Source organism: Pistacia vera, unplaced genomic scaffold (genome assembly GCF_008641045.1).
Source record: "Pistacia vera cultivar Batoury unplaced genomic scaffold, PisVer_v2 Contig30, whole genome shotgun sequence".
Taxonomy (NCBI): Eukaryota; Viridiplantae; Streptophyta; class Magnoliopsida; order Sapindales; family Anacardiaceae; genus Pistacia; species Pistacia vera.
Genome location: NW_022196113.1, coordinates 101,305 through 173,393, shown reverse-complemented (window position 1 = coordinate 173,393; position 72,089 = coordinate 101,305). Strand labels below are relative to the sequence as shown.

General features: G+C 37.8%; 1 protein-coding gene across 1 annotated transcript; it reads right to left on the bottom strand.

Annotated features, from left to right (window-relative positions):
• Nucleotides 1–15,473: 15,473 nt before the first annotated feature.
• On the bottom strand, nt 15,474–71,080 carry LOC116135485 (triacylglycerol lipase 1-like). Its single transcript, XM_031421203.1, has 11 exons — nt 70,679–71,080; nt 19,887–19,997; nt 19,366–19,506; nt 18,989–19,099; nt 18,757–18,900; nt 18,641–18,681; nt 18,463–18,539; nt 17,698–17,793; nt 16,948–17,242; nt 16,534–16,661; nt 15,474–15,903 (listed from the first exon to the last, which is right to left on the bottom strand). Exons 1-10 carry the CDS (start codon nt 71,078–71,080, stop codon nt 16,613–16,615), a joined length of 1,467 nt encoding a protein of 488 aa, XP_031277063.1. The 3' UTR covers nt 15,474–15,903; nt 16,534–16,612.
• Nucleotides 71,081–72,089: the final 1,009 nt, after the last annotated feature.

Here is a 72,089-nt window from a genome sequence, read left to right as displayed (position 1 = left end):
TAGCACTACCACTCCAAATATCGGTAGTTAGAGCCACACTAACATGACAACTATGTATTTTATTTTTTAATTCTAATTTCATTTTTTTAAACAATTTTATTAAATCATTTCTAGTTGCAGTTTTAGAATAACTTTTAAATCCTGGAAAAAATGAAATTTTAATAAATCTTTCAAAATATTTATCTTCAGCCATATTAATAGGTTGATCAGTTGCAGCAATATATAAAGCTAATTGTTCCCTATATACATAAGAATTATAACGCCAAGTAGTACCCATATTAGTTATTTGAGTTTGATTGGTTTATCTATTTCCTTGTTGACCAATATGTTTATTACCATGTCTTTTTAAAGAACTAGTATCATTACTTGAATCAGCTTTATAAACATTTCCACAATACTTGCACATTGCTTTCTTCACTTGAACTCCATTTTCTGTCTAGTAAAACTTCTCGAAATGCACCCAAACATCTGATGTGTGTTTGTCTTCAGTTCCGACAGCAGTTGATGAACCCGCTTCTTGTTGAGATGAAGTTGGACGAGAACGACGATTACGAGGACGACTTCTAGAACCACTGGGAGTTATAGCAGCATGGGGAGGAATCGGGGCATATTTTGAGGTGTATCGGTCCTATCGGATTCTGAGACTAGGAGAGCGGGACTATTTGAATCTGCTGCATTTATGTTAGCAAATTCAGCGGGACTAGGATAGTTTCCTTCATCATCGAAATTGATGGAAGAGTAATATCTATCCATTGTAGTTTTAAAAAAAAAAAATTGATATAGAAATAGAAGAAATAAAAAATTAAAGAAGGAGAATTGGAATATGGAATAATGGAAATATGAATTGAAAATTGCAAAAACTAATAAAAATTAAAATTAGAACAAATTGACAACAAAGGGAATAATTAGAGATTAGAGATTAGAGAAAATGAGAGAATGAGACAATTTGGGATGTGAGAAAATATGAGTTTAGGGCTAATTTATAGGAAAAAAAAGGGAAATAAAAATGACGGAAAAAACCCCTCCAACTGCTATAAAATGGCTATATTTCAAGGGTAAAATGAGTATTTGAAAAAAATAAATAATATATATATATATATATTTTAAAAATTTTAACGGTCAACTCGCCAGGTTGGCGGGTTGCTCACAAAAACGACAAAATAGCAACCTACAGGTCGCCGGGTTGCCATATATCAACCCGCCCCGCCCAGGGGTTGCATGCGAGTTGCGCTCAACCCAGCCCGCCTACTTGGCGGTCTAGGTTGAGCCCTCTTTAATGCGGGCCAGGTTAGGGTTGACCTGCCTAACCCGGCCCATTTATTCCACCTCTAGTCACGAGGTGAGCCTGATCGTGCCTGAGATATATCAGCCCTTATCCTTGTCATTTTCCTTTAGGAGATATGAGTACAACAGCTCGTGCCGTCCAAACATCACCTGATTTCACACACAGAGTCCTCCAGAGCCATCAAAAATCTCCACCCATTCGGCATAATCTAAGTCAGCTCAATCATGAAATGATTCAAGACTTCCCAAACAAGACGGGGAATAGGAAGCCTTAGCTCGTCATGGAACCATTTCTCGTAGGCACTCACCCATCCTTTTGCCTCCTAGTCGACCCTTTCGTACAACTTTGGCATCCTAATTTTGACAGACTTTGGGATGTGTTACATCGTCCTGATTCGCCACACATCACTCTCCTTCAACAAGGGCAAATAGTCTTTAGTTACATAATATCCCGCTACTTGGCCGACTCGGCTCGTCCTCGAGCCGCTACTGGTGGAGGGCAAACTCCCGAAACCATCGACTTTATCGGAGTCTTCCCCGCTTGTCCCTTGCCTATCCGAATCACCATTGCACGGGGTGGCATCACTCGGCCCAGGAGCGGCCACATTCACTCCCTTTAGTATGCCGATCGGGACGTCTCCACCCCCTCTGGCATCACTACCATCATTGGGGCATTCTCATATTCATTCCCAACTTCTATCTCCGCCCCACTCAAGTCACTCGACTCTGACTGCGACATTGAACTCTTTGTCCACTCGACCTGGGCGACCGATTGGTTTTTAATACCAAGTCGAATCCTCAGTTCCCGAAGCCCCACTCGCCTAGAGCTACCGACTGACTAACTTTGAAATTAGGCTAACTCTTTGCCTCCAATCAACTTTCAACTCATCTGGACGACCGAATACCTACTACCTCAAGACCCCCCGTTCAGACCTTTCTCCCCTCGACCTGGGAGACCAGGCGACCTATGTAACCAAACCCTTATCAAAAGCCAAACTTCACTCAGACCACTTCACTCGACCTGGTCGAGCAGACTGAGACGAGTCGAACCAAAACACCCTACAACTTGACTATGTCTTCTACCTTTGCCAAAAACCCAAACACACCAAAAAATCAACCCAGCATACTTCACGCCCACCAGAAACAGATCAAAACCCGATCACATCACTCCAGAAATTCAAATACAAACACAACTCCTCCAAACAAGACATGCAAACCATAATAAAACACTCCAAAATCAGATAATCTCCTTCATGAGCAAACCTAGGAAAAACCCAAAACCTTTTTTTCTCTTTTCTCTATACACTCGGAACCACCTTAAAAAAACACAAATACTATCCTAGGAACCAAGCAAAAGCAATAGTAAACTTGAAAATAAAAAAAACAAGACTCAGAAGGAGCGATTATCGTGAAAAAACGTCGAAAAATCTCCAAAGCTCTGAAAGTTCTCCCCTACGAAAGACCTGTGAAGAAACTCTTCAATACTTTGAGATGAGAAAGACGAAATACCCAAAGGCGCTCAGGGATGGCATTTAATGACTATCCCTTCAAATAGTTCCATGTGGCGAAACCTTGTTTTGCCCTAGGCGACTCGACTTTCTAAATTCCCGCCCAAAATAGGTTGAAATCCTAACCTTACACGTGTCACTAGTTCAGGAATGCATATACCTAGAAGCATGACAGTTGCGTCTTGACCTTACACATGTCACTAGTTCAGGAACGCATATACCTAGAAGCATGATAGTTGCGTTTGCCCTAGCATCATCATTCAGTCAACCCGACCGGGCGACTACATCTCCAATGAGCGCAAATGATTCATCTCATTACTTACTTGATCAAACACCTTCTGATACTTCGTATCCATTTGCCCGGCCTACTCGGCCGAATGGGAAGCTTTAAACAACCAGTTCACAACACATCATTTGGCACGACGCGCCGAGTGATACAAGCTTTCATGAATTCTCTCACTCGGTTTGATGCACCGAGTCCAGGCACATTCAAATGGTACTTCACATCCTCTCACTCGGTTCGATGCATCGAGTGAGGATATCTTCGTAGGATGTGCCTCACATCCCATCATTTGGTTTGATGCACTTAATTATAGCATCTTCATGGCTATTCACCACTCCCCCTCACTCAATCCGACGCACCAAGCGAGTTTTCCAAGGTCAACTCCACTTTTCCACTCGGTCAGATACGCTGAGTGAAGGTATGTTTGTGCTTCACCTCCACTCACCCACTCAGCTTGGTATGCCAAGTGCATCACCTACAGTAAAAGCTATATTGTTCCGCTTCACAAACGGAGAAGCAATACACTCACATATTCAACCAGTTGGTTATGAAGGATAACTAAGCACACCGCCATGCAACATCTACTCCTTAAGCTAAGCACCTCTTAACTTAGAGAGTGGGGGGCAAACTATTAGGGTAAAAAAATGTCTTCGGCCCAAATAGGCCCGAAAACGAAGACACCTTCAACAAAGCTTAGAGCTATGGCCCGATTCTAATTGGGCCCGCAACTTAGTCTGCATATCGGGTCCGCTGGGTACACCTAGCATGTTGCTCACTACTTGGGCCCAATCAGCAAAGCCCGATTCGATTAGGCCTCATCACCAGCTTGTCTAGGCCTAGGCCCTTTGATCCTAGACCACCTAATGGACTTAGGATCTACTTGGAGCCTAGGGTGCCTACTTATTCCAGGACTATCCAAACTCTATCGAAGAAGTCCATCACTATCCTAATTCGTCTAAGATTCGTGCCTTAGACCTGCTAGGACTCCTTTCCCACTAAGGTAAGGGAGCCAAAGGTTCTTTTTTTTTTTCACAAAACCTCAACTCCGAGGACTCACAGTCCTACTAGGACCTGAAGATCCTACAATCGCTATTTAAATAGAGGCCAACCGTCTCACAAGGACATACATTACACCTTCAAACCCCGTAGTTCTCGCTCTTGAGAATTTCGGATCACAACCGTAGTTATAATCTCTAACTAGACTTCTGGTAACATTCTCTCTCCCTAAACCTCACTAAATTAGCCTCACTCGGCCTTGCTGACTTAAGCGTCAGAGTGCCTATGGCAAACACCACCTCATTGTTTTCCGTTCACTTTACGCTTATTTTCTTGCATGTGTAGGTATAACGGATTGCTGGTGGCCTCAACCTCATAAGATTAGACTCTATTTCTGTAAATGTAGATTTTTTGCATCTACAAATGTTATAATTGAGCCTCGTCCACGACTATGGCCAGAGTGACCATTAATGAAAGGGCACTACTTAACGTAAAAAAATAATAATAAAAAAAAAAATAAATAAAAAAAATGAAAGGGTACTTTCTTTCATCATGATCTAAAGGCTCGTAATAGGGCAATGTAAAAAAGTAAAGTACTACCAATCACAAAGGACAAGTTTTTTTTTTTTTTTTTAACATCCTTTAAAAGTTGTCGCATATTTTATTTAGGTATTTTTTACAAGAGTGGTGCTATTTAAATGAATTGATCTGGATCAAAAACTTTTTTGAAAAGAAAAGATAAATTTACAAATTTATCCTTTAATAAAATAAAATTATTTTTGGCTCCTAAACCTTACTTTTTAGAGGGAAAACAATTTACACAATTGACATTATGAAATGATGAGAGAGAAGTAATTATTACTTTAATGTTTTTAAGAATAGAGGTTGGAAAATAGTTATTAATTTATTGAATTATTAAATGGATTTAAAATAAAAAAACATGTAAAGGTACCCGTTTTATCTCCCAAATTACAAGTGTAATCTCTTATTGTAAGTACATGTTTTTTTTCTTATGTAAGACCTTTATCACCCAAAGTTGCAAGTGTAATCCCTTATTGCAAGTGTAAAAACCGTTTGCAATACATTGATTTTTAACACATTTTCATACAAAGGCATACCCTTTTATCTTATTTTTGTCAACAAATGAATATGCTAGTTCATATTGTGATAAAATAGTTTTTGGATAAAAAATGCTTTTTGTAATTGATTTGAATGTTGTGTGGATAAAATAGATAGAGTTGGATAAAAAATATTTTACGTATATTGATATGAATGTTGTGTGAATAATAAAGAGAAAGTTAGATAAAAAAATGTTTTTTTGTATATTGATCTGAATGTTGTTTGGATAAAATAGAGAGAATTGTAAAAAAAATGTTTTCTGTGTATCAATGTTTTATATATTGATAACAAAATATTTTTTTTCTTAATCACCTTAAATCATGATTATATATATCTATATATACAATATTATATGTATAAAGTCTCGTATAAAATGTTTTAAAATATATATTTATGAGCAATACTATATTTATAAAGAAATTTTACAAAGATTTTCATACAAAGTGATGTGGCAAAAAATGAATAGAAGAGTGAATTTAATGAGTTTGACTTTTTATTTCACTCTTCCATTCATTTTTTGCCACCTCATTTTTTATGGAAATCTTTGTAAGATTTCTTTGTAAGTATAGTATTATTGTATATTTATATAGGTAATCAAATATAGGTGTTTATCTAAGCTTATAAGCTGGTCAAACTAGCTTATAAACTCTAAAATTAAGCTGACCTGTTTGTTTATAACTTTTTTGAGCTTATAAGTTGAGCTTATGAACAAAAAAAAAAATAAGTTGGGAGGGAGGTACTTTTTTTTTTTTTTTTTTTCTTATGAGCACTCTGCTTATAAGCTAGTTTGACCAAGTATATTATCACATTATCCTTGTTTAGTTTTAAAATTCTATAGTATACCTTTATTTTATGTAGTATCTTTTTTAGTCATTTTATAATAAAATGTACTTATAAGCCATATTTTACCAAACACGTCAATTACTTATCAGTCACTTATAAGTACTTTAACCAAACACGTAATTGCTTAAAATTTCAAATGCTTATAAGCTAAAATTAACTTATAAGCACTTGTTGCTTATAAGCTAATTTTCATAAGCTCAGACAAACACCCCCATATAAAGTCTCATATAGAATGTAGGGGTGGCAAAATCTGATTAACCAAACCGGTTCGGTTCTTTTTTTAACCGAACTGGATAACCGGTTTAAAGAAAAGTAAAACCGAAACTAGACTGGTTTTTCTTCTAAACCGGTTTTTAACTGAACTAAACAATCAGTTTGGTTAACCAGTTTTAATCAAGTTGTTTTCCCCAATTCCAAAAAACAATTTAAGAGAATAGTTAATGAATCTTACATCCATGAAAATCACAGCAAATCAATAATTCCCCTGATTCCAAAGACATCTTACAACCGAAATTAAAGATTAAACTTGTTACCTAGCAAATCAATATACAACAATTCACTTCCTTATACAACTTGTTAACAAGATGAATGAAATTTCATCCAGTAACTATGTTCAATATATCACCACGTGGGCTGCAACAAAACTCAACTAATTAATTTTCACACAGCTATTTACAGCAACAGATCCTAAACCACAAAATACATTTGCAGATTCAGAAATAAAATATGGAAGAATCCATGTATGAGATCATGGCCCCTCTAAGTAAATTTTTTGCAGCCTTCTTCTCACAGTCTCACTTCCTTAATTCACTTTAACCTCAAATAACAATATTACATTTAAGTAATATTACATTCAAGTGTCTAATAACTCTTATCATATAATTAAATTAAAATATTGGATTTATTCTTGGTAACAAATCAAATAATAAATCTAATGTTTTGAAAATATCTTAAAATTGGATTTTAGACCTAATGATGAGAGAGAGAATTAAATGAAAGTTGAAATCATTCTCTTTCTCACTATTAAATTATTTTTTACTTTTTAATTCAATAAAGACAAATAGGTCATTTTATACATGTATCACCCTATAAAAAGTTCAAATATATCCCTATTTTATCCAATCAATTGATCCAACAAACTTTTTTGTTTTTACAATTGCAGATCCATTGTTTATGTATGATAGAGCTGCAACAAACCTAACATTTTGGCACATTAAATTAGGGGACTTGTGCCCGCCTACGTATGTACGTTAAAATAAAGAGATGGGAGCAAAAACTTCAGCTCCTAGCTATTGGTCTAAGTAAGCTTTGCCCCATTACTTTAAAAAAGTGACACTATGATCCTTACATTGAATGCCGGTTAAACAAAATCATTACCTAACAATTATGTGGATTAGAGCCAACCAGCTTTGAGTGCCGAAGCAATTACACAAATACACAGCGTGATAAAATTCTCTTATTCAGTATTTCGAAGTAAAATTCAAAATTTCCCCAAACAATTTCAAGATATTCACAAGTTTCAAAATGTAACAATAATAACACTAATGGGGCGTGTGATTGGGGGTTATGTGAGATTACTGGGGTTAAGTCATCTTATATTACTTGATTATCATGTTTGATTCTCAAGTAATATAAAATACTGATAATATTCAAATACCAATAGTAGTTACTATTGGTAATATTGGAGGTAATCTGATTACCTCCGTTTTTTTAGGTATTCTAAGATTATTAGGGTTATCTTTTTGTTTCACAATTCTATCCTTTATTAATAAAATTTTAGGGCAATAATGCTCTTATTTTTAAATTTATTTACATGAATATAACTTTTACTATTTTACCCTAATTAATTAACTTTTTTTGACAAAATTACCCTTGAATTCAAAAAAAATTGCAGCCCACCCAAGCCACCACGCCCACCCACTTGCCGCTAGCAACCATCGCCACGACCAGCCGTCGTCGCTGCCATAACGATGCACGGAAGGCTGAAAATGGCCTTTGTGAGCTGATATGGCCATTTCCGGCTAGATCTGTCCAAAAATGGTCATACGACGCACAGAGGCCATTTCCTGTCTTCCGTGCATTGTTAGGTTGCCGGTTGTAGTGGTTTCGACGATCGGCAGTGGCTGGGTTGGTGGGGGTGCTTTGTTGATTTTCCAAACTTTTATATGGGGTTGTTTTTGCTAATTTTTTAAATGTAGGGGGTTATAAAAATCCAAATAATATAATAATAATATTTAATTAGAAGACAATTCAGTAATTTAAATAACATATCCACCAATTTATTCTTCCCAACCAAACATATTAATATAACATATACATCAATTAACCAAACATATTTTCCTAAAGATTCATAATAATCTTAAAGGTAATCTAACTTTTCAGTAATACAACATTCCCTGAACCAAACGCCCCCTAAAAAATTTGAGGGTTGTTATTTCAAATCAATGATGCATTAAATGGCATATTCTTGGGCTCTAGAATCCTGATGCCTTGAGTTGTCTTGATGCAAAATAGGTACTGGTGTTAGGTAGAGGTGAAATCGAGTTGAATCGAGTATTTGGCTACTCAAACTCGACTCGATTGCTACAGCACTGAATTCGAGCCTGACCGAGTCCAAGGAATCGAGTTTGAACTTGAACTCGATACTTGAAATTAGAATTTGAGTTCGAATTCGAACTCGTATAATAGAGCTTAGTCAAGTTTAATCGAGGTTAATCGAGCTTTTCGAGTCAAGTCGTACCATGATCGAACTTGACTCGAATAAGTATTCGGGCAACCCGAACTTGAACTCAACTCAACTATTGTCGAGCAGAGCTCGAGCTAAAACCAAGTCGAGCTAGAGCCACTCGGCTCGATTTTCACCCCTAGTGTTACAAAGCTTATGATGCAAGCACATGCAAAGTGACCGCAATCAAGTGCATGGTAAAAATAAATCATTTATAAATTCATACAAAATTATTTATATGTCAGATAATTTTGAAATTAATCAATAAACTTCTCCTCATATACTAGAACAGAAATTAACAACATTTAAATAAATAATAATTCAGTAAAAGGAACATAATTAGAAGAAAAAATGCATAGGACACATAGGTTTTGAATAAAATAGAATTCTAATTATTATTTTTATTTAAGGCACAACTAATGTAATTATTATCTTCACAATATACCATTTAAATTAAGTTATGATTTTTACATCTATGTAAGAAGAAAATTAAAAGAAGATATGAAATAAGTAATAGAACATTGACTTCTTCCAAATGAAATATTATAAGAGAATCAAAAGATAAGTTTTAGTGTTGCGTTTGGGAGGCAAGAATTAGAGGTGGAAAAGTAATCTGCCTGGCCCGGCCCGGCCCGCGGCGGGTTACTTCTTTTGGCGGGTTGGTCCTAACCCGCCCGCCAACAAAGGCAGGCCGGGTTAGGCCCGCCATTTTTGGGGTAATGGCTGGCCCAACCCAGCCCGCCAACCCTAACCTGCCGGGTTAGGCTGCGGGTCGAGCCGAGTTAACCATTTTTTTTAATTTTTTTTTGTTTTATTTGGTTAACTTTTCAAATAAATAATTAACGATTTATAAATATAATTGTTTTTAGTTAACTTTTCAAATATCAATAATTCAATTAAATTAATTTTTTTTATTAACATTTCAAATATTAATTCAATTTTAATACAATAAAATTGTAATATAAGAAAAATTGGATTTATTCATTCAATTGATGAAACTTTAGCATAAGAATGAATTATATTTTATACAAGGCATGGAAATTTAAGAATAAGACTTCAGTATTTAATTTTTTTATATTTTACATGCCATAAAAAATAATAATAACAATGTGTCAAATATTACGAAGTTTTATACATTTTAATATTTATGATTTAGAAGTATAGTTTAATATTATTATGTAAAATTATTTGTAAGAGTTTAATCATAATAGTTTAATTAAAAGAATTAAAAAAATGGGAGAAACTTGAAAAAAATAATTAATTTTTTTTTTTAATTTTTTTTGGGCCAACCCGGCGAGTTGGCTATTGTAAACAAATAGCAACCCACCGGGTTGGCGAGTTGCCATATAGCAACCCGGCCCGCCCGGGGGTTGCAGAACCCTCTCTAATGTGGGCTAGGTTAGGGTTGACCCGCCTAACCCGGCCCATTTGTTCCACTTCTAGGCAAGATTGGATTGGAGTAGTTTAGGTTTTGGAATTAAGATTGGATTACGTTATGATTTAATTAGAATAGTTCTATGTTGTGTTTGGTAAAACATGAAACTGGAAAAGAATAATTGGGACAAATAAAGGAGATTAGGATTGGATATAATCTAATCCCAATTTCCTAAAAATGCATCCAAACATGGGATTGGTCAGTAATGTAAGTTGTGGAAATATGGAATGCACAGCTTTTCCTTGATCTCTGTTGGAAGAGATCAATGAATGATTTTAGCATTCAATCAATCATATAAATTTATATGATTGATTGAATAAATTACATTTATTTGTATTTATTAATTTCCTTTTCTACATTTACAAAATTTGTATAAATTGGCCATTGTACAGGCTTATACATATATACAGAAAATACATTTTCTCTTCTCTCTTCCTCTCTAACACACTTTGGCAGTATCATAATATTGAACTGCTACTCTGTCTTCTCTTTTGTTTTCTGACATGGTATCAGAGCTTTGCTTTCGCATAAGAAATTCAGCCTAGCCTCTCTTTCTGCTCTTGAAACAAGACAGATACTCGGTTAGAGCCACCTTCCTCTCTGTCCCTGCAAACAGACAACAAACACCACATTACAATTCCAAAATGGAAATCAACCCAACAAATACAGCAAACCCAGATGGCCCAACCAATACATTAAGCCCAACCACTCAATCTAGGCCTACCATAACTCATACAATTCCCACACCTATTATCCCCATAACTCAAGCCCACACAACCCAAACTAGGCCTGACCCAGCCCTTTACCCATATGGGATGCCGGGTTACAACCCGCAAACCTCAACCAGTTTTAGGCCAGACCCAGTCTCTGTTGGGTTACAACCCAGGTTCATCTCCTCAAATGGGTTTCGATCCAAACATGGAGCCCTACCTGTATCCTTTTTGCCTCGTCCCAGCCATTGGAAACAGTCGCCCTAAACCAGGCAATGTACTTTTTTCACCAGTTTCCGATGGACCAGAATTGGTCCTCATCAAACAGACCCTCACTGGTTCCGAGAACTATGCCTCTTGGTCTCGCGATTTTCGGCGAGCTCTCATAACAAAGGATAAGGAATCCTTTCTCGACAGCACCTTTCAACCACCAACACAACCACATCTTCACCGTTATTAGAATCGATGTAACATGCTAGTCCGATCGTGGATCAGCAATTGCCTCTCTACCAAAGTGGCCGCGGGACTCCCACCGACAGAAATGGCCACCGAAATTTGGGTAAACATCAGGGAAATGTATGGGAAACTAGATCTCGCAAAAATGTACACTCTCCGGCAGCGCCTCACTGAACTAAAGCAAGGAAACAATCCGGTAACAACTTACTTTAATCGGCTCTCTGCCGTCTGGAATGAGTTGGATGCTGCCGAGGAAACGCTTGAAGGGCTACCGGAGACACTTCAATAGTACCAACGAATTCGTGATCGTGATCGATTATCACAGTTTCTTCTCGGATTGAACAAAAATTTTTATGCCTTTCGGACACAAATCTTAGCCACATCTCCACCACCCACTCTCCGCTGGAGTTTTCAACTAGCGGTGCAAGATGAGAGCCAACGCCAGTTGAACTCTGGTAGGCCATCCACTGACTCACTCGCTTTTGCAGGTTTAAGGGAACATGGAGGACAGTCACGGCTAGGGCAAACTGAAAGGGAAAAAGAACCAAATTTATATGCCGAGATGAACAGCCCATAATCAATCTCTAAATCTGACGGTCACAAGCTTATCGCGTTTTTAAACGCATCCAACAGTTCAAATCGAGCCACAACACAGCATGGGTCAAACAAGTCAACAGGCTGGTCAAATGGGCCTAATTCTTGGTCAAATGGATCCAGAAATGGGTCCAATGGGTCTGGAAATTCAAGATCTAATCGGGGACTATTTTACTCTGACTACTGCAAACGACGAAACCATGATCGAGACCATTGTTGGAAATTACATGGTTGTCCTGATTTCAACAACAAGGACAAAAATGGTAATTCCTCTTCTTTTCAGGTTGACTCCATTCCTTCTGGAAACCACCAAGCACCTGCTCTCACTCCAGACTAATACAATCAATTGCTCTAGCTTTTGAATAATGCTCCCACAGCATCTTATGTAGGTACTTCTTACTGCTTCAATCTACTTACTGTTGAAATGTGGATTATTGATTTAGGGGCTAGTGATCACATCTTTTGTAATCCTAACTTTTTCAATACTATTTCTACTACCTCATCCACCTCCGTTCGTATGCCAAACGGAAACATAACCTGCCACTCACATGGGGACCGTCAAATTATCTGACAAATTATTCCTTAAGAATGTGCTCTGTGTCCCTGCTTTCGATTTTAACCTCATCTTCGTATCCAAACTTTGTTCAGATAATAGTTGTACTGTTGAGTTTTGTCCCAACACATGTAAATTTCAGGACCCTTCAACTAGGAAACTGATGGGCTTGTGTAAAATTGATAGAGGTCTATACTACTGGGCACCCGCTGAGTCTTCTAATTTTCTTTCTCCTTGTATTACAACAAATAAAATTACCAATTGTAATGCAATGATTAATAAAAACTCTTTCATTCTTCATCAGAGATTAGGTCACAGTGCAACTATTCCTCAACCTCATTGTCCAATATGTCCCTTAGCAAAACAAGCCCGCATTACTTTTCCAAACAGTACCTCCACTACAACCCAACGTTTTGCCCTAATCCATCTTGATATTAGGGGCCTATACCACACCCCAAATCACGATGGATCCAGATTTTTCCTTACCATGGTTGATGATTTTTCACGGGGTACATGGACATTCCTCATGCAATCCAAAACCCAGACACTTACCCACATCAAAAATTTCCTAGTCATGGTCACCACCCAATTTCGTACTTCCGTCCAAAGGTTAGAACCAACAATGCTAGAGACTTCTTTAATCATAATTGTTCATCCTTCTTTTCCTCACATGGCATCCTGCATGAAAGCTGTTGCATATACACTCCACAACAAAATGGGGTTGTCGAACGAAAACACCGTCACCTCCTCGAAGTAGCTCGTGCCCTCAAACACTAAGCCCATATGCCTGTCTCCTTTTGGGGTGAATGTGTGATCACAGCTACATACCTAATCAACCGCATGCCAACCAGAGTCCTTCATGGAAAAACTCCTTATGAGGTATTATTCAAGAAACAACAAACTCTGGACCACCTTCGAGTTTTTGGTTGTCTTTGTTATGTGGCTACTCTTGGATCACATGACAAACTTGGTTCTTGGGCCACCCGCTGTATTTTTATGGGATATCCTATGCTTCAGAAAGGTTGCAGATTATATGATCCACATGACAAAAGGTTTTTGATCTCTCGAGATGTTGTCTTTCATGAATACATCTTTCCTTTTGCCACACAAGATGCTGTTTCCCCATCACCACACAGGTTGTTCCATGCCACAGATACTCTTCTAGATCCTCTATTCACAATAATACCGACTCCACCGGTCACTCAACCCACAGTTCCTACCGCAGACTCTGACACATCAACACCTGATAGTTCTCCATCAACACTTGATAATTCTCTAGCAGATCCCTAACTTCAGCATCCTTCTCTTGTTTCTCCATCAAGATCCCCTGCTCCAGCTCCAATTGCTCTTATACGTTGCAGTACTCAACAGACTCGACCACCCATCTGGGCAGTAGATTTTGAATGTCCCACCATTTCAGATCATTCAGGTACAATCTATCCTACCTCCAATTATGTGAGTTATGATAACCTTTCTCCTCTGCATAGAGCTTGTATCAGTCACATCTCTGCCGAACGAGAACCCACTAGTTACTTAGATGCTATTCAACACTCTCACTAGCGTCAAGCCATGGCTGTTGAACTTACTACTCTCACACAAAATCATACCTTGGATCTAATGCCTCGCCCCTTTCATAGAAAACCTATTGGCTGTAAATGAGTATACAAAATCAAGCATCGTGTGTATGGCTCCATTGAACGCTATAAAGCTCGACTGGTAGCCAAGGGATATACTTAGCGTGAAGGATTTGATTATCAGGACACTTTCTCCCCAGTTGCCAAGCATGTTACTGTTCGTGCTTTCCTTATAGTGGCTTCTGTTCGTGATTGGCCTCTCCACCAAATGGATGTTCATAACGCCTTCCTTCATGGTGATCTTTATGAGGAAATTTATATGGATCTTCCTTCGGGATTTCGCTGACAGGGGGAGAACACAGTGTGTTATCTGCAAAAATCCCTCTATGGGCTAAAACAAGCATCCATGCAATGGAATGAAAAATTCAATAAAGCTCTCACTTGCATAAGATTTATTCAGTCCAGACACGACTATGCACTTTTCACTAGACACAAAGGTAAAACTTTCATTGCTCTCATAATCTATGTCGATTACATTCTTATTACAGGAAATGATGAAGCAGACATCAAATCCTTAAAAGAGCATCTCAACAAACAGTTCCGAATAAAGGATCTAGGAGAACCAAAGTATTTCCTAATCATTGAAATTGGAAGATCCCCGGCGGGAATATCTCTTAGCTAATGGAAATATGTCTTAGAACTCATCTTTGATTCAAGGCTAACAGGATGCAAGCCAAGTATTATTCCAGTAGAACAGAATACAAAACTGACTACTCAGGAATATGACAGTGGGATATCATCCTCCAAAGAGGATCCACCTCTAGAAGACCCTACAAAGTATCAGAGACTTGTTGGGCGATTAATCTATCTCACCATGACTCGTCCAGACATCAGCTATGCAGTTCACGTCCTTAGCCAATTCATGCATGGGCCTAAACAATCTCACATGGATGCAACAATAAAGGTTCTAAAATACTTAAAAGGGTGTCTTGGTTTGGGACTCCTGCTTCCTCGAGACAAGAATCTGGATATCACAGCCCATTGTGACTCAGACTGGGCCACATGTCCGATGACGAGAAAATTACTTAAAGGCTTCTATATCAAGCTAGGGGGAGCTCTTATTTCTTGGAAGACTACGAAACAATCAACAGTATCTCTATCTTCAGCAGAAGCTGAGTATAGAGCCATGGCAAAAACATGTGAAATCATTTGGATTCTCGGATTATTAGAGGATCTAAAGGTACAAGTAAGAAAACTTGTCCTTTTATACTGTGACAACAAAGTTGCAAACGACATAGCAGCAAATCCAGTATTCCATGAGAGAACGAAACATATAGAAATTGATTGCCACTTTGTCAGAAGCAAAATACAAGAGGGGATAATTAAGACTTTGCACATTTGTACTTCAGAACAACCAGCAGACATTTTTCACAAAGCCATTATGCAGCAGACAACATTCATATCTACTTAGCAAGCTTGGGGTTTTTGATATCTACAAACCACAAGCTTGAGGAGAAGTGTGGAAATATGGAATGCACAGCTTTTCCTTGATCTCTACTGGAAGAGATCAATGAGTGATTTTAGCATTCAATCAATCATATAAATTTATATGATTGATTAAATGAATTACATTTATTTGTATTTATTAATTTCCTTTTCTACATTTACAAAATTTGTATAAATTGGCTATTGTACAGGCTTATACATATATACAGAAAATACATTTTCTCTTCTCTCTTCCTCTCTGACACACTTTGGCAGTATCATAATATTGAACTGCTACTCCGTCTTCTCTCTTGTTTTCTGACATAAGCCACTTCTTTCTGAAAAAGAAAAAGAAAATTATATTTTGAGACATTAGAAGGCTCATGCACACTTCTCTATAACTCATACCCCAGGTATTCTACTAGAAATGGAGGTAAAAACTACCAGTTTCAAATATTAAAAAACGGATTGTCCGAGAATAGTTCAATAGCTAACTGAAATTTCTCTACGGCTAAAGAAACCAGCTTATCAAACACTAATCTCAGCCCGGCAAAGACCATGAACTCTATATTCAAAAGCTATAAAAAAACATAGCTATCTCTGACAACGGCAAGAAAGCTGGCCAATGAAACTGAGTGGCTCAGCATGAACCTCCTGGGGTGCACTGCATTTATTTGTGCTAGCAATGTTATATCTTAAAGCAAGTACAAAGTGGGAGGACCAAAGATCGAGCTTTGGACTCTTACCGTTTCCATGTGTGCTAAGACAATGTCATGAAGATTCAAGATGCACATTTTACAGAATAGCTTTCATGAAATGGATGGGGACAGAGGCAAAGTTATACAATGGGATTCAAAAGAACCAAGTACCAACTGACCTCATCACACGCTAATTGACCCACTGTGTTTGAATCCTTTGAAGCAGGAACCTCATCACAAAAAAAATAAAAGATGAAATAAAATACAAACCCGAAAGAGAAGCACATTCAGCACGCCCCCAGTGTTTAGCGTCATGTGGCTTCTCCACAATCCCAGAGGAAGTTCATCTTCAAACAAGCTTCTCACTCTTGTCAAAATGACTTGCTTGATCTTGCATCCTAGAAAAATGGTTAAGAAAAAGGCCATAACTAAGGTGAAAAGACTCTGTGCCATGCACAACTGACTAGATTGAAGATAATCTTGCTTTATCTTCAATAAAGGTAATTAATGGAATAACATTAAAACTTTTTTGCCCTTTTAAACAACTTTTTCTTCATTGGTTAAAAAGAGAACAAACGTGACTTTACAATATATACATACAGATAACCAGTTGAATACATTAAAAATTATAATCAGATATCATGTAAGGCAGTCACTTGAGATCTACTGGACTTTCCCAAAGACCTGAAAAACGCAATCATATGGTTGTGAAAATCTTCCTTCGCTTTTATGCTCAAAATAAAGTCCATGTGACCATAGTTTTCGAGATAAAGCAATTCTGGTGTCGACTGCAATTCCTTTAGAGTATGCTGTACATCTGTCACGTCTGCTAAAGCATCATTTCCACCATAACACATCCATAATGGCAATGACTTGGGAATGCGGCTAAGATCAAATGCTGGGGGTTTTGTCTGACCATATAGCTTCAAGTTTTTGAAGATTCCATAATTGTACAGCGAAAAAGTACCCTTACGGATCACTGCCAAATGTAAGAAAAGCACAAACAGATTTTGAGTGTCCTAATAAAATTAACATAATTTTTAATTATTGTCTTGAAAAAGAAATAAAGGGATCCACTTTCTGAACACCATGATATATGCCACCATTGAATTTGTTTACGTTAAACCCCAAAATATAATATAAAAAAATAAATAAGAGTAAAAAAGATAAAGGAGTTGGTTTGCTGAACTACTGTAAAACTGAATGTGAATCATGCATTACAAAGTGTTCACTGAACCTTAAACAGAATAAATAGAGGAACAACAAGGATGTCTATAAGGTGCAGGTAATATTGTTTAATAACTGTAGCAAAAATAAGAAAGCAGCTTCCAACTATAAAGCTTGTTGCATGAAAAATAATCAGATTTGCAGGTGAAATAAAAATAAATAAAAAGAGAAAAGAAGAGTTCCCAGAAGGAAATGTATGGAGTATACTCTGGAACAGATGGCGCATGTTTTTTGCAGAAGAAGGATGAGGTTCATATTCCAGATAGAAGTCCACTCGTGAGTTATTGAAGCAACAATTCTTTCCTGCAATAAATTGTGCGTCAGCATGGTCCATTACAAATAGCATAACAAAGAGCACTGCAGTTATTTTGTTGAAGAAGAATATATCACCATTTATAAAGCCCTTAAATGAGCACTAATTAAACTACAATGTAAGCCCACTAATTTCGAACTTTCTGAACAGGTGATACCCACTAATCATATGACTCAGCAAGTTATTTTAAATTTCACAAAGAAAAATTTCTTATAATTTTCACTCAATACTTTGTATGTCTTTTTTTTTCCCTCCCTAACACTTCGCTGCAAATTGCAATGACCACTTCCAAACTCAGACACTTAAGGTGAGAAAGAATGAATCTCAACTTTGGAAAATCCTCAATTGTAACTGCTTGGGATCTGATTCTTCTTTGTTTAAGGGGAAAAATGATCAAACAAACTTGGAATTCACTTATCATATCCTAAAATCATGGATTGCTGTTGAAGTCTATATAGGGCCATATCCTCCAACAGATCATGGAACCTGAGAGCCTAAAATAGATAAAAATCATAAACGGTCAAGTGTTTAAGAAACACCTTAAATTGTTGCTTGAGAAAAGGCAATAGAAACTATTTACTAGAAGAGTATTCCAACGGTAACAAATCAGAGACAGATAATGAGTGAGGGTGTGTGAGTGATACAGAGAGTTAGCGAACCTGTTATGGTAGTTAGTAAGTCATTGCAATCTAAATGGCCATCGCATAGAGAGTCGACAAGACTGATTAACACATTACTGAAGATAAAATACAGAATAAAATTAATATAAAAAAACAACGAAAAGTTCACCAACACTTAGAAACATGAAATTTAAAATGATTTGAAGCATAATAAAACCTTCTAAAGTTCACTTGATGTAAGCCCATAGCAAAAATCATCTGCAGGAAAGAATTTACAATCAATTCTATCACTAGAAATCATTTCCACAAAGATAAAGGGTAGCAAAGGACTACCTGATCAAGATGCACGGCAACCATTCTTAGTACAAGAGGAGCACTAATATGTTCTAAGTACGTTATTGGCGACAGAAGAGCAGCAGCCTCAACCATTTTGACTATATCCAGCTGGGTGAGAGCAGCCAAAGTTATGATTGTTCCCTGTGAAGCATGCAAATAAAAGAAGCACATACTGAGGCAAGGAGCTAAAGAAGGCAAACTTTAATGTGAAAAGAATAGTGGTTGGAACCTGTGAATGTCCAACAATGAAGATTTTTGAGCTTGTGATCATATTTACAGTGTGTATCATTTCTGCAGCATCGTACAGAGCCAATTCCTGCCAACTCCAATCCCAAAAATCCTGCAAGAAAAATCTGTGCTTACTATGCTCATACAAATAAGCAAAAAATGTGTGGAGTGTATTCCAACTTGAATCCCCCTCCATTCTCCATTTGTATCCTCCTCAACATTGCCACAGCTCAACCTTCACTATACAAGACAAACTAGGACCAACCAGTCTGCATATGCAATTTAAGTGGGCCTCAATTATGGATACAGGCAACCACTAAACAACTAGATGATCAAACTTCAGAAAATGAGGAAATTTTAAGCATAAACTACAAGCACCTTGTTGTTCTCAGATAATGATATATGCCCATGACTCCAACGCGTTCCACGCACATTTCCAACCCATACATCAAAACCATGATCTGCAAGGACGAAGCCCAATGACTCCTCTAGAGAGTCCAAAAACCACGCATCACCTCCCTGTTCAGAAAAATTAGCAGGTTTTGCCTAATGGCATTGAGAAAATCTCATACTTGAAAACTTATCCAACTAACAAACCAACTGCTGAACATATTTATTTATGTAAATATAAGGTACAGCATATTCTCAGTATCATAATTTATCCAGAAATTGCTAAAGACATCTATAACATGACTATAAGAGATATACTACATGGAATTCCAGCATTTATTGTTTAGACCATATATCTTTGCGCTAAAATTGACAAGCGGGCACACAGAGAAAGATCCTACCATCTGAGCATTTAAGTTATATAATAAAAATGAGAACATGAAATCAAGAATGCGGCGCTATTCTCTATATAGGTAGTGGCAGTACAGTGAGAACAGTGAGATGCTCACCATAAAGAGACCATGCAACAGCAAAACAGGAGGACCTCGCCCAACTCTTAGATTAGCATTCCTCGATGACACACGTTGGAGACCCAATAAGTAGCCATCCTTTGTTTGAATCTATCAAAACAAGAGAAAAAAAAAAAAAACATATTTTAATGACCCATAGAAAACTCAAGTTACAGATGATTATAAAGTCAATTTCTCGCTAACAATTTAATGTTCAAGAGCTTTCAAAAGTTACTTTTGTTTCTATTTTACTGTATTCAGATAAAAATGGAGAAGCATTCAGATATGTAATTTCATAGAAGCTCCTTTTTAATTGTTAAAGCAATTAATTGCTTTCTATAGAAGCACTAAACGAATTTGAGTGCCTACGACAGCACACCAAAAATCCATGCCCAAAATAAGATCAAAATCGGGCATATCGAACACTATCAAATCCACTGGCAACTCCCTTCCATGGATCACTACGGACTCCCCTGGAAGCATCTCTTGAGTTACTACACCAACACCATCTGGTAACTCTGCCTTAATGGACAAACCACTATAATAGGTTTCAAACCTAATCTCTCTAAAATCCCATGTGTAATAAATGAATGTGTGGCTCTAGAATCAATTAATGCATAAAGGAAAACTGAGTGAAATAATAACAGACCAGTAATTGTGGATGGGCTAGCTTCAGCTTCACTCTGAGCTACTGTAAACACTCGAGCATTAGTACCTCTAGGTGTCTACGCTGCAGGTGCAGGAAGGGCTTTGCAATCTCTCATCATATGCCCTAGCTGCTGGCAACTATAGCATACATTTCGCCCAAATCTCTAAGACACTCTCCAGAATGATTTCTTCCACACTTCTAACTTCAATAGTTCTCGGCCTTTTATTCTGCCAATCTCTCCTATTCTTCTTGGGCTGAAATCTTTTCTTATTTCTCACCTCTCTATTAGTGGGGGCATTAGCTCGATCTCTCTATGAAGCAGGAGGTGGAACACTAGGGGCTACTATTGATGGAGTTGCTGGGGTTAGCTTATTCACAAATATTTCTACCCGTAAGGCTCGTTCCAAAGCTTCACTGGTTTCAACCCATGTACGAACTTATCCCTTCTCAATTCTGGTGTACTCACTACACCTGGTGCAAACCTTGCCATAGAATTAAATTTCACTGAATATTGTTTCACTGAGCTAGTCCCCTATTGCAAACTGATAAACTCCTAAATCTTTTCATGAACTCGATCAACTATTCTATATTCTGCCTCAAACAATCTTCTGAACTTTCCCCAAGTCATCGAGGTTATATTGTGAGTATCCTCCATCAATTCCTACCATATACGGGCATCACCTCTAAACAGAAAACTTGCATACTGAATCTTCTCTCGGTCTGTCATAGGGAAAGTGTCATCATACACTCCACTGATCTAAACCACTTGTCTGCCATTGTTAGGTCTGTCGTACCCCTCAATTCTGATGGCTGATGTTGGCTAGGCAACCCATATATCGGCTCAATACGATTCTCTACCAAGACTTGTTGTATAATATTACAGATCCTCGCTTCATTAAGGACATGGGTTGTAGCTTCTAAAGGGTGGGAAGGTTCACCCATACTCATTTCCTTCTTACTGTTTGCCCAAGTTCTACGTCTCATCTACATAACACCAACACTTTTAGTCAACTCAATTAACTCAGTTACTACAAGTAAGGAAAGAAATACCTTAAAACAGTCGACTACAAGGCGTCAATGCGGCGGGAAAGGCACACTGTTAAATCCCAAAACCATTGCTCTGATACCAAAAATGTAATACTTTCTCTAGCTAGTATACTCATAAAATAACAATAGAACTCACTAAATATATATAAGAAAATATATATGTAGATGAGTATAAAATAATGGGTCCATAACTAATTTTTCTTTATATACAAATCTTTACTTAATATAATAAAGTCTCAAAACATGCATATAAAATGTCACGCAGGATCCAAACTTATAATTTACAAACCTTAAGAAATTACACAATCAAATCATATTTGTAGGGTGGAAGCTTCCAAAGGTATTTCACAAATATTTATCATTTACATCAAGATAAAAACATCGAGATGACAATAAATCATCTCCCCTCACGTGTAGTCCCGCTGTCTCTAGCATCCCTCGCTTCTAGTATACCTGCAAAGCAATCAACAATGAAAGGGTGAGCGCTAATCGCTCAGTAAGGAATGATCCCGAGTCCTTATATACTTCTATGTGTGGGTGACCCATAGGCTCCTCATCATACGTAGTGTATAGTATCGCGATTAACACCAATTAATCATCTCACTAATACACAGACCAAGATTGGCCCCTAGCAAGGCATCATGGCCACCCATAGATTCAGATTCAGCCAAGTAGTCTACCTGTCAACGATATGGTTACCGTACAATTCGATCCTTTCTCATCCGTTATCTCAACGAGACGAAGGCATAGAAATAGTGTCAACCTTCGGTTACTCTCGATATTATATATCAATTTCTAGACCAATGACCTGTATTATAATCCAGATAGAGCAAACAACTCAATCCCTTGTGGCCACATTTTAGTGTTATTGCCATTACTGAATTGCGTCGTGAGATAACTTCTCCCGTACCCGGGAGTGATGAATCCTCTGTCAATCCATCATAGTCTTGATACACTCCTCGATGCAGCTAATCACCACCGTACTGATGCTCTGAATAAACTACATTAGGCTAGTGTCAATTGCACCAATCGGTGCACAAGGCGCTCTGGTGATCTCAGTCTAAGTTTTATGTACCACCATTCGTTAGAGGATTTGTTCCATAGACACTGGGGTTACCATCCATATGGAATCCTCTGGTGGGTCAGTCCAGTGAACTTTGTGCTGTGTATCCGCCTACAGCAAACACCCTGTGTTGCACCAGGTTGTCACCAAACAACCTTGACAAGTGAGATCAGTCACTGCCTTTCGACAGGGCCGTTCAACACTATGATTGCCTTACCATATTATCTGTGCCCTTACTTCAGAATAATACTGAGGCTATGGATGTTTCTGAATGGCCACCATATGTGCTCATAAGGTTCTCACTATCAAGATTTAACACTTGACACCCTTGTCACGGTTCTACCATTCTAAGGACATATATCAATACATATTGCAATAATAATGATTCACGATATAGATAAAATACCTTTATTGATTAATGAACATTATTACAAAGAGTCAATTTTACAATAATTGATTGGCTCTAGGGCATCTACTCTAAACTTTCTCTTCTGGGAAATTCTGACAAACTCAGAATTGAAAAGAATGGATAGTTGTGTAAATTCCACGTGGTCATGTCGCATTAAATGTGGCAACCTTTGGCAGTTACTTTTGTCGCACATGGGCAACTATAGCTATCCACGCATAGAGTTGAGGCTACGTGTGGCAACAGTTATGATTATGGCATCTAACAGTTCATCACCCCTTGCGGATGATTGACACGCGGCCATGTCCAAGGGCTGAAATTGCTCAATGAATGGAGGGTCGAGATTCACTGTAGATCGATAGCTATGATCGAGCCCTACCCTTTCACTCCCATGCAAACCACTATAAAAGCGGACGAACTCGTCATAAAGCTTACTCACCTCGCAAAAACCTCTCAGAAGTTCTTGCTCATTCCATCACTACTACTTTGTTCACTGGCAAGTTCATCATATTCTCTCGTTCTCGTAAGGTTTCTTTTCCCTTTCTTAGTTGTTTTCTTGATTTCGCGGCTGAGGATGACCATTGTCGTGGCCACATTGAGTCTTTAGGCTTATTAGAGTTTTTAATGTGTTTTTAGTGGTCTTGGGTTTAAAGAGGGCTTATCATGGTAGTCGCAGGAATCCTTGGTAGGTCACATGCGTTTGTTGTTTGACTCGAGCTATCTTAGGTGCTTGAACGAAAGCAAAATATGATAGGTCGCCAAGTTTTTTGAGCTCCGACATATGTTCACTTCTGTTTCAGGTAACTAGATGTGAGTTATAGTCATGTCTTCATCTATCAACCATAGGATTGATCACACGTTTGATTCCCCTATGGGCTTGGCATCCTTAGGCTTATCCTTGAGGTTTCTAAAGAGGTCGTCACGCAGAGACTCGGATCCTAGCGTGGCGCACTCGTCCAATCACACTTTTGTGGAGTTGGCTCAGTCAAGGCGATCTAGTTCATAGGTCGTAGAAGAAACCGCAATCCTTGATTGATGTCGAGGATTTTAGGCACATAAAGGAGACTTATGCGCCTCAACTCAATCGGGAGACTTTTCCCAGGATAGGTGGCAATCTCTAAGACCCTTTCGAGATGTGGGATGTCTATTCCCCCACTACTTCATCGATAGCGTTTTGAGACGACTCGACATCATCCCTCTCCAGCTATCCATGAACTTATATGTCATAATCATAGGTTTGTATATAGCATACATGATTGCCAAGTTGCGAGCATCTGTTGAGGAGCTCGTCCGTTTGTGTAGATTAAAGAAAGGTCAAGACCAGACGTACTAACTCTCCAAGGCAAGAAAGGTACGTTTCAACGGCCTGGTCAATATTCCAAAGAAGGTCCTATATTAGGACTCTCGGTTTTTCTTTTACGATCTAGTAGACTTCAACCCCTAATGTGGCGAAGATCGTTTTCAAGCTTGATGGTTGAACTAACTAAACTTCTTCACTTTGCAGTTAATGTCGAGCTGAATTTTCTCCCCATTGCGAGCTTATAGAGGCTTTAGTGCTTCAACGACCTTTCCGATAGGGAGCGCAATGTCAACAAGTATATCTCGCTTCCTTGCTTGAGGGCATATGACTTTTGCAAGGATAACGCCAAATTCTTTTTAAGTGTATGTTAGTGTATGCCTTAGAAATAATTCGTTTGTCGGTTTCAGAGCATTTTGTCTTGTATTAATATATCATAAATAATAGAAGAAAGAGTTTCTTTAATTCATATATATAAATTGCTTCCTTATTCAGTTATGCATTTAAAATAAAGTTATATATGAATTGTCCAGATGGTCCATTCAATTGGTAAATGAATTATCAAAAGGTTCCCTACAGAAGCAATATAATTTGGGCAACCATATTGCATAGTAGGCATACTAGATGCTTCAGAAAGATATCTAAGTCGATATGAGTATGGATGACGATGATAGTCATGTCATTGGGGCATTCGTATGGATTAGCGGTGGGTGCTATTTTCGAACATGATCGAATAACGACAAATCACTTGGAAAAGCATATAGTCAATGATTTATCGTTTCTATATCAGTGCACGATGTAGTCCTTTGACCTGAGACATTGTGGCCGGATCCGATACGGATGTGTATGTTTCATACGATGTATAAGTACGAGACTAGTCATGTTTCATATGATAAAGCCTATTTGTGTAAACCCCCCTCCAGTCAGGTATCCTCTGAATATCCCTTAATGAAAATCCCCAGGATACATGTCTGGAGAACAAGTTGTATTTAGAAAAATCTGTATGAATAATATTAATATTCCAACTGTATTAACTCCCCACTTTTCCTGCTAATTAGGGGTAGAAAGGTCAAATTGTCCTTAAGGAAGAAAATATCTAAAACTCAATCAACCTTTTATTCGGCCCGTCGCCGCGGCGAAGAAACCTCTGTCGCCGCGGCGAAACTGTCCAGGGAGTTCCCCTTGTTTCAACACATCTTCGCCGCGGCGAAGCTTCTTCTTCGCCCCGGCGAAGCACGGCAGACTGAACTTCTTCTGTTTTCATCCAATTTTCAGGGCAAACATTCAACAAACAATAACAATAACAACAAAAGCCAACTCGAATAAGGGCAAAAGAGGAAACAATAACAACGTACCTCAAGCGGGGCGTTACACGGGTTCCCTATTGTAACAACCTGTTCTTTTCTCTTCTTTCTTTAATTCTTGAGTGCTTTTCTTTCTTTCTCTTTATTCTTAAAATTCTTTATTCTTTCTTTAAGTTCTTATGCATGTGTAAATATATGCATGTGGATGGCTCATGCTTCTAATTCTTTCTTAAGTGCAATTATGCAATGCAAATATGCAATGTTGCACAAATTAAGTTTCTCTACTCATACACATGCTTCTCTTAGGCATTTCATCAAACAACAAGTATGCATACGTAAATTCTAATTCAACTATAATTCTACTTCTTTCTTAAACCATCCATTCTTGGAGTAAACTCCTCTATAACAAAGCTAAACCTGGCCAGGAAATACACTTCAAATATTCAACTCAAATTCTTTCTAAATGCAACCAAACTTCACTTGGTCACCACAATCTCAACTCCACTTCTCATGGTTCAAATCTACTCATAAAAGCCATCTACTCATCAACATTAACATTCTCAACAATCAATCTCAAACTCATAAGGATAAACGTGCATGTCAAATCATTTGATAACTTAAATCTTAGCTTAGGTTGGATTTACTTACCTTATGCTTGAGTTGTTCCACAAAAGTTCTCTATCTTTGTTGGACTTACTCTTGCTCTCAAACCCTAAGCATAAACTTAATAAGAATTCAACACTTATACAAATTATTCTCATATCTAGAGTAAGAATCCTTACCTCTTGATGCTTAGGATCAAGTCCTTATCAAACTCCAATAAAAAAACCCTCAATTTCCTTAGAGAAATGGAGAATTGAGAGAAATGGAGATTGGTAAAAGTGTATGGGGTGTAGAGAATGGGAGGGTTTTTGAGACTAATCCTTTAGTAGCTCATATAAATAAACACTCTTTCCCATTTTGCCCTTTCACTTTCTTAAAAATTCCATCTTTACCCCATAATTCTTTACAAATACACCCCCATCTCCAATGCATTCTCCATAAAATTTTCTTACATTTCACTCCCACTTTTCTTGCTAATTAGGGGTAGAATGGTCATTTCACCCCAATGGAAAATTTCTCTAGAAACTTAAAAAAAAAAAAAAAAAAAAAAATCAGTCGACTCTTTGCCCCGGTGAAGATTTTTCTTCGCCTTGGCGAAAATATATAGAGCGTAAGTCTCGCCAAGTCTTCACCAATTTTAGGGCAACCAATCCACAAGATCAACAAACCAATTTTAACTTAGGGTCAACAATCAACATTAAGGACAGACAAACTCATATAAGTGACGTACCTCAAAATGGGCATTACAAACTTAGCATTATCAGTAGATCATTGGATGTAGATTCGATCGAGCTTCGAGGGTCGAACTCATGCCCAGTCAAAGTACTCCACAGTGGGACCTTTTTGTTAGGAATCGATCCAGTTGCACAGCAGAAAACAAAAATTTTTACAACCATGGATCGTTCCTTAGAACCCAAAATCAAGGTACAAATTTTTACAGTTTATGTATTATATCAAGAATCTGCAGAAAACGTAAATCTAAAGTTTAGATTCATACCCATGTTGGAGGCTCTGCCAATATTGTCTCTGAATGTGTTTGCTACCAATCCAAGTGTAGGATCGAACCGTAAAAGTCCACACAAAGACAATCACAAGGAACCAAGGAGGGATTTGCTAGATCCTCCTTGGCCTTAAGAAATCAAGAAGAAAACAATCAAGAGATTTGTTTTGGCTAAACCAAAACTGGCGTGGGAGAGCTTTTGGTGTGTGTGTTTTCTTTTCTTTTATCAAAAGGCAAAATGAAATCATTATTAAATCACACACATTTTTTCTTTTATAGGCAAACTTAGTTGCCCTATTCCCATATGGAATGGGCTTGGGCTCCAACCCAAACACCCCATGTTGCCAAACACTCCCAATTAGATATTTTAACTTATTTCATCATTATCTCAATTAAAATCAATTAATATTTAATTAACATTTAACAATAATGATGATTTAATTAAATATGTGCAAACACACATTTAACCGTAATTTCACTTATTTAATTTTTTAACAAATTAAATAATAGGCTACGACCTCAGCAAATTTAATTGCACTGTGAAATTACCAAAATACCCTTTTGCCTAAAAAGACGAAAACGCCCTTCTTTCTTCTTGGCTCTTAAATTATCTTCTATGTGTGTGACCCATAGGCTCCTCATCATACCGGTAGTGTATAGTATCGCGATTAACACCAATTAATCGTCTCACTAATACACAGACCAAGATTGGCCCCTAGCAAGGCATCATGGCCACCCGATAGATTCGGATTCAGCAAAGTAGCTACCTGTCAACGATATGGTTACCGTACAATTCGATCCTTTCATCATACGTTATCTCGACGAGACGAAGGCATAGAAATAGTGTCAACCTTCGGTTACTCTCGATATTATATATTCAGTTTCTGGACCAATGACCCGTATTATAATCTGGATAGAGCAACAACTCAATCCCACTGTGGCCACAGTTTTAGTGTCATTGCCATATACTGAATTGCGCCGTGAGATAACTTCTCCCGTACCCGGGAGTGATGAATCCTTTGTCAATCCACCATAGTCTTGATACACTCCTTGATATAGCCAATCACCACCGTACTGACAGCTCTGAATAGAACTGCGTTAGGCTAGTGTCAAACTGTACCAATCGGTGCACAAGGCGCTCCGGTGATCTCAAGTCTAAGGATCACATGCACCACCATTCGTTAGAGGATTTGTTCCATAGACACTGGGGTTACCATCCATATGGAATCCTCTGGTGGGTCAGTCCAGTGAACTTGCTGTGGTATATCCGCCTACAGCAAACACCCATGTGTTGCACCAGGTTGTCACCAAACAACCTTGACAAGTGAGATCAGTCACTGCCTTTCGACAGGGCCGTTCAACACTATGATTGCCTTACCATATTATCTGTGCCCTTACTTCAGAATAATACTGAGGCTATGGATGTTTCTTGAATGGCCACCATATGTGCTCATAAGGTTCTCACTATCAAGATTTGAAACACTTGACACCCTTGTCACGGTTCTACCATTCTAAGGACATATATCAATACATATTGCAATAATAATGATTTACACGATATAGAATAAAATACCTTTTATTGATTAATGAACATTATTACAAAGAGTCAATTTTACAATAATTGATTGGCTCTAGGGCATCTACTCTAACACTTTTCTCTTCTGGGAAATTCTTGACAAACTCAGAATTTGAAAAGAATGGATAGTTGTGTAAATTCCACGTGGTCATGTCGCATTAAATGTGGCAACCTTTGGCAGTTACTTTTGTCGCACATGGGCAACTATAGCTATCCACGCATAGAGTTGAGGCTACGTGTGGCAACAGTTATGATTATGGCAGTCTAACAGTTCATCACCCCTTGCGGATGATTGACACGCGGCCATGTCCAAGGGCTGAAATTGCTCAATGAATGGAGGGTCGAGATTCACTGTAGATCGATAGCTATGATCGAGCCCTACCCTTTCATCTCCCATGCAAACCACTATAAAAGCGGACGAACTCGTCATAAAGCTTACTCACCTCGCAAAAACCTCTCAGAAGTTCTTGCTCATTCCATCACTACTACTTTGTCTTCACTGGCAAGTTCATCATATTCTCTCGTTCTCGTAAGGTTTCTTTTCCCTTTCTTTAGTTGTTTTCTTGATTTCGCGGCTGAGGATGACCATTGTCGTGGCCACATTGAGTCTTTTAGGGCTTTATTAGAGTTTTTAAGTGTGTTTTTAGTGGTCTTGGGTTTAAAGAGGGCTTATCATGGTAGTCGCAGGAATCCTTGGTAGGTCACATGCGTTTGTTGTTTGACTCGAGCTATCTTAGGTGCTTGAACTGAAAGCAAAATATGGATAGGTCGCCAAGTTTTTTGAGCTCCGACATATGTTCACTTCTGTTTCAGGTAACTAGATGTGAGTTATAGTCATGTCTTCATCTATCAACCATAGGATTGATCACACGTTTGATTCCCCTATGGGCTTGGCAATCCTTAGGGGCTTAATCCTTGAGGTTTCTAAAGAGGTCGTCACGCAGAGCTCGGATCCTAGCGTGGCGCACTCGTCCAATCACACTTTTGTGGAGTTGGCTCAGTCAAGGCGATCTCCAGTTCATAGGTCGTAGAAGAAACCGCAATCCTTGATTGATGTCGAGGATTTTAGGCACATAAAGGAGACTTATGCGCCTCAACTCAATCGGGAGACTTTTCCCAGGATAGGTGGCAATCTCTAAGACCCTTTCGAGATGTGGGATGTCTATTCCCCCTCACTACTTCATCGATAGCGTTTTGAGACGACTCGACATCATCCCTCTCCAGCTATCCATGAACTTATATGTCATAATCATAGGTTTGTATATAGCATACATGATTGCCAAGTTAGGCGAGCCATCTGTTGAGGAGCTCGTCCGTTTGTGTAGATTAAAGAAAGGTCAAGACCAGACGTACTAACTCTCCAAGGCAAGAAAGGTACGTTTCAACGGCCTGGTCAATATTCCAAAGAAGGTCCTATATTAGGACTCTCGGTTTTTCTTTTACGATCTAGTAAGACTTCAACCCCTAATGTGTGCGAAGATCGTTTTCAAGCTTGATGGTTGAACTAACTAAACTTCTTCACTTTGCAGTTAATGTCGAGCTGAATTTTCTCCCCATTGCGAGCTTATAGAGGCTTTAGTGCTTCAACGACCTTTCCGATAGGGAGCGCAATGTCAACAAGATTATCTCGCTTCCTTGCTTGAGGGCATATGACTTTTGCAAGGATAACGCCAAATTCTTTTTAAGTGTATGTTAGTGTATGCCTTAGAAATAATTCGTATTGTCGGTTTCAGAGCATTTTGTCTTGTATTAATATATCATAAATAATAGAAGAAAGAGTTCTTTAATTCATATATATAAATTGCTTCCTTTATTCAGTTATGCATTTAAAATAAAGTATATATATGAATTGTCCAGATGGTCCATTCAATTGGTAAATGAATTATCAAAAGGTTCCCTACAGAAGCAATATAATTTGGGCAACCATATTGCATAGTAGGCATACTAGATGCTTCAGAAAGATATCATAAGTCGATATGAGTATGGATGACGATGATAGTCATGTCATTGGGGCATTCGTATGGATTAGCGGTTGGTGAGCTATTTTTCGAACATGATCGAATAACGACAAATCACTTGGAAAAGCATATAGTCAATGATTTATCGTTTGGCTATATCAGTGCACGATGTAGTCCTTTGACCTGAGACATTGTGGCCGGATCCGATACGGATGTGTATGTTTCATACGATGTATAAGTACGAGACTAGTCATGTTTCATATGATAAAGCCTATTTGTGTAAACCCCCCTCCAGTCAGGTATCCTCTGAATATCCCTTAATGAAAATCCCCAGGATACATGTCTGGAGAACAAGTTGTATTTAGAAAAATCTGTATGAGGATAATATTAATAATATCCAAAACATGCATATAAAATGTCATGCACGATCCAAACTTATAATTTACAAACTTTAAGAATTTATCCATAAATTACACAAGCAAAACATATTTATAGGGTGGAAGCTTCCAAAGGTATTTCAAAAACATTTATCATTTACATCAAGATAAAAACATCAAGATGACAATAAATCATCTCCCTTCACGTGTAGCCCCGTTGTCTCTAGCATCCTTCGCTTCTAGTCTACCTGTAAAGGAATCAACAATGAGAGGGTGAGTGCTAATCGCTTAGTAAGGAATGATCCATTTCATTCTAAATATGCTATTTGACCTTTATTTAAACATATTTGTTAACATCTGACTTATCTTTTACATCTAGGGATACTTCCCCTTTTTTTTATTTTTTTTCCTTTCTATTTCATATGTCTTTCATCATTTTATCCCATGGCTATATAAACATCAATGCATAAACGTACAAATAAGTATGTAAACATAGTATATGCACATTACATGTCATGATATAACATCTAAATATCATCTAACATGAGTAGTGCAACTAAATGCATATGAAACACTTAACGTGTAGCCGATCAGACTTTTCTTAGCATCTTAAGCACTTCATATCATCTAGCCTCAAATTCATCTAGAGCTCATATCATTGGGAGGCGTGCTTACGCGTTATTTAGCATCTAAAGCATATATTCATCTTTCCTCAACCGGTATACGAGGATATGCTTATGTGTTTTCCATCATGTCTATATGCATCTCTATCATGTCTATTTGCATCTCTAACATCTTATGGCATATAAATACGTATTTTGGTGAGCTTAATACTTTTAATTCATCTATGGATTATCAATCCATTTACATTACCTCTTGCTCACATACATCATCTTAAAACATGTATTACATTGCATCTTCATGCCATTTCATAACATTAATCATGCATTGACATCATGACCATGTATATCTTTCAAAGATCATCTAACTAATGGGTAAACGTTAGTACATGGCATAATTACAATATTGCATTAATAATCAATTCATAATCATAAGAATTGGTCATGTTAAATCTTAAACTTTAATAACCAGTTTATACTTCAGGCCATTTTTCAACCATTTCTCAAACGAATTGGCTCTTGGCATAAACATAAAAGTTATAGGGCTGTGTCTTAAATTTCTAATGCTTTAAGAATCATATAATTTCAATTTTTATAACTCAAGTTATAGTCAAAATACTGAAGCATGTTTAACATAACCCCTAAGCTTACCAAATCCGAATTTTTCATATTAACTATGCCACATCAATTCCTATTGACAATTAACCAATAGGTCAACTTATGGATCAAATAAACCTCCCCTTAATATTCTTTAACATCTTAAAGGAAGTGTAAAATCTCATTCCCATAATCATCCATTATTGCTATAACATTGTAAGTTAATGCAAACAACACATCAACACTTCTAATAGCAACCATTCAACACCATGTGGCCTCCAATACTACAATTTTTTGCCACAATCAGTATCCACACTTCATTTTATTCAATCAAACATAACAACTCATAAAACATAAAGAGCAATAACTTCATGTATAATGAATTCAAGACAATAAGTAGAATAAATGAGTTCAACTACACTTGCCATCAACTAATTCTATGCCTTAAAGCCTTAATTTAAGGTTTCATAAAAATCTACAAACTCTAGCATAAACCCTAAAGTCATGAGAGGTCCTTCCTTACCTTTTTAAAGAGTTCCTCCAACAAATCTTTTGCCTTTGTCTTCTTTTACACCTTAATCCTACATATGTAACATTATACCTCAACATCTACTTCAAATCTTCAAGTCACCTTAAAACTAAAGTTTTTAATCCTTGCCTTAAACCCTTCAAATTGACAATCCAAGGCTGCTATCTTGTTCTCCTTGAAAAATTAAGCAAAACTCCTATAAAACTTAGAGAAAGAAAGCTTGTTTCATGGAAGATTTGAGACAAAATGGAAGAAATGTTGAAGAAATGCTTTCTCCCTTGGCTTGAACGAATTTCATCTCCTTTATAGGAAAATATTTCATTTATTTTCCAAAAATATGCTATTGGCCCAATTATTTTAATTGTATAACTCATAAGTCCTTAATTCTTCATTTAAGGGCATTTTGGTCATTTCAGACTAGACGTAATTATTACTTAATTAATGCCATTAAATGCAATTAAGTTTACTCATCCTTGACTTTTTCAATGCTTATCCATAGGCAAAATAACCATTTTGCCCCTAAGCCTTTCTATGGATACTTGATTCATACCATTCCAAATGAATCGACTATTTTGCCCTTAGTTAGATTTTATGCTTTTTGACATAAAATTAACATCTAAAGGACTATTTTGAGTTAGGAACATACCTTTGACATCTTGGGTATTACAATTTGGTCATGCGTTGTTCATATGCGGAAACAAATGATGGTCAAGAAGGGATCCATTGACTCGGAAATATAGGATCAGGAGTACCACTGACTCCATTCAGATTCGAATTCTTAGATGAACATCAATAAATGTCTAAAATCAGAATCTCTAGCCAAAGTCTATTATTAGTAAGAGGAAAGCAAGTTCATGATGACGAGGTTCGGACATATTGATCGATGATTCGGTAGAAGATCAAGTTTAGGATTTTGACATTCCATGAATTCGTACTCGATCAGGATATATCAATGGAGGGACTTTACCTACATGGTACATATGATCTGAAATGGGTTCGATGAAGTATTTCTTCATCGTGGTTTAGGGACTATGGCACATTGCTAGATGTTTACCACAATCGTTGGGCCTCCGGATAGATTTTTGGATTCATCCAGAACCGGCTCACGGCTAATCCACAGTAGACCTAAATGGTCACACCAATAGCCTTGAGAAGTTAGAGAAGGATAAGAGAGAGAAATGATTATCCGAAGAGGGCTAGCACCTTCCGAGGTAATGATAGGATTTCTATGGTAATAGTTACATAGAAAATTATTTGTGACAATTTAATGGTTAAAATGGTCAAGCAATAATTAATTGTATTTAATTATTATATCTTAAAGCATTAAGATAAATGAGATGAAACTTTTAATAGTTAAAGGGCAAAAGGGTAAACTTATGGCTTGTTAATGCAAACTAGTTTAGTTTACATGGGCCCTTGAATAATGTTGATTATTCAAAGGGCAAATTAATAAATATTTGGGCCCTTTTTAAAATAAGATTTTATGGGGGCATGCAAGTGAAAAGCAACTAATTACAAAATGGCCCATGTATATATAAATGCAAATGGTTGCATTTTAGGTCAAGTTTTCATTTTGTTCACTCAAAAGAAAAACAATCTCTCTTCGTTAGAGGGTTCGGCCACTCTCTCACTCTCTCAAGATGGTGTTAAAGTGTTGAGGATTCATCCTTTTGAATCTTGGCTTTATCAACCTTAAGCAAAGGAAAAGGTATAATGTTTTCAAGCTTTGTTTAAAAAAAATTTGAATCCTATTAATCCAACCCTTCCATGCTTTCAATCTACATTTTCTGCCACCTATTCATGATTTTCTTTCAAATGGTATCAGAGCTTAAAAGCTCCATGCATGTTGGTTTTGAGCAAAAGTCATGTTATTCCATGTGTTTATATGTTGATCATACACGGTTGAGTTTGCGTGTTAGTTCTTTGGTTCAAAAATGAGTTTTCCATCCCAATTCTTTACATGCATGTCTCGGCGACACCTTGATCAAAGGTAAATGTTTATTTTTCATGTTATTCTCATGTGTTTTGAATGATGGTAATATTGATAATGAGCATGCCTTTGTATTGAATGAGTTGTTAGTTGGAATAAGCATGTTTGATGCATATATGTGATTTGGCCATCTCCTTACTTTGTGAAAATATGTTTTTCATCTTGCTCTAATATGATTGAATGTGTTAAAATGTGATTTAAAGCATGCTTGGATGATGGTTATTGCATGAGATGCATTGTGAACTACATGCATGTGTATGTTATGGCTTTCTTCTTTGTCATGTTCAGCCATGACTATTTTTGTCATAAGAATTTGTCATCTCATTCATGCATTGATGAATAATGTTCTGGGAAATGCTGCATAATGATTTATTTAAAGAAATATTGATGCATGTTCATTTCCATGCCTTTGATTAAATTGTTTATGCTTTGACATGTTGAAAGTGTTATCCTTTAATTTGATTAAAGTATATTTTGTATGAAGAGTATGCAAATGTTGCAAGTGTTAAGTGGTGGAAAATGATGTTGGCATAAAGTTATGGATTATTAATTCATGTGATGAATTGTGATATTATGTATACATGATGATGGTAATTTTAACGTATGATATTTAATTTGATTAAATTATCATATTATGCATCATTGCATGGCATAAATTATTATATTTTTGAAATGTAATAATTTGGTTTTTTGAATAGTTTCAAAAATTGATGATGCAAGATGATATGACTGTCTTTAAAAAGATAAATGTGTCATAAAAAATATTACTTTATTTAAAGTAACTTCTGTTATAGAATAATTACTCTTGAAGTAATAAAACTCATTTATCTATGTCATGCATAACTTTTGTGAAAAGTATTGAAATGATGTTAATAATTAAATAATAAATTCATTATTATATCTTTGGGTGGAATATGACAAAAGTGTTTGCGTAATGATTCCCTTAAAATGTGTAATTGTTGCATGCCTCAAAGTTATAATTAAGTTACCACATGCATATATATAATATGTAACACCCCATTTGAGATACGTAGCTAATTTATATTACTTAAATGTTTATTGATTTGCTCTCAATTGAGTTTGTATGTTGTTATTTTTGGTTGGTTGGCCCTTGGTTGAATGTCTATGTTGGTTTGGTTGAGTGTTTGCCCTGAAATTGGTTAAGACTTGGCGAATTTTGGAGTTACAAACTTTGCCGGGGAGAAGAATAAGCTTTGTCGCGGCGACATAGGTTCTATAACCGGCATTGTAGGTTCTGTAATTGTTCGCCGGGACAAAGAAAGAGTCTTCGTTGCGGCGACGGTCCGACTGAAATGTGTAATGAAGTTTCTAGATTTTTTTTCCATAGGGGTAAATTGACCATTCTACCTCTAATTAGCAGGAAAAGTGATGAGTGAAATGTAAGAAAATTTCATGGAGAATGTGTTAGAGTTAGGGCTGCGAGTGTAAGGAATTAAAGGACAAGGATGGAATTTCCAAGAAAGAGCAAGGGCAAAATGGGAATGCATGTGTAAAATATGAGCTAAAAAGGGATTAAGCTTAGTAAACCCTTCATTTTCTCTTCTCCACCGCCATTACCATTCACCATTTTCTCTCAACTCTTCATTCCATCGTTCAAGGATTTTAGAGGGCTTTTTGAGTAAGTTGGGGTAGAAAGTTAATCTAAAGCATCCTAAGGTAAGGATTCATTCTTTAGATGTGAAGTTTTGCTTAGATATGTAGATTGAAGTCTTATGGTGTTATTGTGTAAAGTTGTAGAGAAAAGACAAGCTACCAAAGGAAAAGAGTAGTGCTAGTGGAGTCACCCACTCATAAGGTAAGTAAATCGAACCCAAGTTAAGATTTAAGCAATCGAATGAATTGATATGTATTTATATACTTATAATTGTGAGATTGATTGCTGAGATTGTAATTGTTGATGAGTTGATGGGTTGATAAATGGTTCTTTGAGCCAAGAGAAGTAGAGTCAAGGTTGGGATGGCTAATTGAAGTTTGGCCGAATTTGAGAAGTTGAGTAGAGAATTTGAAGTGCCTTTCCTTGACAGGTTTAGAATTATTATAGAGGAGTTTTACTCCAAATATGGATGGCCCAAGAAAGAAATAGAGTTATAGTTAAAGTAGAGTTTTTGTATGCACATGAGTTGTTTGATGAAATGCTTAAGAGAGACATGAGTAAGAGTAGAGAACCTTAATTATTGCTACATAACATAATTGCATTTCATAAGTGCTTTAATGAGCATGAGCCATCCATATGCATTAATTGTGCACTTGAGAAGTAGCTTGAGAAAGAGTAGAGAATTTTGAGTATAAGCTACAATAAGAGTAAAGAGAAAGAGAGAATAAGCACTAGAAAATAAAGAGAGAGTAGTGCTAAAGAAAAGAATAGAGTAGGTTGTGCGATGGGGAGCCCGTGAGTGATGAGTAGAATGGTCACGAGAGTGGGTGCTTTGTAATCCCCACCCGTGCCTCCGATAAGATGGGGCCATGACATTCAAGAGAGAGAGAGAGTATACACTCATGTGGCCAAGAGTTCCGAATCCATGCATAACCGAGTCCGATCGACAAAGAATGAGTAGAAGTCACGAAGAGTGGGTTGGCACTGTAATAGCCGCTTTCTACTCAAATACTCATAAAACATGTACATAATAAAATACACATAAAGTAGTATAAAAGGTTGGGCCCAAATTTTTCTTTTATTAAATATATACATTCATTAAATAAAAAAGTTATATCATATACAAAACATCAAAACAAGGTGGACAGTGTAGCCATTTCCCTTCGCTTGCCGACGCCCATCCGACCGTGTCCTCACTTAGATCCTGCGAAACATGAAAAACAACAGGGTGAGCACAACTAATGCTCAGTAAGTAAATCCTCTACTCATCTATCCCCGTAACTCTTTCTCTCTAATTCTTTCCTTACAATTCTCATTTACTCTCTCTTTATACTTCTCACTACTTTCTCTTTCTCATAACTCTTTTTACTAACTCTCTCTAGTAGTCACAGCCTCATCTTACCGGAGGCACGGCCGGGACTCGCTCCCATTCTACGTGACTTCTACTCATTCTAGCCGATCAGACTCGGTTATGCATGGATTCGGAACCCTTGGCCATGTGAGTAAATGATCTCTCTCTCGGGTATAGCCCTCATCCGCATGCACTCTCACGGGCTACACCACTTTTCTCTCTCTCATACTCATGCCGCTCTCTCAATGCGGCGTACATGCGGGAAACTCTACCCATTACTCACGGGTTCCCCATCACATAACCTACTCTATTCTTTTTTCTCTTCGTTCTCTAGTGCTCATTCTCTCTTTCTCTCTCTTTACTTTAAAGTAGCTTATACTTACATTCTCTACTATGTCTCAAGCTACTTCTTAAGTGCATAAGAAAAATGTGTATGGACAACTCATGCTCACTAATGCACTTATGAAATGCCAAATGCAATATTGCATCAAAACAGTCATTCTGCACAGGTCGTACTAAAAAGGGCATAACTTGCGTTATACACATCGGATTGCTATGATTTTGGTCTTGTTTTAAAGTTCAAAAATAGGGCTACAACTTTTCAGTTTCGGTATCAGCTCAGTTCAATACGTAAGATGCCCAAAATTCACTTAGAAAGTCACGGCTGTGACAGGGCAGATTTCACTTAGGCATTTCCTCAAACAACTCATGTGCATACCAAAGCTCTACTTATCTATAACTCTACTCTTCTCTTTAATCATCCAAAATGGGAGGAAAACTCCCTCAGACAATCTAATTTCCTGTCAAGGCAAAACACTTCCCATAGGTTTTGCCAAAACTCCCTCCAACTTCAATCAAACTCAACTCATCATTATGCAATCACAACACTTCTCATAACTCAATTAAATTCATATCAACATAGATACATACTCATAACATCTCAATTTCTCAGAAAACATAATACATACATATGCATACACAATCTTTACTCAAATAAATTCTTAAATCTCAATTTAGTTTGGATTTACTTACCTTGTGAAAAAGTGACTTCTCTAGCACTTTTCCTTTCCTTTGTTGTCTTGTCTCCTCTCTACAACTCAAAACAACAACAAGAACAATAACAACCAAATAAGACTTCACTATTACTATAAGCAAACTCACATCTAAAGCATGAATCCTTACCTTAGGATGCTTTAGATGAAATCTCTACTCAAAATTACCCAAAAGCTCCTTAGAAATCTTGGAAAATTGGATGGAGAAATTGAGAGAAATTAGACAATGGAAGAGGCGGTGGAAATGAATGAATAAAGGGTTTCTCTACACTTTAACTCTTTTTAGCTCATATTATAACCATCACTTCCCATTTTGCCCTTGTCCTTCCTTGGAAATTCCATCCATATCCTTTGATTCTTTGCAAATACACCCTTATTACCAACACATTCTCTACTTAATTTCCTTACATTTTACTCCCCATTATTCCTACTAATTAGGGGTAGAATGGTCATTATGCCCCAAAGGAAGAATTCTCTAGAAAACTCAAGAAACTTTTTGTTAGGCTTGTCGTCGCGGCGAAGAACTTTCTATCGCCCCGGCCAAACAGGGCAGAACCTACCCGTGGGTGCAGCTCCTCCTCGCCGCGGCGAAGCTTCTTCTTCGCCCCGGCGAAGATTGGATTTCCAAACTTCACCAAAAATCAACCAATCTCAAGGCAACCATTCAACCAACTCAACATACCATTTCAATTAAAGACTCACCAACCAACCATGACAACATACAAACTCAATTGAAACTGAATCAATGAACTTTTAAGTAATACAGCAAATCTTAAGTACGTACCTCAAGCGGGGCGTTATAGGCAGTTTGTGAACTCCAACTGGCCGTGCCTCCGGTAAGATGAGGCCGTGACATTCAAATGAGAAAGAATGAGCAAACATGAAAAAGAATAAAAAGAGAGAATGAGTAGGGTCACGAAGAGTGGGATGAGTACCCAGCTGTGGCTCCGATAAGATGAGGCCGTGACCTACAACAGAAAGTTAATAGAAAAGAGTTATGAGAAAGAGAAACAGAAAGAGAAAATAAATGACATGAGAAGAGTGTAAGGAAAGAATTAAGAGAAAGAGTTACGGGGACAGACAAGTAGAGGATTTACTTACTGAGCATTATTTTGTGCTCACCCCGTTGTTTTCTTTGCGGTTGTAGGATCTAGGTGAGGATGCAGTTGGATGGGCGTTAGCAACCAAGGAGCAATAGCTACACTGTCCACTGTTTTTGATGATTTTTTGTAAATGATGCTCTATCTTGTATAAAAAGTGTTTATATGTAATGAAAGAAAATTTTTGGGCCCATCTACTTTTACTATAATATATGTATTTTAATATATGTATATCTATGAGTATTCTAATATAAAGGAGTTATTACATTTTTGGTATCAGAGCAAAGATTTTGGGATTTGACAGTGTACTATTCTCATCGCCACAACGTCTGATAACTGACTGTGTGAGTTATTTCTTTCCTTACTCTAAGTGTTTCTCGAATTGACTAAATGTGGTTGTTTTGTAGATGAGGCGTAGTAACCAAAAACATGGTAAGAGTGTGATGAATGAGGGAGAAACATCGAACCCACTAGAATCAACTCCTCCTGCTCTCGATGAGACGAGAATTCAAAATATTGTACAGCAAGTATTAGTAGAGAGTCAAGGGAGATTTGTATCGGAAAAGACCGAGACCCCTATTAGAGTACCAACCGCGAGACAAGAAAGAGAAGGGCCAGTACCTCAAATAGTACATAATAGAGTTGAACCGATTTATGGTCTTCCCAGTCAACATCAACCGTCAGAGTTTGAGGGTACTATGGACCCGGTAGTAGCAGAAGAATGGTTCAATCCGTAGAACATACCACAGCTTTGTTTCCTATGACGGACGGGGAAAAGATCCAATATGCGAGTTTCTTATTTCGGGGTGATGCCCGAATTTGGTGGGAATTAATGGAAGAAACCCATGATGTGGCGGTGATGACTTGGGAAGAGTTCAGACAAGAGTTTGAGGCTGAGTATAGAACAGAGGACCGAGTTCATGAGAGGGTCCAAGAATTTATCAGCTTGCAGTAGGGGTTTAGTACCATGAAGGAGTACTCAGTGAGATTTAACTCCCTTGCTAGGTTTGCACCCGGAATCGTTAGTACTCCAGCATTAAAAAGAGATAAATTTGTACATGGGTTGAAGCCGAAGATAGCTCGGGATATAATGACGAGTTTCGATCCCCCTCGAGCATACAGTGAGGCCTTGAGGCGAACAATGAGGGCGAAAATATTTGAGAATAAAATTTCCCCAGTAGGTTCCTCGACAGGAGGACCAAGTGAGCCATCCTCCGCCTCGTAGAGATAGAAATTTAAGGATGTGAAAAGTAAGGAAGTGAAGAATAATAAGAAGAAGTTTCAGCCTAGGCAGAACAGAAGAGACTGGCGGAGTAAGCAGCCTCGAACAGAAGGGTTTCCCCCTTGCCCTAAATGTGGGAGGAACCACCAAGAAGAGTGTCTAAGGGACCAAAGGGTGTGTTATAGGTGCCGACAGCCAAGGCACCTGATGAGGGATTGTAAATCTCCCCTCCCACCACCAGCACAGAGTTTTAGAGGTACTACTAATGCCAAAGTGTTTACAGTGGCATAGGGTCAAGCAGAGGCCAGTCCATCAGCTGTAACTAGTCAGTTGTTCTTCCATGTTGTTCCTTTATATGCCTTAATTGATTCTGGAGCCACCCATTATTTTATATCTTATGGGATGATAGAGAGGTTAGGTTTGAAACCTACTAGAGTGGGTCAACCCATTAAGATAGAGTTACTCGATGGGGTTAGTGTTTTGACTTAGGAGATGCTGTCAGGAGAGTCTATGGTGATCCAGGGTAGAGAGTTAACGGTTGATCTAATAGTTTTTAATATGCCCGATTTTGATGTGATATTGGGCATGGATTTCCTAGGGAGGTATGGAGTAGAGATTGATTGTCGGAAGAAGAAAGCGAGATTTAATCTCGATAGTGGAGATAAGTTTAGCTTTGGAGAGGGCCATCAGCTTAGCATGTTGATCAGTAGGGTGAAGGCTAGAAAGATGTTAAGAAATGGGTGTTCTGGATATATTGCCCATGTAGTGCAGAGTGGCAATGTTCCACATCCAGAGATTCAGAGGGTGCCAATAGTTTGAGATTTTCTAGATGTGTTTTCGGAAGAGTTATCGGGAACACTAGCACTAGGAACAGCACCATTATCTAAAGCCCCTTATCGAATGGCCCCAACCGAGCTTCAGGAATTAAAGAAGCAACTCCAAGAGCTTTTGGATAAAGGCTTTATCCAACCGAGTCATTCTCCCTAGGGAGCTCCAATTTTGTTTGTGAAGAAAAAGGATGGGTCACTCCGGATGTATCGATTATAGAGAGTTGAATAAAGTGACAGTGAAGAATAAGTACCCGCTACCTCGTATTGATGATTTGTTCGATCAGTTGAAAGGAGCCGCAATGTTCTCTAAAATTGATTTAAGGTCATGGTACCATCAGGTAATAGTGGCTGAGCAAGATGTAGCTAAGACTGCCTTCCGTACAAGGTATGGGCATTATGAGTTTGTAGTAATGCCGTTTGGCTTGACTAATGCCCCAGCAGTTTTTATGGATTTGATGAACCGGGTATTCCATGATTATTTGGATCAGTTTATAGTGGTTTTTATAGATGATATCCTGGTTTATTCTAAGTCGAGAGAAGAGCATGAGGAACACTTGAGAATAATGCTGCACCGATTGAGAGAAAGGAAGTTGTATGCTAAATTTGCCAAGTGTGAGTTTTGGCTTGATCGAGTGATATTTCTGGGCCATACGATCTCTAAGGAATGCATTTCAGTGGATCCGAGTAAAGTGAAGGCAATCCTAGAATGGCAGAGGCCGAAAACAGTAAAAGAGGTCAGAAGTTTCTTGGGCCTAGTAGGTTACTACCGGCAATTTGTAGCAGGGTTCACCCAGTTAGCTAAACCGTTGACAACTCTTACCAAACAGAGAACTCCTTTTGCTTGGTCAGAAGCATATGAGGAGAGTTTTCAAGAGTTGAAGAAGAGGTTAACGACGGCTCCCGTGTTAATGTTACCACAAGAGGGTGTAGATTATGACATTTGTACAAATGCTTCTTTGCAAGGACTTGGTGTTGTGTTAATGCAGTTAGGTAGGGTGATAGCATATGCCTCTTGGCAATTGAAAGAGTATGAGAAGAGATACCCTACGCATGACCTAGAGTTGGCAGCCGTGGTCTTTGCACTGAAGATTTGAAGGCATTACCTTTATGGTGCCAAGAGTAATATCTATACCGATCATAAGAGTTTAAAGTACTTCTTCACTCAGAAGGAACTAAATATGAGATAGAGAAGGTAGTTAGAGCTGGTTAAGGATTATGAGTGTGAGATCAAGTATCAACCGAGGAAAGCCAATGTAGTAGCCGATGCCTTGAGTAGAAAAGTTTATTTGTCCCAGCTCACTAAGTAGAAAGAACTAATAGAAGAGTTGTGTAAAGAACAGATTGAAGTGATTCCAGGAAGGATTGCCAGGTTAGAGGTTCAGTCTACTTTACTAAAAGAAGTCAGAGAAAAACAAGTGTCCGATGAGTGGTGTCAAAGAATAGTTCAGCAAATGCATGAGGGTAAGACAATAGAGTTTCAAGTAATAGATGGTGTCCTCTATTTCAGGAATCGGTTGTGTATTCCTCCAAATGATGCGTTGAGGAAGAGAATTCTTATGGAGGCTCATGACACACCGTACACAGCTCATCCTGGAGCAACTAAAATGTATCAAGATGTAAAGAAATGCTACTAGTGGTCAGGTATGAAGAGAGATATTGCAGAGTTTGTGGCTAAATGTCTGACTTGTCAGCAAGTGAAAGCAGAACACCAGTAGCCATCAGGGTTGCTTCAGCCACTTAGTATCCTAGAATGGAAATGGGAGAGCATTTCGATGGATTTCATCACAGGTCTCCCTAGAGTTCAGAGAGGGTATAATGCTATATGGGTGATTGTGGATAGGTTAACCAAATCAGCGAATTTCCTTCCAGTAAAGGAAAGCACCACTACAGATCAATTGGCTCAGATTTACATTAAAGAGATAGTCGGGTTGCATGGTGTGCCCAAGACAATAGTGTCAGATAGAGATTCCAGATTTGTTTAAGCTTTCTGGATGAGTTTACAAAGGAACTTGGGTACTCGATTGGCATTTAGCACTGCCTATCATCCTCAGACGGATGGCCAAACCAAGAGAACGAATCAGGTGCTCGAGGATATGTTGAGAGCCTGTTGTATGGATTATAGAGTATCCTAGCATGAAATGTTGCCCTTGGTGGAGTTTGCTTACAATAACAGTTATCAGTCTACAATTAAGATAGCGTCTTACGAGGCTCTGTATGGTAGATGATGTAAGTCTCCACTACTTTGGGATGAAATAGGTGAAAAAGATGAGTTGAGTACTACTCTTGGGTCAAAGGTGACTCAGAAACTGATAGAAGATGTAAGATTGATCAGAAACAGAATGAAGCAATCCCAAGATCGACAGAAGAGTTATGCCGACTTGAAAAGAAAAGAGGTGGAATTTCAAGTGGGTGATAAAGTGTTTCTAAGAGTTTCCCCCTACAAGCGAGTGATGCGTTTCAGGAACAAAGAGAAGTTAGCACCGAGATTCATAAGTCCATTTGAGATTCTGCAACGAGTGGGAAAGGTTGCCTACAGATTGGCACTACCACCTAATATGGACAAGGTGCATGATGTTTTCCATGTCTTGATGTTGCGGAAGTATGTAAGTGATGCCTCCCATATCCTGAGTGTTGAGGACGTTGAGTTAGCAGAGAACCTAGTTAGTGAAGGTTCTTTGGAGGAATCACAAGGTAGAAGAGGCCACATGGGAAGTAGAACAAGACATGCAAAATCGCTTCCCAGAGTTGTTCGTGTGAATTTCGAGGACGAAATTCTTTTAAGGGGGGAGAATTGTAACGCCCCACTTGAGGTACGTAGTTAAGATTCGCTGTATTGCTTAAATGTTCATTGATTCAGCTTCGATTAAGTTTATATGTTGTTATTTTAGGTTTGTTGACCCTTGGTTGAATTGATGTATTGGCTTGATTGAGTAATTGCCTTTAAATTGGTTGAAATTAGAGGAATTTTGGGGTTATAGGCTTCTCCGGGGCGAAGAAGAAGCTTCGCCACGGCGAAGAGGTGTTGAAGCCCACGGTGTAGTTGCTGTAATTCTTCGCCGAGGCGACAGAGAGTTATTAGCCGCGGCGAAGAGTCGGTTGAGTCTGATATTAAGTTTTAGATATTTTCTTCCCTAGGGCTATTTGACCAATCTACCCCTAATTAGCAGGAAAAGTGGGGAGTAAAATGTAAGAAATTTTCATGGAGAATATGTTGTTATGGGGGTGTGTTTGTAATGAATCAAAGGATATAGATAGAATTCCCAAAGAAGAGTAAGGGCAAAATGGGAATGCTTGTGTATAAATTTCATTAAAAGGAATTAAGTCATTGCAAACCCTTCATTCTCTCTCATCGCCACTCTCCTCTCTTGCTTCCTCTCAATTTCTCTTTCTTTTGTTCAATGAGTTTTAAAGGGCTTTTGGAGTGATTTGGGGTAGAAAAACAACCTAAGCATCTAAGGTAAGGATTCTTGCTTTGGTTGTGAAGCTGTGAGTTTTTGAATATATTGATTATTGAGGGTTTTTTGTCATTTGTCTAAGAGTAGAGAAAAAGTCAAGCAAACACAAGAGAAGAAAGAGCTAGTGAAATCTCTCCATAACAAGGTAAGTAAATCCAACCAAATGGAGATTTGAGAATTTTCTTGATTAGGTTTTAATAGCAATTATGAATGTATGTTGTATACATGTTATATGATTTCGTTATGAGTCTCAAATGGATTATTATTGCTTTGTGATTGTTCATACATTCCATTATGAGAAGTGAGATGTGGGTTGGAAAGGTAATTGAGATGGAATGAAGGATATTGAGTCCTTTTTGGAAGTGTCTTTCTTTGGCAGGATTTATGGCTATGTGAGGGGGTTTCTCCCCATTTGGATGGTTAGAGAAAGACTTAGAATTATTGTTATAGTAGAGTTTTATTATGCACTTGAGTTGTTTGATGAAATGCCTAATAGAGGTTGAGTATGAGTGTGAACCTTAATTCTTGCAGCATTGCATGTTGCATTTCATAAGTGCATTAGTGCGATGAACCATCCATAGGCATTAATTGTGCATTGAGAAGTGACCTAAGAAGAGTAGGAAACTTTGTGTATGCACTTGCTCTTTGAGCAGAGAACCTTGTGGATGCAACTACTCTAAGGGTGGAGAGAGAATGAGAAGTGCTAGAGCAGTGAATGAGAAGAGTAGTAGAAAATGGGTTGATGCTTTGTGATCATCACCCGACGTTATGAGAATCGGGTTGATGTTTTGTGATCATCACTCGACTAGCCATTAGAAGTGGGTTGATGCTTTGTGATCATCACCCGATAGGTAGTAGAAACGAGCGGATGCTTTGTGATCATCACCCGGTTAATTATTGGAAAGGGGTTGAGCTTTGTGATCATCACCTACATTTTTAGAAGTGGGTTAATGCTTTGAATCATCACCCGATAGTGATTAGGAACGGGTTAGTGCTTTGTGATCGTCACCTGAAAGTCATAAGAACGGTAGGTGCTTTGTGGTCTCCACCGATAGTTACGAAAACCAGGTAGGTGCTTCGTGATCCCCACTCGGTAGTCACTAAGAACGGTTGGTGCAGTGTGAACTCCACCCGACAGTCATGAAGAGTGAGATGGTGCTGTGTGAACGCCATCCGGCCGTGCCTTCGGTAAGATGAGGGCATGACGTTTAGTAGGAAACAACAAATGTGAGGAAAGAATTAAGAGAAATACAAACGGGGACAAACAGATAGGGGTTTACTTACTGAGCATTATTTTGCTCACCCGTTTTTTCCTTATGGATGCAGGATCTAGGTGATGATGCAGTCGGAGGGGCGTCGGCAAGTGAGGAGCAATAGCTACACTATTTCCCCTGTTTTTGTCTTTTAAATGGCTTTCTGTAAATGATGCTCTTTGTGATAAAAGACTTATTACTATTAAAAAGTAAGGTTTTGGGCCCATTTTCTATGTTATTATGCATGCATTTACTAGTTTACAGCAGTTGTTACATTTTGGTATCAGAGCAAAGATTTTGGGATTGAACAGTGTACTATTCTCATCGCCACGACGTCCTAAAACCAACTGTGTGAGTTAATTCTTTCCTTACAGTAATTGTTTCTCGAGTTGATGATGTGATTTTTGTAGATGAGGCGTAGTTACCGAAACGTGGTAAGGGTGTGGTGAATGAAGGAGAACCTTCTAACCCACCAGAGTCTACGCTCCCTCCCTTGGATGAAGCTAGAATTCAGAGAATTAACAGCAAGTCATGGCAGAACCCAAGGGAGAGTTGAAACCCCCTACAGGTACCGCCAGTTGTGCTTGTCGAGAGAGGACAACCGTACCTCCCCCAGTACAGAGCAGAGTTGAACCGTTTACGGTCTTTCCAGTCAACATCAACCCTCAGAGTTTAAGGGTACTACAGATCCATTATAGCAAGAGTGGCTTGGGTCCGTAGAACGAGCCACAGGTTTATTTCCCATGTCAGACCGGAGAAGATCCGATATGCGAGTTTCTTGTTTCGGGGTGATGCCCGAATTTGGTGGGAATTAATGGAAGAAACTCATGATGTGACAGCAATGACTTGGGAAGAGTTCAGGCAAGATTTGAGGCCGAGTATAAAACAGAGGACCAAGTTCATGAGAAGGTCCAAGAATTTATTAGCTTACAGTAGGGGACTAGTGCCGTGAAGGGTACTCGGAAATTCAAATCTCTTGAGAGGTTTGCACTCGGAAGTTAGTACCCGCTTTGACAGGGATAAGTTTGTGCACGGGTTGAAGCCGGATAGCCCGGGTATAATGACAAGTTTCTAACCCTCCTCAAAATTATAGTGAGGCTTTGAGGCAGGCAATGAAGGCGGAGATTTTTTAGAATAATTTCCCCAGTCGGATCCTCGACAGGAGGACCGCGTGAGCCACCTTTCGCCCCACAGAGAGAGAAACAAGAAAGGGTAAGAGGTAAGAAATAAAGAATCAGAGAAGAAGTTTCAGTATAGACAGAATAAGAGGGAGTGGAAGAATAAACGACCCGGACGGAAGGGTTTCCTCTTTGCTCTAAATGCAGGAAGAATCACCCCGAAATGTCTGAGGGACCAGAGAGTGTGTTATTGTGCCGACCAGCCAGGGCACATGATGAGAGATTGTAAAGCTCCTCTTCACACTCCCCAGAGTTCAGGAGGTACTGCGAATGCCAGAGTGTTTACTGTGGCACAGGTGAAACAAGGCCAGTCCATCAGCCGTTACTGGTCAGTTATTATTTCACTCAGTTCCTTTATATGCCTTAATTAATTCAGGAGCCACTCATTCATTTATACTTATGGGATGATTGAGAGATTAGGTTTGATACCTATTAAGTGACTCACACCCATTAAGATAGAGTTCCCCGATGGGGTTAGCGTTCTGACGCAAGAGGTGTTGTCGGAGAGTCCATGGTGTCCAGGGTAGAGAGTTAACAGTTGATTAATAGTTTTTGATATGCCCGACTTTGACGTGATTTTGGGCATGGATTTCCTAGGGAGATATCGAGTAGAGATTGACTGTCGGAAAAAGAAAGCGCGATTTAATCTCGATAGTGAGATAAATTTAGTTTGGAGAGGGCCATCAGTTGAGCATGCTGATTAGTTGGAAAGCTAGGAAGATGTTGAGAAATGGGTGTTCGGGATATATTGCCCATGTAGTGCAGAATGGTGATGTTCCACGCCAAGATTCAGAGGGTGTCGGTAGTTCGAGACTTTCTAGATGTGTTTCCGGAAGAGTTCAGGGCTTGCCTCCAGAAAGGGAGGTAGAATTTAGTATCGAACTAGCACCAGACAGCACCATATCTAAAGCCCCTTACGAATGGCCCCAATTGAGCTTCAAGAATTAAAGAAGCAACTCCAAGAGCTTTTAGTAAAGGCTTTATCCGACCAAGCCATTCTCCCGGAGCCCCAATCCTGTTTGTGAAAAGAAGATGGATCACTAAGGAGTGTATTGATTATAGGAGCTGAATAAAGTTACAGTGAAGAATAAGTACCCTTTACCTCGATAGATGACCTTTTCGATCAGCTGAAAGGAGCGACAGTGTTCCCAAAATTGATTTGAGATCTGGGTACCATCAGGTAAGAGTAGTTAGCAAATGTGCTAAAAACTGCCTTTCCTACAAGTATGGGCATTATGAATTTGTAGTGATGCCTTTTGGCTTGACTAATGCCCCAGCATTTTTTATGGACTTGATGAACAGGGTTTCCATGAGTATTGGATCAGTTTATTTTGTCTTCATTGATGACATCCTGATTTATTCAAAGTCAAGGGAAGAGCATGAGGAACACTTGAGATTAGTATGCAGCGACTAAAAGAAAGAAATTGTGTGCCAAATTTTCTAATGTGAGTTTTGGCTTGATCAGGTGATATTCTTAGGCCATATTGTGTCGAAGGAGGGATTTCGGTAGATCCGAGTAAGTGCAGGCATCCTTGAATGGCAGAAGCCGAGAACAGTGAAAGAAATCAGGAGTTTATTAGGTTTAGCAGGCTACTACCGGCGATTTGTAGCGGGATTTGCCTAGTTGGCTAAACCGTTGACAGCTCTTACCAAACAGAAAACTCCTTTTGTCTGGTCAGCAGCATGTGAAAGTTTCAGAAGTTGAAGAAGAGGTTAACAACGGCTCCTGTATAGTGTTACCACATGAGGGTGTAGATTATGACATTTTTACAGACGCCCTCTGCAGGGACTTGGCCGTGCTGATGCAGTTAGGTAGGGTTATAGCTTATGCTTCTCGTCACTGAAGGATTACGAGACCAGATACCCTACGCATGACCTAGAATTGGCAGCCGTGGTCTTTGCCTTAAGATTTGGAGTCATTACCTTATGATGTGAAGAGTAATATCTACACCGATCATAAGAGTTTAAAGTACTTCTTACTCAAAAGGAGTTGAATATGAGGCAGAGAAGGTGGTTAGAACTGGTTAGGATTATGAATGTGAAATCAAGTATCAACCAGGAAAAGCCATGTAGTAGCCGATGCCTTGAGTAGAAAAGCCATTTATTCCGGCTTACCAAGCAGAAGGAGTTTTAGAAGATTGTCTAAAGAACATATTGAAGTGGTTCCGGGGAGAGTTGCCAGTCTAGAGGTACAGTTTTCTTTACTGAAGGAAATCAGAGAAAAGCAAGTGGCCGATGAGTGGTGTTAGAAAACAGTTCAGCAAGTGCTTGAGGGCAAGACATCAGAGTTCTTTGTGAGAGATGGTGTCCTCTATTTCAGGAATCGGTTGTGCATTCCTCCAATGAGGATTGGAACAGAAATTCTTATGGAGGCTCATGACCACCGTACACCGCTCATCCGGGAGCAACCAAATGTATCAAGATGTAAGAAAGGATATTGGTGGTCAGGTATGAAGAAAGCATTGCGAGTTTGTAACTAAATGTCTAACTTTCAGCAGGTGAAAGTAGAACACCAATGGCCATCAGGGTTGCTTCAACCATTGAGTTTCCAGAGTGGAAATGGAGAGCATTTCAATGGATTTTATCACGGGTCTCCCTAGAGTACAAAGGGTGTAATGCTATATGGGTGATTGTGGATAGATTACTAAATCAGCCCATTTCCTTCCAGTAAAGGAGAGTACCACTGCAGATCAGCTGGCTCATTTCCCCAAGGAGATAGTCAGATTGCATGGTGTGCCTAAGACTATAGTGTCAGATAGAGATTCCAGATTTGTTTCAGCTTTTTGGACGAGTTTACAGAGGAATCTGGTACCCGTTTAGCTTTCAGTACTGCCTATCATCCTCAGACAGATGGCCAAACTGGAGAAACCAATTAGGTACTCAAAGATATGTTGAGAGCCTGTTGCATGGATTATCGAGTATCCTAGCATGAGATGTTACCCTTAGTGGAATTTGCCTACAACAATAGTTATTAGCTACAATTAGAATGGCGCCTTACGAGGCTCTATATGGTAGACGGTGTAGGTCTCCGCTCCATTGGGATGAAGTAGCGAAAAAGATGGGTTAGTACTGCTCTTGGGCCAAGAGTGACTCAGAAACTGGTAGAAGATGTGAGGTTAATCAGAAATAGAATGAAACAAGCCTAGGATCGACAGAAGAGTTATGCCGACTTGAAGACGAAAGAGGTAGAATTCCAAGTGGGTGACAAGTGTTTTTGAAAGTTTCCCCTTACAAGCGAGTAATGCGCTTCGGAAGCAAAGGGAAGTTAGCACCGAGATATATAGGTCCATTTGAGGTATTGCAACGAGTGGGAAAGGTGGCCTACAGATTGGCACTACCACTTAGCATGGACAGGTGCATGATGTTTTCCATGTCTTGATGCTATGAAATATGTAGTGACCCCTCACATCCTGAGTGTAGAGAACGTTGAAGTAACAGAGAATCTAGTATATGAAGAACGTCCAGTTCAGATTTTAGATCGAAGGGTTTAAAGAGCTTTGAAACAAGAGTGTTCTGTTAGTGAGGATCCTTGGAGGAATCACAAGTGGAAAGGCCACTTGGGAGGTAGAACGGGACATGCAGAACGCTTCCCAGAGTTATTTGATATTTCGGGGATGAAATTCTTTAAAGAGGAAGAATTGTAACGCCCCTCTGAGGTATGTAGTTAATGCTTCTTCTTTTGCTTTTTTGAGTTGATTCATTATTGTTTGGGTGACCTTTGATTGGTGATATGTTGGACACTTGCCTTGATATTGGTTGAAAATAGGAAGTTTAGTGTTTCAATCTTCGCCGCGGCGAAGAGGTGTTAGCCACGAGAAGCTGCTGGACAGTTTCGCCACGGCGACAGAACTCTCCTCGCCCGCACGTGCCAACCAAAATGTTGTTAAGTTTTAGATATTTTCTTCCCTAAGGGTAATTTGAACAATCTACCCCTAATTAGCAGGAAAAGTGGGGAGTAAATGTAAGGAATTTTCATGGAGAATATGTTGTTATAGGGTGTGTTTGTAATGAATCAAAGGTATAGATAAATTCCCAAGAAAGTAAGGGCAAAATGGGAATGCTTGTGTAAAATTTCATTAAAAGGAATTAAGTCATTGCAAACCCTTCATTCTTCTTCTCCTCGCCACTCTCCTCTCTTGCTTCCTCTCAATTTCTCTTTCTTTGTTCAATGAGTTTTAAAGGGCTTTTGGAGTGATTTGGGTAGAAAAACAACCTAAGGCATCCTAAGGTAAGGATTCTTGCTTTGGTTGTGAAGCTTGTAAGTTTTTGAATATATTTGATTATTGAGGGTTTTTGTTCATTTGTCTAAGAGTAGAGAAAAGTCAAGCAAACCAAGAGAAAGAAGAGCTAGTGAAATCTCTCCATAACAAGGTAAGTAAATCCCAACCCAAATGGAGATTTGAGAATTTTCTGATTAGGGTTTTAATAGCATTATGAATGTATGTTATATACATGTTATATGCCATGTTATTGAGTCTTAAATGGAGATTTCTAGTGCTTTGTGATTGTTTATACATTTCAAATATAAGAAGTGAGATGTGGGTTGGAAAGGTAGTTTGAGATGGAATTGAAGGATATTAAGGAATCCTTTTTGGAAGTGTCTTTCTTTGGCAGGATTTATGGCTATGTGAGGGGGTTTCTCCCCATTTTGGATGGTTAGAGAAAGACTTAGAATTATTGTTATAGTAGAGTTTTATTATGCACTTGAGTTGTTTGATAAAATGCCTAATAGAGGTTTGAGTATGAGTAGTGAACCTTAATTCTTGCAGCATTGCATGTTGGCATTTCATAAGTGCATTAGTGTAGATGAACCATCCATAGGCATTAATTGTGCATTGAGAAGTGACCTAAGAAAGAGTAGGAAACTTTGTGTATGCATTTGCTCTTTGAGTAGAGAACCTTGTGGATGCAACTACTCTAAGGGTAGAGAGAATAAGAAGTGCTAGAGTAGAGTGAATGAGAAGAGTAGTAGAAATGGGTTGATGCTTTGTGATCATCACCTGATAGTTATGAGAATCGGGTTGATGCTTTGTGATCATCACTCGACTAGCCATTAGAAGTGGCTTGATGCTTTGTGATCATCACCCGATAGGTAGTAGAAACGGGCGGATGCTTTGTGATCATCACCCGGTTAATTATTAGAAAGGGGTTGATGCTTTGTGATCATCACCCGACATTTATTAGAAGTGGGTTGATGCTTTGTGATCATCACCCGACAGTGATTAGGAAAGGGGTTGATGCATTGTGATCATCACCCGACATTTATTAGAAGTGGGTTGATGCTTTGTGATCATCACCCGACAGTGATTAGGAACGGGTTAGTGCTTTGTGATCATCACCCGAAAGTCATAAGGAACAGGTAGGTACTTTGTGGTCTCCACCTGATAGTTACGAAAACCGGGTAGGTACTTCGTGATCCCCACTCGGTAGTCACTAAGAACGGGTTGGTGCTTCGTGATCCCCACTCGGTAGTCACTAAGAATGGGTTGGTGTTGTGTGAACTCCACCCAACAGTCATGAAGAGTGAGATAGTGCTGTGTGAACGCCATCCGGCCGTGCCTTCGGTAAGACGAGGGCATGACGTTTAGTAGGAAACAACAGAAAATGTGAGGAAAGAATTAAGAGAAATACAAACGGGGACAAACAGATAGGGGGTTTACTTACTGAGCATTATTTTGTGCTCACCCTGTTATTTTCCTTTATGGATGCAGGATCTAGGTGATGATGCAGTCGGAGGGGCATCGGCAAGCGAGGAGCAATAGCTACACTGTTTCCCCTATTTTTGTCTTTTAAAATGGCTTTCTGTAAATGATGCTCTTTGTGTATAAAAGACTTATTACTTATAATAAAAAGTAAGGTTTTGGGCCCATTTTCTTTTGTTATTATGCATGCATTGTACTTGTTTACAGCAGTTGTTACATCCACTGCCTCCTCCATTCTCCATTTTCTCTCAAATTTCCTTCAATCTTCCAAGGATTTCTAAGGGCTTTTTGAGTAGTTTTTGGGTAAAGATTTCATCTAAAGCATCCTAAGGTAAGGATTCTTGTTTTAGATGTGAGTTTGCTCATAGTTATATTGAAGTCTTATATGGTTGTTATTGTTGTTGTGTTGAGTTGTAGAGAGAAGACAAGACAACAAGGGAAAGCAAAAGTGCTAAAGAAGTCACTTTTTCACAAGGTAAGTAAATCCAATTTAAGTTGAGGTTTAAGAATTCATTTGAGATCTAGGAATTCATTTGAGTAGAGATTGTGTATGTTTAATGTTGTTGAGATGAGATGAGATAAGATTAGTAGTTATTTCTTATTGATTATGTTGAGTATAAGAAGTGTTGAACTTCTATGATGTTGAGTTGGATTGATAGAAGAAGTTGGAGAGAGTTTGTTGTAAACCTGTTTGGAAGTGTTTCTTTGATAGGGTTTATAGTTATTTGAGGGAGTTTTCTCCCAATTTGGATGGCTAGAGAATGTAGTAGAGTGGTAATTATAGTTGAGATTTTGCATGCACATGAATTGTTTGATGAAATGTCTAAGAGAGATATAAGCATGAATTGTGAACCTTAATTCTTGCTACATTGCATATTGACATTTCCTAATTGCATTAATGAGCATAAATTACCCATGTGCATTAATTACGTATTGAGTTTAAGCTACTCTAAGAGTAGAGAAAAAGAGAGAATGAGCACTAGAGAACAAAGAGAAAGTAGTGCTAAACAAAAGAATAGACTAGGTTGTGCGATGGGGAACCCGTGAGTATGGGTAGAGTAGTCCCGCATGTATGCCGCATTGAGAGAGCGGCATGAGATTAGAGAGAGAAGTGGTGTAGCCCGTGAGAGTGCATGCAGATGAGGGCTATACCCAAGTTACCCAAGAGAGAGTTTATACACTCACATGGCCAAAGGTTCCGAATCCATGCATAACCGAGTCCGATCGGCTAAAATGAGTAGAAGTCACGGAGAGCAGGAGCGAGTCCCGGCTGTGCCTCCGGTAAGATGAGGTCGTGACTTACAAAAGAGAGTTAGTAGAAAAGAGTTACGAGAAAGAGAAAACAGCGAGTTTATAAAAGAGAGAGTTACGGGAATAGATGAATAGAGGATTTACTTATTGAGCCCTAGTTGTGCTCATCCCGTTGTTTCTCTATGTTTTTGTAGGACCTAGGTGAGGATACAGTCAGATGGGCGTTGGCAAGCGAAGGGATATGGCTACACTGTCCACCCTGTTTTTGATAGTTTTGCACATGATACAATTTTTGTATATGTTGTATAAAGAATGTAAATGTTTAATAAAAGAAAAAAAAAATATGGGCCCAACTTTTTATGTTTCTTTATATGTATTTTACTATGCATATTTTAAAAGTATATGAGTAGAATGGAGTCGTTACACATACATATAGATGTGTGTGGTCAATTCAGTACTTTAACCAGGGGAGGATTTGAATACTTCATTACCTTTACAAATGTTATGTCACAATATGGGTATTTGTATTTAATGAAATAAAAATCCGAATCCTTTGAAAAAATCAGAGAATTCAAGAATGAAGTAGAAAATCAAACTGGAAAGAGTATTAAAATACTACGATTAGATTGTGGGGGTGAATACTTGAGTACATAATTTTAGGAGTTCTTAAAAGAAAATGGGATAATCTCACAATTGACTCCTCCCTATACACCCCAGCTTAATGGATTGTCTGAAAGGAGAAATCGTACCCTATTGGATATGGTATGATCGATGGTAAGTTTTACAGACTTGCCAATGTCTCTGTGAGGGTACGCTCTCCAGACTGATATGCACATCCTTAATAGCGTCCCGTCTAAAACTGTCCAGAAAACACCATATGAGATATGGTATGCAAAACATCCAAGTCTGAATTATATGAAGATTTAGGGCTATCTAGCTTATGTTAAATTAGTTAAATCTTGTGACACCCACATCGAGATACGTAGTTTTATTTATTCCTTATACCCTTAGTTGAATTTTGTTAAAGTTATTTTGAGAAAAGTGTGAAGAAAATGCCTTAAATTGTCATTAGGGGTAAAATGGTGTTTTCACTCAAAATTAGTTGAAATTGTAGGGAGTGAAAAGAGATAGAATTCCATGGAGAATGCAATAAAAATGAGGGCATTTTGGTAATTGACTAAGGGATATAGATGGAATTTTATAAAAAGTACAAGAGCAAAATGGGAAACTATAAATAATAATATGTTATATCAAGAATTGAAGAATGAAACTCTAGCCATTCTTCATCCATTTTCATGCCACTTTCACCTCCAAATCCTCTCAATTTCTTCAATTCTTCTTCAAGGGAAATTCATAGGTTTTGGGTTATTTTTAGTGGATTTTCAATGCCAAGCATCATTAAGTAAGATCCTTGCACTAAGAAGTAAATTTTAATTTTTAAAGTGTTGAATTTTGATGATTTGTGTTCATAGGATTTAAGAGAAAGAGAGTTGGATCAAAGATTATTAGAGTTTTGGATTGCTCATATCTAAGGTAAGTAAATCCTACCCTAAGTATGATTTAAGTATATTGTGTAGAGAATTTATTTTATGCATATATGCATTTTTATATGAAGAATTGTTGATGGATTTGATGTGGAATGATGATTAGAACTTATCCATGAGAAGTAGTGTTGGTGTGTTTGATGCTTGATGAATGTTTGCATGAAATTTGGAAGGATTGGAGTGGAAATTTTGGAGTGTATATTTTGTATAGGTTTAGCATTAAATATGGAGGATTTTATTCCAAATTTTTGGTGGCCTAGAAGAGAGGTAGAAGTGTAGCCAAATTAGAGTTGATTTGTGCATATGAAGTTTTTGATGAAATGTCAAAGAGCAGGGCATGTATGAGTATGATTATGTGTTACTTTGGGATGAGTTTTTAGATGGTCGAGAATGACAGGTTTGCATTCCATAATGCATTATTGCATCTAAACATGTGAATTTAAAAAGAATTATAAGCATGAAACCATCTACCTGCATACATACTCATAAGAGCATGAAAAAGCTTTAAAATATGTTAAAAAGAAAGTAGAAAGAAATGAGAATATTAAAGAAATTCAAATCTAAATTTTTATTTAAATAGGTGTAAAAAGATAAAAAGAAGAGAAGGTTGTTGTGATGGGGAGCCTGTGAGTAACATAGCCCCACATGCGCGCCGCCTTTAGTGAGCGGCCTTAGAATTCAGAAAGAAGAATTATACAGCCTGTTAGAAGTGCGTGTGGATGAGGACTGTACCCAGAATTAGAGAATTCACTCACATGGCCGAGGCTCCAAATCCATGCCTCAACCAAGTCCGATTGGCAAGAATGGAAAAGAAAGAAAGAAAAGAAAGAATAGAAAGAAAGACTAGAAAAGAAAGAAAGAAATATAGAAAAATAAACAGAAAACAGAATAAGAAAAATAGAAAAGAAAATGTATAGTCTATGCATTTGTGCATTTGCATCATGTATATGCATAATACCATGCTCATTATCATGAGTAGTGAGAAATTAGAAAATGAGAGAAAAACAGAGAGAAACAGAGAAAGAATGAGAAAGAATAGAGAAAGAATAGAGAGAAAGAATAGAGAAAGAATAGAGAATAATCGAGAAATGTGATGTAAGGAAAGAAATTCAAAATTTAAGCAACAGTGAGAGAAGGGTAGCATAGCAGGTTTACTTACTGAGCAATTAGTGTTCACTCCGTTGTTTTCAATGTTTTGCAGGTAATAGTTGAGTTGCAATCACTCAGAACGTCACATAGTGGAAAGGTTGGGCTACACTGTCAATTTACTATTTTGAGTATATTTTGTAAAGATTTGTATATAAAGAAAAATTAAATATGGGCCCATACTTTATTACTCGTTTATATATATATTTTCTTATATATATATATATACAAAATATACTCCGTTGTTTTCAATGTTTTTGCAGGTAATAGTTGAGTTGCGATCACTCAGAACGTCATATAGTGGAAAGGTTGGGCTACACTATCAATTTACTATTTTGAGTATATTTTGTAAAGATTTGTATATAAAGAAAAATTAAATATGGGCCCATACTTTATTACTCGTTTATATATATATTTTCTTATATATATATATATACTATTATTTTACGAGTATACTAGCTATAAAAAAGGTATTACGAATCTGATAAGCTAGATGTTAAATCTAAAAAGGGTTGGTTCATTGGATATCCTAAAGATAGTATAGGATATTACTTTTACTTCCCAAGTGATCAAAGAGTTTGGATCAGTAGAAATACGCGCTTCCTCGAGAACGAGTTCTTGGAGGAAAGTAGTGTTGGAAGAGATATTGAACTCAAGAAAGAGTTTGAAGAGCCAAGAACCAAGATTGCTAAAGCTAGAACATCCACTCAGCGAACCTCGGTATTAGATACTATGGTTCTAGTACGAAAGTCTTCTAGAATATCAAAACCTCCAGAAAGATATAGGTTCCTACGTGAGCAAGATTTTGAATTTTACTTAGTGGGAGTAGATGATCATGGTGATGATCATAGAAGCTATGAAGAAGCAATACTGGATAAAGATTCAGGAAAATGGCTGGAAGCGATAGATTCTGAGATAGAATCAATGCATGCCAATCAAGTATGGTCACTTGTGGATCCACCAGAGGGAATAGTTCCTATAGGTTGCAAATGGGTCTACAAGAGAAAAGTTGGCAAGGATAGGGAGGTAAAGACCTTCAGAGCTTGACTGGTGGTGAAAGGTTATACTTAGAAACAATGATTGGATTATGAGGAAACCTTCTCGCCTGTAGCTATGATTAAATCCATCCGTATAATGCTAGCCATCGCAGCATACCATGATTATGAAATTTGACAGATGGATGTCGAAACAGCTTTCTTTAATGGGTTTATTGAGGAAAACGTCTATATGGAATAACCGATAGGTTTTGTATCCTCTGCTAAAAAACATAAGGTATGCAAATTGCATCGATCAATTTATGGATTGAAGCAAGCTTCAAGAAGCTGGAATATTCAATTTGACGACATGATCAAATCATTTGGTTTTGTCAAGAATCCGGATGAGCCTTGTGTATACAAATGGGTTAAAGATCATGCCAACACGTTTCTCATATTATATGTAGATGACATACTTTTGATGGGAAGTGACACAGGCATGATGACAGAGGTTAAAGTTTGGTTGTCCAAAACCTTCTCGATGAAAGACATAGGAGAAGCGACCTATGTCCTTGGCATTCGTGTCTATAGAGATAGAACGAAAAGGGTAATTGGATTATCCCAGAAATTGTACTTAGAGAAAATGCTAAAAAGATTTAGCATGGAGAACTCTAAAAGAGGTCTCTTGCCCTTCACTTATGGTCTTCATCTTTCCAAGGAGATGGGTCCAAAGACCGATAAAGATAGTAGCGGATGTGTAATGTGCCTTATACGTCTACTGTAGGCAGCTTAATGTACACAATGCTATGTACAAGACTTGATATAGCTTACGCTACAAGTGTTACGAGCAAATATCAGTCAAATCCAAGTGAGAAACATTGGTCAATTGTACAATCGATCCTTAAGTACTTGAGAAGAACTAAGGATCTAGTTCTAAGTTATGGATGTTAAGAGTTAAATATTCAAGGATACTCATATTCTAATTTCCAATCAGATATTAATGATAGAAAGTCTACATTAGGGTTCATTTTTATATGTAATGGAGGTGCTATTAGTTGGAAAAGTTCCAAACAAACAATCACAGTAGACTACACTATAGAAGCTGAATACATTACTGCTTCTGAAGCAGCGAAGGAGGCTGTTTGGATGTGAAAGTTCATAATTGAACTTTGTGTGGTTCCAAACATGGCTTACCCGATAAGCATGTTCTGTGACAATACTGGAGCTATTGCACAAGCAAACAAACCAAAGGCACACCAAAAATCCAAACACATTCAGCGCAAGTATCATATTTTGAGAGAATTCGTTGGAACTAAAGAGATTATAATTCTGAAGACACCTTTAGCAGAAAATGTAGCTGATCCACTAACTAAGGCAATGACACTGAAGCAATTGGACCATCATCTTGAGAAGATCGGTATGAGATACAACATCGAATGGCTTCAATGCAAGTGGGAGTTTGTTAGTATATATTAGTGTATGCCCTAGAAACTATTCGTGTTGTCGGTTTCAAAGCATTTTGTCTTGTATCAATATATCATAAATAATAGAAGAAAAAGTTCTTATATATATATATATACACATTGCTTTCTTTATTCAGTCATGCATTTAAAATAAAGTATGTATATGAATTCTCTAGATGATTCATTTAATCGGTAAATGAATTATCAAAAGGGTTCCCCATAGAAGCAATATAATTTAGGGGACTATATTGCATAGTAGGCATACTAGATGCTTCCAAAAGATATCATGAGTTGATATAAGTACAGATAATGATAATAGTCATGTCATTGGCACATTAGTATGGATTAGCGGTTGGTGAACTATTTTTCGAATGTGACCGAATAACGACAAATCACTTAGAAAAGTATGTAGTCAATGATTTATTGTTTAGCTATATCAGTGCACGATGTAGTCCTTTGACCTGAGACATTGTGGTCGGATCCGATACGGATGCGTATGATTCATACGGTGTATATGTACGAGACTAGTCATGTTTCGTATGATAAAGTCTATTTGGTCATGCGTTGTTCATATGCGGAAACAAACGATGGTAAAGAAGGGATCCATTGGCTCGGAAATATAGGATCAAGAGTACCGCTGATTCCATTCGGATTCGAGTTCCTGGACGAACGTCGATAAATGTAAGAAATTTGATCTCTGGCCAAAGTCTATTATTAGTCATACGAAAGCAAGTTCGTGATGACGAGTTCCGGGCATATTGATCGATGATTTGGTAGAAGATCGAGTTTAGGATTTTGACGTTCCATGAATCCATGCTCGATCAGGATATATCAATGGAGCGACTTTACCTGCATAATACATATGATCTGAAATGGGTTCGATGAAGTACTTCTTCATCGTGGTTTAGGAACTATGGCACATTGTTAGATGTTTACCATAGTCGTTGGGCCTCCAGACAAGTTTTTGGATTCATCCAGAACTGGCTCACGGGTAATCCACAATGGACCTACATGGTCACACCAATAGCCTTGAGAAGTTAGAGAAGGATAAGAGAGAGAAATGATTGTCCGAAGAGGACTAGCACCTTCCAAGGGTAATGATAGGATTTCTATGGTAATAGTTACATAGAAAATTATTTGTGACATTTTAATGATTAAAATGGTCGAGCAATAATTAATTGTATTCAATTATCATATCTTAAAGCATTAAGATAAATGAGATGAACTAAAATAACCTTTTAATAGTTATAAGGCAAAAGGGTAAACTTATGGGTTGTTAAGTTTACATGGGCCTTGAATAATATTGATTACTCAAAGGACAAATTAATAATTTCTTGGGCTCCTTTTAGAATAAGATTTTATTTGGGGATGCAAGTGAAAAATAACTAATTACAAAATAGCCCATGTATATATAAATGCAAATGGTTGCATTTTAGGTTAAGTTTTTCATTTTGTTCACTCAAAGAAAAACAATTTCTCTCTCTTTTAGGGTTTGGCCACTCTCTTGAGGTGGTGTTAAAGTGTGGAGGATTCATCCTTTTGAATCTTAGCTTCATCAACCTTAAGCAAAAGAGAAGGTATAATGTTTTCAAGCTTTGTTCGAAAAAAATTTGAATCCTATTAATCAAACCCTTTCATGCTTTCAATCTACATTTTCCGCCACCTCTTCACGGTGTTCTTTCATATTGATGGTGAAAATGAAAAAGAAACACAATGGCCTCATCAACAACATGCTTCAACGGTTTCTACTCTTGAAGATCCTCAAAATGAAGGTTTACAGCATCTGAAACTTCACCAACAATAGCAACATAAGATGAGCAAGTTGATGCTATAGAAGGTTCACATCCTCAATGTGTTAGAAGAAAGCCAGCATGGATTATGAGGTAACAGGAATTTTGATTATTCTGAGGATACACTTACCCATTTTGCCATGTTTTCAAAGTGTGACCCCATAACTTTTAAAATGGCTGTCAAAGAATTAAAGTGGCGGAAGGTTATGAATGCTGAAATTGAGGCCATCGAAAGAAATAACACTTGGGAGACAGAGCTTCCAAAAGGGCAAATGATAATCCTAGCATTATACTATTTTATCTAGGCTTTTTGGCCATATTTTGGATACTTCTTCTTTCGTTTGTGCCTGAATTTCCTTGAGAAATTTTACTTAGCTCAGCATTTGCTGCAAGGCATCTACAAAAGGAATGTTAATTTGTAGTTTTTTAAATATCTCAATGAATTTTGTAAACTGCTTATCCTGATTTTTCTTTCTGAGCCTCTGAGGAAAAGGCATAGGAGGGGTGTGATGTGCCAACTCTAGTGGTATCTCAGGAAATGGCAATTTTTCTTTCTTTTGCCTTGGCCTCTCTTCCCTCTTTGGTTCTTCTTCACTGGGATTTGCTTGCTTCTAGGTCTAGAAACTCAATTTCGCTCATTATTTGCTCAAACTGTACGTTTTGGCCTAAAACATAAAATATATGAAATTAAGTTGCAATTCAGGCACAAACGAAAGAAGAAGTATCCAAACTCTGGCCAAAAAGCATAGATAAAACAGTATAATCCTAGGATTATCAAATACCCCCAAACTTAAGACATGCTCGTCCCCGAGCATCAAGTACAAAACATGACTAAAAGAAAAACACTAACAAACAAAATTGAAAATGAAATGAGAGAAATTAGAATCAAATTCAAACACAAAGAATTGCTTAGAATTTATACAAGTCTCAAAAATTGTTGAAACATTATTACTAGAAAATGCTCAACACTCCAAGGAGTTATAACTTGAATTGACTATCTTTCTCTATTGGTCCCTTGAGTAGGTAATCCCCACTTCAGTCCACATTCCAACTTCCCGGATTATTTTATACAAAAATGTAAAGTTTATCAAATAGTGGTAGACTCCATAAGCCTAAGTGTCGAACTACTCTCCACTAATGAGGATTAGACATCATTAAGGATCAAAAGGTCTTTACAGGCTTATAACGTTAGGCTCGGCTAGTGGGCTCCAAAGAAAAGGATAAGATAAACAAGGCAAGAGAACTCGATTTCCTTTAAGTAAACACTAAGAACTACATCAATTTCCACTTTCTTTCTCAACCACTGCTCAAGGTGTCAACCATTTTATAAACCTTAAACATGTGCAATTCTTATTTTTGATTCTCAGATGAAACTCTCAAATTTCTTTTTTTTTTTTTTTTTGAGAAACATCAATTTGTTGAGGTCAATTACCCCTTATTCTTGCCCTTTTTGCGACCCCCAAACTTATTATTTTGGTTCATCAACATCTCACACAACTCTCCAAGCTCTTTTATGTCTGCATTAGGTTCAAAATTCTCTTAAAGGTTGTGAAACATGTTTAGGGTGAATGGTTTGGGCATTTTTTGGTTTCACAAGAAGAATAGGACAATGATGATTTCATAAGGCTCAAACGGGTGACTAGGGAAAAATTTTCATGGTCGGTTGGAAAGGGTCAAACGTTCCAAAAAAAATTGCCTAAATCACTTCCTCAATAATGTCTATTCCTAAAATTTAGCCTCAAGCACTTCTCAACTAGGTTCTAGAGTCCACCAACATTATCAAGACTTCACCTAATCACATACATTGTTTCTAAACATGCCAAAATAATGAAAATGGAGGATGAACCACGCAACAAACCTCTAGAAAAGAAAAATTCATCAACCAACCTAAACATGAAGTAATGCTTAACATTTTCCATAAATAAAATCCCAACAATCTTATTCTCATCATGGACTTATGCAATTCATCATTGGCACAGCAATACAAAACAGTAAAACAACTAAACACAAATCAAAATTTCAAATTTTCCTACCTCCATACTAAAATTGACATTGTCCCTAATGTCACATCATGCATATTTCAGGAATAGAAAAACAATATTTAAAAGGGTATAAGATAGTTCCCTAACTAATCTGTGAAGTCTAATTTTCGTTCAACAGCATGTACACCCATTCCTTGGCTTTCTCATCATCATCATCATCTATAAAACAAATGAAATTCTGTGGTTTCCACTGTGTTAGAAATTCCCACTAAATGAAATGGAAATATTACAACCTAATCTTGCCCTTACAAACTAATTAGAAAATTCAAACAACAATTAACAATCTAAAAAGAAAAGAAATTTAGTTCCAATGTACAAAACAAAAACAAAAACAAATGAAAACATAAAATAAAAAAAACAAGCACTTTAGGTTTCATTCTTCGTCTTCCTCCTCTCCTTCGGTGTCATCATCTTCTTCCATGGAATCATCTTCTTCCTCTTCTTGCTAGTCTTGCCATTGGAATTTCGAAACATCAATGCCCAGATTGGTGCAGCAGTTGTATTGCATCTCATACAGCATTCAAGTCTGCTCGACCATCCAATCTTGATGTCGTTCCATCCGATTCATCTTGTCCAAAATTTGCTGCAGCAGCTCCTTTGTTATGGGTGTTGAACTAGATTTTGTGGTAGGTGTTGTGGTTCTTTGCCTTTTTGATCTGGAGCTGGATCCTTCTCTAGGAGGATGCCCAAGTAGCTTGTGATAGTAGTTGGTGTCAAGAGGTAGGGCAAGATGAATAAGTGGTTCATCATCTGCCTTCTTGACTCCTGCTTGAGTGCACAACTCAGTTATGAGATGTGGGAAGGTGAAGCTCCCTCGCCCTGGTTTTGGCTGCATGTTGTGTACTCTCCATGATTATATTCCTCACATCTATTTTCTTTCTAGTGGCAATGGAATAAAGTAACACTGCTCGCTCAAAAGCCAATGTACTATAATGCGTCTCTGGGACCATCCGCGCACAAAAAAAATACTGCCACAATCTAGCCATATGAATCAAATTCGTTCCCTTAATGCTTCTTCTTCCCTTCTTCAAAATCTCCCAAGAGGTACCCAGCTTTGCTATGACCTTAAGAATCTCCTCCTCCTTAAACTGCTTTTTCTTAAATTCCTAGTACTCATCACGGTCAATTGGAGCAAGTTTGCAAAAATCATTGATAACCTTCGTATCAATTGGCATATTGATACCCCTCACATAAACATGCCCGGGATCACACTCAGGGAAGTTGGTATAAAATTCTCTCACTATTGGCTCTATGGCTAAGTGTTCCGATTCACTCATGAAGATATCCCAATTTCTCCCTCAACTCCAATCTTCTCTATGGATTGTGGCCAATCCTCTCTTGGCAATAAACCCTTGGTCTGTTCTTCTGATTGCGCCTTCATAATGCTGTCGAGCCTTCTCATTAATAAACCTATTGTCGATTTGTTTTCCTTTACTCCTGGGAACCATTTTGAGTGGCATTTTGGTTTTCAACGATGAACACTCAAATCTACCCCCAAACTAAAAATTTAACTCGACAATTCAACGCTAAAGTACCTTTACTACAAACCACAATCACTCCTAAATTCACACCAAGATTTCAAAAATTGCACCTACACCCCCAAATTCACTACTCTTCTAAACTCAATCAAACCACTTCAAAATCGAAAAGCCAACTTCCTCAACAATAAACAAATCAAACTCCACACTTCTTAAGTACAAATCAATCCACAAATCGCATCAAAATCCCCAACTCAACAGATTCAATCAAATTCTCAAACTCAACGCATTAACAATTGCAATTTATCAAAATTAAGGCAAGAGAACTTGAAATCTTACCACTCCCATGACGAATGCACCACTAATCTCACCAATTTCTGCCCAGATTGCAAGATCCCCAATTTTGGAAGAGCTAGGGTTTCCAAACTTTTCTTCAATATTTTGCACAAATCCTTGACAAAGTGAGTTGATTTAGTGTTTATGAGGGTTAAGGAGTGGAGTATAGGGAAGGAAATTCACTGGAACTCTCTGGATTGAAGGTAGAAGTGTTTGGCTCTTAAAGTTTCTTGGAGGTTTTTTGCAAAAATGAAAAGACATCACAACTTTTTATAAAAAACAGACATCGCTGTGGCGAAGTTCTTAGTTCAATTGCACAACATAGTTGATGCCGCAGCGAAGAAAATTTCTCGCCGTGGCAAACTTTCCTTAACTCATTCGCGCAACGCAATAGATACTGTGGCGAAGAAAATTTCTCGCCATGGCGAAAATTTCTAGTGCATACAATGCCACGGCGAAGTCTAGAATCTCTTGAATCTAATTTTTGGCAAAGTGTACAACGCCCAGGGGAAGAATAAACTTTGTTGCGGCGAAAACTAGAGAATTACACTTTTCGCCACAATTTGATCATTCACCTGAAACACCAAAAATAAACGAAATTAAACTCATTCCTAAGTTATAAAAAATACAAACAAATTCAAAACAACAACTAAAAATGAGAACACTTGGGTTGCCTCCAAAGAAGTGCTTGTTTATAGTTGGAAGCTCGACTTTCTCAAGTCCTCATTCCGAGACGTCGAGTTTGATGGGTAGTGACTTGCAACTCATCACCCCATCAATGTATAGCTTCAATCACTATCCATTGACCTTAAATGTCCCCTTTTCTTCATGTGAAACCTCCACAACCCCGTATGGGTAGACTTTTGTAACTATGAAGGGTCCGGACCATCTAGACTTAAGTTTTCCAAGAAAGAGCCTAAGTCTAGAATTGTACACTAAAACCTTCTGACCCAGTTCAATGTTCTTCTTCGTGATATGCTTGTCATGCCACATCTTGGTCTTTTCTTTGTAAATCCCGGCATTCTCATATGCTTCATGACGAAACTTGTCAAGTTCATTCAATTTCAGCATCCTTTCCTCCCCAGTAGCTTGTAAATCCATGTTTAGTTGCTTGACTACCTAATATGCCTTATGCTCGAGTTCCACTGGAAAGTGACATGTCTTCCCATATACCAACCTAAACGGAGACATACAAATTAGAGTCTTGAATGCAGTGTAGTATGCCCATAATGCATCATCTAACTTCCGTGACCAATCCTTCCTGGACGAATTAACTGTCTTCTCTAAAATTCTTTCTAGCTCCCTGTTCGATAGTTCCACTTGCCCACTGGTCTGAGGATGGTATGTGATGCGATGAAACTGCAACAGGCAATATAGCAAGTGCACTAGTCGCAAAAAGTAATAAAGTGATAAGTAAAGTATCGTTCCCACGAGGATTGGTTGCTAAGCACTGATTTTCCTAATTGTTATCAAGTTGGAAAAATTGAAAAGTGTTTGGATTTATGGGAGAAATTAAAACTTAAATGAAAAAAAAATTTACTATGTATTTAAATGGCTAATTAATGAAAGCAAAATTAAAGCAAGAGTAATATCAAGTAAAGCAAACGGTTATGGTTTTGACTTCATTAGGATTCTATGAATTAATCTATGAATTATGCTACTCCTACAGTCACATGTACAGATTATAAATCGAACTCCCTACTGTGTAATACATACCTTCTCAGGCTATGTTTTCCTACTTTTCCCTATTAAGCTTCCGCACCCAACAAATTGAAGATTAATAGATCCTGGTTCGTTAAGCTAATGGAATCCTAAATTGATTTCATTGATTCTCAAACCTATCTCTAGCGTTCCATATAACAATGGTGATTACCCTAAGAAGCTCATACATGATTCATTTCTCAATCTCATCATGTTCAACAAATAAGTTCAATAAAAACAAGAATAATCACACAATCCATGCAATAGAATGTAAAAGCAACAATAATCTATTGATTAACCATACAAACACTAATTACATCAAAGCCCTAACCCAAAGTGAGTTAGTTCATAATGAAATTAACACAAATTGCAATAAAAACAGTAAACACAACATTCAACATGTTGAAACAAAGAAAATAGAGCAAAGATCTCCCCTAATTTGATGAATGCACAAGGTTCAACATGTTGAAACAAAGAAAATGTCAAAACTGCTCTAAACAATGACGAACCCCTTTAAAAAAGGCTAAGTTTTTCTTATATAGTCGGTCCAAAAACCTAAAAACTTTCCTAAAATAAAACTGTACGTTTTAAATAAAACTAGAAATCGCGGACTTCGCGAGTTAAGTTGAAATCTCATGCCGATAGTTTATCGCTACGGTGATGAAAGAACTTCGCTGCGGTGAACCTTCCTAAATAATTCTGAATTTATGGAATTGCTCTTCACTTGCTTCCTTGCTTGAATCTTCAATCTTCAATGCTCTCCAATGGGAACAAGCTTCATAATGCTCCAAATCTACTTTAGAACTTCCCCGAATTCTGAGATTCGCTTGCTTCTAGGTCCAAAAACTCGATTCCACTCATTAATTGCTCAAAGTGCACGTTTTGGCCTGAAACATAAAATATGTGAAATTAAGTTGTAATTCAGGCACAAACAAAATAAGAAGTATCCAAAATCTGGCCAAAAAGCCTAAATAAAACAGTATAATCCTCGGATTATCAAATCCCCCCAAACTAAAGACATGCTTGTCCCCGAGCATCAGGTACAAAACACGACTACAAGAAAAACAACTAACAAACAAAACAAAAACAACAAAATTGAAAATGAAATGAGAAAACTTAAAATAAAAAATCACACACATGGAACTACCTAGAATTTATACAAGTTACAAAAATTGTTGAAACATTATTACTAGAAAATGCTCAACACTCCAACAGGTTATAAGTTGCATTGACTATCTTTCTCTATTGGTCCCTTGTGTAGGTAATCCCCACTTCAGTCCACATTCCAGCTTCCCGGATTATCTTAGGCAGAAACGTAAAGTTTATCAAATGGTGGCAGACTCTATAAGCCTAAGTTTCGAACTACTCTCCACTAATGAGGATTAGACATCACTAAAGATCAAAAGATCTTTACAGGCTTGTAACGTTAGGCTCGGTTAGTGGGCTCCAAAGAAAAGGAAAAGATAAACAAAGCAAGAGAACTCGGTTTCTTTTAAGCAAACACTAAGAACTACATCAATTTCCACTTTCTTTCTCAACCACCGCTCAAGGTGTCAACCATTTTATAAACGTCAAACATGTGCACTTCTTATTTTTTATTCTGAAATGCAACTCTCAAATTTCTCTTCTTCTTCTTCTCTTGCCCTTCTCACGACCCCCAAACTATTCTTTTAGTTCATTAGCACCTCACACAACTCTCCAAGCTCTTTTGTGTCTACATTAGGTTCTGAATTCTCTTAAAGGTTGTGAAACGTGTTTAGGGTGAAAGGTTTTGTGCATTATTGGTTGCACAAGAAAAATAGGACAACGATGATTTCATAAGGCTCAAATGGGTGACTAGGGATAAATTTCATGGTCAGCTGGAAAGGCTCAAACGTTTGAAAAAACTGCCTAAATCACTTCCTCAATTATGTCTATTCCTAAAATTTTGCCTCAAGCACTTTTCAACTAGGTTTTAGAGTCCGCCAACATTATCAAGACTTCACCTAACCACATAAAATTTTTCTAAGCATGCTAAAATAATGAAAAATGGTGGTTGAACCACTCAACAAACCTCAAGATAAATCAAGTCAACCAACATTTACTTGAAGCAATGCTTAACATTTTTCAAAAATAAAATCCCAACAATCCTATTCTCATCATAGACTTATGCAATTCATCATTAGCACAACAAAACAAAACATTAAAACAACTAAACACAAATCAAAATTTCAAATTTTCCTATCCCCAAACTAAAGATGACATTGTCCCCAATGTCACATTATGCACAATTTAGGAATGAAAAAACAATATTTAAAAAAAGTACGAGATAGTTCCCTGATTAATCTGTGAAGTCTAAGTTTCGTTCAACATCATGCACACCCATTCCTTGGCTTTCTCATAATCATCATCTATAAAACAATTGAAATTCTGTGGTGTCCACTGTGTTAGAAAATTTCACTGACTAATATGAAAATATTACAACCTAATCTCGCCCTTACAAACTAACTAGAATATTCAAACACAATTAACAATTGAAAACGAAAAGAAAATTAGTTTCAATGTACAAAACAAAAGACAATAACAAGTGAAAATATAAACTACAAAAACAAGTGCTCAAGTTTCATTCTTCGTCCTTTTCCTCTCCTTTGGTGTCATCATCTTCTGCTTCGGAATCATTCCATTTCTTGGAATCCCAGTCTTCCCATTGGAAGCTTGAAACGTTGACTCCCAGATTGGTGCAGCAGCTGTGTTGCATATCGTATAGCATTCGGGTCTACTCTGCCATCTAATCTTGACGTTGTTCCATCCGATTCATCTTATCTAAAATCTGCTACAACAGCTCCTTTGTTGTGGATGTTGAACTGGATGTTACAGCAGCTTTTATGGTGCTTCGTCTTTTCATTCCGGAGCTGGGTTCTTCTCCGAGAGGACGCCCAAGTAGCTTGTGATAGTAAGGGGTGTCGAGGGGTGAGGCAAGATGAATAAGTGGTTCATCATCTGCCATCTTGACTCCTTGCTCGAGTGCACAACTCTGTAATGAGATATGGGAAGGTGAAACTCCCTCGCCCTAGTTTGGCCGCATGTTGTATACTCTCCATGATTATGTTCCGCACATCTATTTTCTTTCCAGTGGCAATGCAGTAAAGTAACACTGCCCGATCAAAAACCATTGTGCTATAATGCGTCTCCGGAACCATCCTGGCATACACAAAATACTACCACAATCTAGCCATAGGAATTAGATTCATTCACTTAATGCTTCTTCTTCCCTTCTTCGAAATATTCCAAGAGGTACCCGGCTTTGCTATAACCTTAAGTATCTCCTCCTCCTTAATCAGCTTCTTCTTAAATTCCATATACTCATCACGGTCAATGGGATCAATTCTATAAAAATCATTGACAACCTTCGCATCTATCGACACATCAATACCTCTTACATACACATGTCCGGAATCACACTCAGGGAAATTAGCATAGAATTCTCTCACTATTGGCTCTATGGCTAAATCTTCAGGTTCACTCATAAAGATATCCCACTTTCTTCCTCGACTCCAAGCTTCTGCATGGGCTGTGGTCAATCCACACTTGGCAATAAACCCCTTATCTTTTCTTTTGATTGCACCTTCATAACATTGCCAAGCCTTTTCACTAACAAACCTATTGTCTACTTGTTTCCCTTTTCCTTTACCCTTGGAAGCCATTTTGAGCGCCATTTTAGGTTTTCACTGTGAATACCCAAATCTACCCCAAAACTAAGAATTCAGCTCACAATTCAACGCTAAGTACCCTTACTACTAACCACAATCACTCTTGAGTGTACACCAAAGTTTAAAATTTTGCACCTACACCCCCAAACTCACTATTCTTCAAAACACTCCCAAATCGAAAACCCAACTTCCTCAATGCCACACAAATCAAAATCCATGCTCCTTTAATCAATATCAAACCAAAAACTTCACCAAAATGCACAACTCAACATGTTCAATCCATATCTCAAATTTAAAACACTTACAATCAAAAGTGATCAATTTAGAGGCCGGAGAGCTCGAAATCTTACCAATCCCAAGATGAATGCACTACTGATCTCACCAATTTCGGCCCAAATTGCAAGATCCCCAATTTTTGAAAACCAAGGGTTTCCAAAATTTTCTTCAATTTTTTTGTGAAAATCTTTGCCAAAATGAGTTGATTTAGTGTTTGTGAGGGTTTGTAATAACTTCTTTCTACTAAAAGACTTAGACAAATATACGATGACAACAGTACTCATATAACAATGAAAAATAAATGGGCCCAAAAATTTTCTTTTACTTAACATATAATCTTTTTACATATACAAAAATAGCATATACATAAACTTTTACAATGGTGGACAGTAATGCCATTTCTCTCTATTTGCCGACGTCTTTCCCACTGCTGCTTACCTAGTTCCTGCAAAACATGAAAAAAATGACAGGGTGAGCATAAAAATGCTCAGTGAGTAAATCCTCTTATCTTCTATCCCCACAACTTCCTTTTTGGTTCTTTCCTTACTTAATTATTTTCCTCTTCATTCTTTCTTAGTTCTTTCTCTTCTCTTTCACTGTTTCTGGTTCCCATTGTTCTTTTTTTTCTTTCTAATCCACTTTGTTCTTTGTTTCTTTCTATTCTCACTAAACATGATGGAAATCATGGTAATATGCATCAATGTGATGCACATGCAGTAATGCACAGAAATGCATTTCT

Coding starts and splice junctions, on each gene's coding strand:
- LOC116135485 (XM_031421203.1), bottom strand. CDS start 71,080: ATGGCGCTCAAAATGGCTTCCAAGGGTAAAGGAAAAGGGAAACAAGTA. Junction 19,507..19,886: donor TGTTGCATGGTCTCTTTATG/GTGAGCATCTCA, acceptor TTTTCTGAACAG/GGAGGTGATGCGTGGTTTTT. Junction 19,100..19,365: donor CATTATCTGAGAACAACAAG/GTGCTTGTAGTT, acceptor TTTTTCTTGCAG/GATTTTTGGGATTGGAGTTG.